At 41.4% G+C, this 60,948-nt stretch overlaps 1 protein-coding gene across 2 annotated transcripts; it reads right to left on the bottom strand.

Moving 5' to 3' along the window:
- Window positions 1-14,577: 14,577 nt before the first annotated feature.
- LOC309502186 (uncharacterized protein) lies at window positions 14,578-26,833 on the bottom strand. 2 transcript variants are annotated; one of them, XM_082174461.1, is made up of 3 exons: window positions 26,794-26,833; window positions 24,867-24,910; window positions 14,578-17,517 (listed from the first exon to the last, which is right to left on the bottom strand). In XM_082174461.1, the coding sequence occupies exon 3, from the start codon at window positions 16,778-16,780 to the stop codon at window positions 15,365-15,367; it is 1,416 nt and encodes a 471-aa protein (XP_082030587.1). In that variant the 5' UTR covers window positions 16,781-17,517; window positions 24,867-24,910; window positions 26,794-26,833; the 3' UTR covers window positions 14,578-15,364. The 2 variants fall into 2 exon arrangements, with proteins under 2 accessions (XP_082030587.1, XP_082030588.1); XM_082174462.1 differs by lacking the exon at window positions 24,867-24,910 and having other exon boundaries at window positions 26,794-26,832.
- Window positions 26,834-60,948: the final 34,115 nt, after the last annotated feature.

Below are 60,948 nucleotides of genomic sequence, written 5' to 3'. Positions count from 1 at the left end.
ATCTTACGCTAGGGGAAAATCCTTTTTCCGCGAGATATTGAAGCCAAAAATTATCCTTAATTTTGTAATAATCCTTAATTACATCAAAGATGGCGGCGCGTGAACAACGCGAGGCTCAGCGTCTCTCTAGAATTTGCTTTTTAGCGTTTTTTTATCTACTTTTGACTGGATTATTCATCCCGAACTGCTGTTCGTTGCTGATCTACAACAGACAGGAGCTTATGAACATTTGGACTCAAAACTCCAATAGTTTTATCGCCGATCTCCGCCTCATCCCAGAGATCTCCAGAACATCGGAGGCTGCTCACTCTTCCCGGCCGGGCGGAAGTGCACGCAGACGGCGCCGAGAACGTAAACAAAGGCGGGGTACTCGCGGAGGGCTACGAGCTAAGCTAAAGCTAACACCACACCGGCTCCCTTTACCCAGCATTTTCCTCGCCAATGTCCGTTCTCTGGCAAACAAAATGGACGAAATACGGCTCTCCATCACTAACAACAGACGGATTATGGACTCAAATGTCATGATTTTCACCGAAACATGGCTAAACAACAGCTGCCCGGACAATGCTATTGAGTTAGCAGGACGCCACACACACCGAGCCGACAGGATAGCAGACGACTCCGGCAAGACCAGAGGTGGAGGTTTGTGCATTTATATCAACAATGCTTGGTGCATAAACTCTGCCACTACCGAGAGTCACTGCTCACCCAATGTGGAGTTTTTAATGGTCAAATGCAGACCTTATTATCTCCCCAGAGAGCTCACTTCCATCATACTCACTGCAGTGTATACCCCCCCGGATGCTAATGCTAAGTTGGCTATGAAAGAACTTTACACAGCCATTAGCAAACACCAAACTAAACACCCTGAGGCTGCTTTTATTGTTGCTGGTGACTTCAACCACTCCAATTTAAAGACAGTCCTTCCCAGATTCCACCAACATGTCTCCTGTCACACCAGAGGAGACAAAACTTTGGACCATGTTTATTCCAACATGTCTGGAGCCTACAAAGCAACACCCCTCCCCCACATTGGACAATCAGACCATCTCTCCCTGTTCCTCACACCTCGGTACTCACCACTCATCCAACGTGTGAAACCCACTGTGAGGACAGTAAAAGTGTGGCCAGAGGGGACAGATGCTGTGCTCCAGGACCGGTTCAAAAACACAGACTGGAACATGTTCATCCACACAGACTTGGACCAGTACGCCACATCTGTACTGGACCACATCTCCTTGACTACACATAGTGTCACCACCCAGAAACAGATCACCATGTACCCCAACCAGAAGCCTTGGATGAACCGAGATGTTCGTCTCCTCCTGAAGGCCCGCAATACCGCCTTCAGGTCAGGGGATGCACAGGCTTACAGTGCAGCCAGGGCCAAACTGAAGAGGGGCATCAAAAATGCTAAACACCACTACAAAGGGAAGGTAGAAGAACACTTCTCCAACTCCAACCCCCGACGTATGTGGCAAGGTCTCCAGATCATCACAGACTACAGGACCATCAAACCCTCCCCCGCATCCTCTGATGTCCCCTTCCTCAACGAGCTCAACAACTTCTATGCTCGTTTTGAGCGGGGGAACACAACAACTGCAACTAAGGCAGAGGTGACTCCAGACCACCAACCACTGACTCTCTCCCCCACTGATGTAGGAGCGGTGCTGAGCAGGATTAATGTCCACAAGGCTGCAGGTCCTGATGGCATCCCTGGCCGTGTTCTCAGAGCGTGTTCAGTGGAGCTGGCAGGAGTGCTGACGGACATATTCAATCTGTCCTTGGCCCATGCTGTGGTACCGGCCTGCTTCAAATCCACCTCCATCGTTCCGATACCCAAAAACTCCAACCCATCAAGCCTCAACGACTACCGCCCGGTAGCCCTCACCCCAATCATCACAAAGTGCTTAGAGCGGCTGGTCCTAGCACACCTCAAATCCTGTCTCCCCCCCACCCTGGACCCCCACCAATTTGCATTCCGTCAGAACAGGAGCACAGAGGATGCAGTCTCCATAGCGCTGCACACTGTCCTCTCACACCTGGACAATAAAAACACCTACGCCAGAATGCTGTTTATAGACTTCAGTTCAGCGTTCAACACAATCATCCCCTCACAACTCATCAGGAAACTCACAGACCTAGGCATCAGTTCCCTCATGTGCAACTGGTTACTGGACTTCCTGACCTGCCGGCCCCAACATGTCCGGCTGGATAACCACTGTTCATCCATCATCACAATGAACACCGGTGTACCACAAGGCTGTGTGATGAGTCCCTTCCTCTACTCCCTCCTCACCCATGACTGCAGACCTGTCGATGGTTCCAACACCATCATTAAGTTTGCAGATGACACCACGGTGATCGGCCTCATTAAAGACAGCAATGAGGCCGCCTACAGGGAGGAGGTGGATCGTCTGGCTGAGTGGTGCGACACCAACAACCTGCTGCTCAACACCGAGAAGACCAAAGAGCTCATCGTGGACTTCAGGAGGAATGCTGACCCACATCCACCCATCCACATCAAGGGGACGGCTGTGGAGCGTATGAACAGCTTCAAGTTCCTGGGAGTCCACATCTCAGAGGATCTCACCTGGACGACCAGCTGCTCCAAGCTGGTCAAGAAGGCTCACCAGCGCCTCTTCTTCTTGAGGACTCTGAGGAAGAACAACCTGTCCTCAGACATCCTGGTGAACTTCCACCGCTGCACCATCGAGAGCATCCTGACCAACTGTATAACAGTCTGGTACGGGAGCTGCTCTGCCTCGGACCGGAAGGCGTTGCAGAGGGTGGTGAAAGCCGCCCAGCGCATCGCTGGAGCACCACTTCCTTCCATAGAGGACATCTACAGGAAGCGGTGTCTGAGAAGGGCCGGGAAAATCATCAAAGACCCCAGTCACCCAGCACACAGACTCTTCACCCTCCTGCCCTCTGGGAGGCGCTACAGGAGCCTCCGGACTAAGACCACCAGGTACCGGAACAGCTTCTATCCTACAGCTGTCAGACTCCGGAATTCTGCCTCCTGACATCTCACCCACATTAAAACTCATAGACTGAACATACACGCACTCTCACAACCACTGACAACAACCCATAACTGAACATACACACAATGGACAAAAAACCCCAGTATCCTCATACACACTCATACACAGTGGGTGGACCACCACTTACAGCCACATGCACTTTAATATTACTACTGTATAAATTATTCATATATATCTTACTGTAAATACTGTATAGACAACCATGCTGTACAATACAATACAATAATTATAGTTCTACAGCTGTTATTAATACTTGCATATTGTATATTTATAGTCTGTTATAGTCTTTTATTTATATCCATACGTATAACCTGTTCATAGCCTGTACATAGCTTGTACACTTACTACAGTTATAGCCTGTATATACTTATAGTTATAGCACTCATAACATTCCTTCATACCGTGTACATTGTAACATATCTAAAATATATCTATATTTTGTAATATATCTATATTCTTGCTAAAGCACTTCTGGATGGATGCAAACTGCATTTCGTTGCTTGTACTTGTGACGTGCAATGACAATAAAGTTGAATTCTATTCTATTCTATTCTATTCTAATAATGCAAAACGCGTTGCGGCAGCATGCAGACATAGGCGAGGCAGCTCGCACGCCTATTGGCTGCTCTGCGGCAACTGCAGCAGCCTATCGAGCGAGGCCTGGCGTGACGCCAGACCCAATCAGGGCACTTCGCGCCCGCTGCGTCACGTCCCGCCGAAATGGGCGTGGTCTAGGCCTATAAATACCGCTCGCAGGCAGCTATTATCTGGTTTTTCATCATCGAAGCAACCAGAGCGTGTGCATGCACGGCAAGATACGCAGTACTCGTTCCCTCTTCTAGAGAGAACCGAGGTTACGTTAGTAACCGAGTACGTTCTCTTACGAGAGGTCTCTCGTACTGCGTAAGATATCTTACGCTAGGGGACCCAATGCAAAACGCCGTGCATGCTGAGATCTGACACCAAAGACCCAAGGGCGAAAGCCCGGGGTACATATAGTGCACAATCACTCAGGATACTCACAGGGAGTCCGGGAAGAGGGAGGGGCGAAGCCGCACTCTTCCACATATGGCAGCGTCGCTTAGACGCGAATTTCATCATACAGACAGGGCGGGGTACGGCCTGAACTGATGGGGGAATGTGGGTCTTACACAGTTTGCCCAGGCACATCTCGTGCTGCTACTTTTCACTGTCGAACATTGAGCTGTGCTCAGTAGACGCAGCATTCTGAGCTGATAGCATCAGGTCAGATAATACTGGTAAACTTAGACCGACAGCAGCCTGGCCTGCAGGGCGGGAACCTCTAGGTTATAGAACCTTATAAATGTAGACGGGGAGGCCCAGCCTGCCGCCATACAAATATCTTGCAAGGCAATCCCACTTGACCAGGCCCACGAAGAGGCCATGCCTCTCGTGGAGTGCGCTCTGACACCCAACGGGCACTGCATGCCCTTGAAGGCGTATGCCAGCGCTATAGCATCAACTATCCATCTGGATAGGCTCTGTTTCGACGCGGCTAGTCCCTTAGAACGTCCGCTAAACGAAACAAAGAGCTGCTCCGTCTGTCTGAAAACAGACGAGCGAGACACATAAGCTCGTAATGCCCTGACTGGGCAAAGGAGGCTCGCGTCTCTTTCCTCATCAGGGACCGGTAGGGCTGACAGGGAGATAACCTGCGCCCTAAACGGTGTGTTGAGGGATTTTGGAACATAACCGTGCTTAGGTTTGAGTATAACTTTTGAGTCATTAGGCCCAAACTCCATGCACACTGCGCTCACAGAGAGCGCGTGTAGGTCCCCTATGCGCTTCACTGAAGCGAGAGCCAGCAGAAACACAGTCTTGAAAGACAGGTGTTTCAAATCAATTGACTGTAAAGGCTCAAATGGCACACCCTTCATGGCTTCCAGAACCGTAGAAAGGTCCCATACAGGGACTGAGGGAGGTCTGGGAGGATTCAGTCTCTTAGCCCCTCTAAGGAAGCGGATGACTAAATCGTTCCTTCCTATTGACTGACCAAGCGTTGTTCCTGAGAACGCTGCTATAGCCGCCACATAAACTTTGAGCGTGGAGGGGGCCCTGCCCTTGTCCAACAGCTCTTGTAGGAAGGAAAGCACCTCCGTCACACCACAGTCTGTGGGTGACACACCACGGGCTGTGCACCAGCCCGAAAACACTGACCATTTCGAGGAGTAGAGCCGTCTCGTAGACGGAGCTCTAGCCTGCGTGATCGTGTTTAATACTCCTTTAGGGAGTCCAACATGTACCCGTTGATGGCCCAGACATGAAGGGACCATAGTTCCGGGTGAGGATGCCAGATCGAGCCGTTGGCCTGTGAGAGGAGGTCTCTCCTCACTGGTACTGGCCACGGGGCAGTACTTGCTAACTGCATCACGACTGGGAACCAAGGTTGGTTTTCCCAGAACGGTGCCACCAGCAATACTGAGCATCCTTCTTCCCTGATCCGCTCTATCACCTGAGGCAGGAGAGAGACGGGGGGAAAAGCATAGAGCGGGCGGCGGGGCCACACATGGGCCAGCGCATCCCTGCTCTTGGAGAAAAATTCCGGACAGTGAGCGTTTTCTTGAGACGCGAACAGGTCTACTTCCGCTCTGCCGAATTTCTTCCACAGCAGTTGGACTGTCTGTGGGTGTAGAGACCATTCGCCTGCCGGAACATTGTTCCTGGACAGTCTGTCTGGTCCTATATTCAGGAGCCCTGGCACGTGCGCTGCTCTGAGCGAGCGCAGGTTGCACTGAGCCCATACCAGGAGGCGTTCTGCCAGCCTGTACAGGTTCCTGGACCTGAGGCCGCCCTGGTGATTTATGTAGGACACCACAGACATGTTGTCCGAACGGACCAGGACGTGGCGTCCTTTTATTTGGGGACAAAAACGCGTCAGCGCGTTGTCTACTGCCAGCATTTCGAGGCAGTTTATGTGCAGGAGCTTCTCCCGTTCCGACCACTGGCCGAAGAACGGTCTGCCCTCGAGCAGCGCTCCCCATCCCGAGGTGGACGCGTCCGTGGACACCACTTTCACCCTCGAGGAAGTCCCCAGGCTTACACCTGATTGGTACCAGTCGTTCGCTCTCCAAGGTTTCAGAGCTGTGACGCACTTCTGATTGACCCTGAGGCGAAGCAAACCGGATGCCCACGCTCTGCGTGGGACTCGCGCTTTCAGCCAAAACTGCAGCGGGCGCATGCGGAGCAGGCCCAGCTGGAGCACTGATGATGCTGAGGCCATGAGACCTAGCATCTTCTGAAATTTCTTGAGCGGGACAGACGCGCCGCAGCGGAACGAGTTCGCTGTGCGTTGAATGTCTACCGCGCGCTGCGGTGATAATCGCGCTATCATGGACAGCGAGTCCAATTCTGTGCCCAGGAAAGATATCTTCTGACTGGGTGACAGAGAGCTCTTCGCCCAATTGACACTGAGACCCAAATTCTCGAGGTGATCGAGTAAAACGGTCGTGTGTTCTATGAGCACTGAGCGAGATTGCGCTAGAATCAGCCAATCGTCCAAATAGTTCAGTACTCGCATGCCTCTCATTCTGAGGGGTGCGAGTGCCGCATCCATGCACTTCGTAAATGTACGGGGTGCCAGGGATAAACCGAACGGCAGGACTGTGTACTGATATGCCTGGCCCTCGAAGGCGAATCTCAAATATCGCCTGTGACGTGACGCTATCTGTATTTGAAAATACGCGTCTTTCAGATCTATTGACACAAACCAATCTCCTTGGCGAATCTGCACAAGGATTTGTCTGGTCGTGAGCATCCTGAACTGCCGCTTCACAAGCACTCTGTTCAGTTGCCTGAGGGCGTTTTTCCACTGGGTTCGTTTGCTGCGGTCCGAACCCGAGTGCGCTAGTTCCCGGCGCCCCCCGCAGCGTTGGTCTGGTTTCACATTCAATTAGTTGTATCGAACCCAGGTGCGTTTGCAGTGATCTTACGTCATCGCAAACGCACACGGAAAACGCATGGAGAATACAACTCGACTGAGCATAGCTGTAATTTGTCTGTTTTTTTGGTGCTATAATGCACAACATAGTGAGAGACAACTACGTTTATGTTCATTACATAGCCCGTTCTCATCCCAAGGCGTCATATATTGACGCTTTTGACATTTCGTCTACATCGAACGCACATGGCACCCTTTAGCGTCAATATGAGACGCAGATAGAAATGGGCCAGAAGGCGCCTCCTAGCGGTCTAACCCTATCCCTACACTACACCTAAACCTACCCATAACCGAACAAAGCTCTGTGCGTCTCATATTGACGCTAAAGGGTGCCATGTGCGTTCGATGTAGACGAAATGTCAAAAGCGTCAGTATTATGACGCCCAAGGATGAGAATGCGTTGGTAATTCAGCACATATCCAGGGGACGCCGTGTTTCACAACGTTCCCCTGCCACTCATGGTTGTCGTGTGTGAGGAAACAATGATATCAACAGTGATACGCATGCGCGGGATACTATACTTCCTGAACAAGCGCGCACCCGAGTCCGTGTTGCTTGCACATTAACGCGAACCGCGCCACGGTTCGGGAGCAACTGAGCTCAGACCACCTCCTCCAGGTAGTCTCGGGTTCGGTACTCTAGTGCGCACCCGGGTCCGATGACAGTGTTCACATTAGCGATTTTTCATGCGAACCGTGCCCCGGTCCGCACTAAACTGCCAGTGTGAAAGCGCCCTTAGATCTAGTATGGGTCTGAGACCCCCGTCTTTTTTCGGTACCAGGAAGTATCTGCTGTATAGCCCTCCTTCGCTCTGAACTTGAGAGAGAGGCTCTATGGCCCCTTTGCTCAATAGTTTCGCCACTTCGGCTCGAAGTAAATGTGCTACTTCTGTTTTTACCGTGGTCTCGACGCGCGCCGCATAGCGGCGAGGGCATCGGCGAAACTGTAGCGAATAGCCTCTTTTTATAATGTTCAGCACCCACTTCGAAACCCCGGGCAGCTTTGCCCATGCATCTGCATGGATAGCTAGGGGTTGAATATGAAGCGCGCTCCGCTCGCTCAGCGATGGAGAAGCTTCGGCGTGCTGCAACACAAGCGTCGCGCTCGTGACATTTGAGGCATGGGGCGCGCTGATAACAGCGGGCAGATTACCCGCGCTCGACTCCTCTGCGGCGGTCAACCGCGAGGGGGAGGGCTGGGCGGTTCCCATGGGAACTGTCATGTCTATGTGTGGATGTGGGCGCGGGACAGTGGGCACATTTATCACACCGAAAGCATCGTTCGCTTGAGTGAAGCGAGTGCACGTTGGTTTCGTTTTTACAGAAACCGTGAGACATGCATAACGTGGTGTTAGTGGGCACTGGGTAGTGGGCACATTCACCATGTTTGAAGCGCAACCGATCTGAGTCGGTTTTATGTGCGCGAGCCCTGTGTGACAGGCTGTGCTTGTGTGTAGAGATGGGCACTGGGCAGTGGGCATTCTTACTACACATGAGACACCATCGGCCGTGGCCGGGACACCAGAAAATACACTCTTTTGGGGATTTATCTGGGTAGCCGTGAAAACGGCATTTGTGTGCAGGCAAGCGGGTGACAGAACCGGCTTGTTGGCTGCAGAAAACACTGGAACAGTCACATTTGCTGGAACTGGACGAGTGAATAGCTTTGGTGTGAGTCTGGCCGCAGCGGGACTTGAACACCGTCGTTTTCCTAGTTGTGCTAGGACGACTTCGGGGCCTCGGGCTTCACCGTAATCCTAGGTCGCGGGCCACGTACAGCGGGGCGGCGACCGGATGAGCGGGAGCGCGGTCTCGCGCTTCTGGCCTGGCGGCGCTGCGAAGTGGAGGCAGTGGACGGTGGCTGTGGCTGTGAGCTCTGAGCAGACGGTTTCGCACGGCCTGCTGCAGAGCTGGAGCGCTTCGGGAGGAAGTGCTTCATAGCCTGTGACGCTTTCTGTACCTCTGCGAATCTCTCCGCAAAATCCTTGACGGAGGATCCAAAGAGGCCTGTGGCGGAAAGCGGGGCGTCGAGGAACGCGGTGCGCTCGGACTCGGCCATTTCCGAGAGCGTCAGCCAAAGATGTCTCTCGGTCACAGTGAGAGAGGCCATATTCCGTCCAATGGCCTGCGCTGCAGACTTAGTAGCACGGAGAGCGAGGTCCGTGGCACTTCTTAAGTCCGGCACGCAGATCGCGTCAGGTCCTTCCTCATCCAGCTTACGGAGGAGATCGGCCTGGAAGATCTGAAGCGTAGCCATGGTGTGCAGCGCTGACGCAGCTTGCCCGGTGGCGGAGAAAGCGCGGCGGAGCAGGCTTGACGTCGTGCGGCAAGCTTTAGAGGGTAGGGCCGACTTAGCGCGCCGTCCAGCGGAGGGCGGACATAAGTGGGCCGCTATCGCCTCTTCGACCGGCGGCAGCGAAAGGTATCCTTTTTTCTTGGCATCGTCAACTGCGGAGAATGCCAAAGAGACAGCAGGACGCACTCTAGCTGAATAGGCGTTCCAGGACTTAGCGACTTCTTCGTGTAACTCAGGAAGAAAGGGCGCTGGTCTGGACGCAGGTGAAGCGTGCTCCCCAGGCAGGAAAAATCCATCCAGCCGGTTGTGAGCGGGCTGCTCGGGCGAAGACCACTCGAGGGCCTGTGCGAGTACTCGCATGAGCTCCGTCTCGATGGACGCTCTCTTGCCTGACGATGTGCGGGCAGGGGGCGCGGGATCCTCAGAGCCCGCCCAATCCTCACTGCCTGACGCCAGGATAGAGCAGGAATCATCCTCTCCCAGCAGGGCTTCCTCATCAGCGATGTCGACGGAAGCGGCGGCAGACGGCGGCCGCTGTCCGTCAGGAAGAGAGGCTGACGAAGCCGGGGAAGCAAGCGGGCGAACCGGCGAGCTTTGGCGGCTGGGGGAAGCTTCCGGGACCCGCTGGGCACGGCGCTTTTTACGGCGCGACACCGCGGCGGGCGGGGGAGCAGTCTCGGCGAAGAAGGCCAGGCGAGTCCTCAGAGTCGCCATAGTCATCAGCTCGGAGTGAGGGCAGCCGCCGTCAGCGAGCGCGAGAACTGCATGTTCCTCACCCAGGCAGGAAACGCAAACCACGTGGCGGTCCCCGTCGCTGAGTGTGGCTCTGCACGAGCCGCAGGAAGGCATCTTGAAAAAGACGCTAGCTCTTTTAGAATGTGTGCGCAGCGGCGACACACACACACAAACAGAGTACAGTGTAATGGAAAGGATATGAGCGCCGGAAAGTGCAGCAGGAAGGCAGGAAGGCGGCGCGGCCAGCGACTTCAGTGACTCGTCCCGCTGAAGGTGCTCTCTCTCAGACGGCGCGGCTTCTTCTCCAGCTCCAGCGATGCGTGTGCTTCGCTTGAAGGATGAAAAATCAGATAATAGCTGCCTGCGAGCGGTATTTATAGGCCTAGACCACGCCCATTTCGGCGGGACGTGACGCAGCGGGCGCGAAGTGCCCTGATTGGGTCTGGCGTCACGCCAGGCCTCGCTCGATAGGCTGCTGCAGTTGCCGCAGAGCAGCCAATAGGCGCGCGAGCTGCCTCGCCTATGTCTGCATGCTGCCGCAACGCGTTTTGCATTATTACAAAATTAAGGATAATTTTTGGCTTCAATATCTCGCGGAAAAAGGATTCCCCTAGCGTAAGATATCTTACGTAGTACGATAGACCTCTCGTAAGAGAACAGGTAATGTGTTATGATAGACTGTAGTTTTATCTGATCATTCCCCACGTCCGAACGACCTATTACCTAGGATGGGCGTGGTTTTGCAGCGCACGGCACGACCCGTCAATCAAACACAGCGTCAGTGGGACAAGATGTCGGACACGGAGACGACAGCTTTTAGGTAAGTTGAATTTTGCGTGTTGTATGAATCAAATACTTGTATCAGTGCTAATGAACTTAGTTTTGCAGCAGTTGCTACTGTTTTAATAAAATTAACTAGATCAACAGTTTGCATGAACTGTCTTGAGTAACGTAAACTGCTCCCGCAGTCCACAGAGCAGTTAACAACACTACACAAATATGTAGTTAAAACTGAAGAATAAACGCGAAATTACATTGATGTCTTTATTTAGATTAACCTTTTCCAGAGTCCTTGTTCGCCTTTTCAATATAGCTAAACTGATTTTAATTTGAACGCGTTCTTGAGATTCAAAAGTTAATCGGCTAACGTTAGCTCAATTAAGTTAGCTTAGCTATGGCCCGGGTATTTCCCCCTCCAGTTATCTGTTTCATGCGTCAAGTTAGTCATATTGAAATCTGTAACTTATTTGTAATTTTATCGTGTAAGTTGTCCACAGTGTTTGCAGTTTTACAGGTTATAACAGGCTCCTATGTGACATTTAAAAAAGGAAGGATATCCCCAGGCTCCTCTTAAATTTGATATTTGGATCGAGCACTTGACAACAGTAATGGACCCTTTTCACAGACTGTAATTACGCGTTTTAACAACCATCAGTATTGTAAATTGTGCTAATTTATATTATACAGTGTATGGAAGGCCATATTTTCAATTCCTCCAGGCAGCTATTTTTTTTTTTTTGCTCAAATTGCGTTAAAATTTGTATTTTTGGCTTGGTGCAGCAGTTGTAGGCGCGAATTTCTATGGTAACTGGTGCCTCTGGCGTTGCAATGATGCAGAGCCGTTGAAAGAGAGTTGCGCACAACTTTGATCTTGTGGTCACGTGGTTTGTGGTCAACAAATTATATTCGCAGCAATTTTTGCTAAATATTAACGCATAATATGCATTGATTACTACGAGGACCACATTAACTGGGGCATTTTATTCTGGGGAGTGATGGAGAGACAACATTAATGTTTTTCTTGAGTTTAAAGGAGAACTCCGGTCAATTTTAACATCGAGCTCATTTTTTTGTAAATTTGGAGTGCTGTCAATACAGAGAACAAAGACAAAAATCGGTGTTGCCTACACCATGTTATCCTCTTTTTAAAATTTGCACCCTGTTGACTTCAATGGGGCAAGTTTTAAACCTGCTTTTAGCCTCTTAACATCCTTGATGTGTCATTACAAGTGCCCAGCCATGTGAGTGATTCCTTCATAGTGAACACGGGTGAATCTGACTGCAGTAGATGTGAAAGATATGAATAAAAATGATGTTAATTCAGCCAGCGCTCATACCTGTATTTACATCCTGTTTTCGGTCGAAGTCCAAAGTAGTCGATTGTCGAGTTCACGCGCGTGATCATAGGTAACTAAGCAACAGTGGAGAACTCGACAATCGACTACTGTGGACTTCGACCGAAAACAGGATGTAAATACAGGTATTTGCCCTACCAAAAGTACCTTTTCATCAATTCAATAAATGTACTATATTTTAGTTCAATAATTATTTAATATTTTAATCTTTTTGTTGCTTAATAATATTTGTGCAATAATTATGATCCATTAATGACCATTTAAAATATTTTTGATTTAAGCAAAGTTATCATTAGATTGCAGTTTTGGGATGTGGCACGGTTCATTAATGCAATTTAAACTTTAAGAGTGCATTAAAATAGAAACAATGCAAAGTCCTTGAGCATGAAAAGCAACATAAATTTAGTAGCATCTGGCTCTGGGCTTAGGGACAAGAGCAGAGAGCTTGTCTCGTATCTTCATGTTTTCTCCCAATATTCCAAAGCAGATTAAACTTTTTGTAAATTGTCAGAAAATCTAATTAGATATTGTGCTTGAGCAAGTACAGCATCCCAGTGCTTTTATACTAATCTCACCACACTTTAGTACAACACTGTTTTATTTTCTCCCTGCAGTATCTCCGGAGATCCTCTCAGGGTCCAGTCCAGTCCAGTCCGATGCGCTGGAAGTGGAAGCTGATGTGATTGTGGATAATGTCATTTTAAAATGTTTTTTTTTTTTTTTAGCTTGCTGATAGGTTAGGGTTAAGAGGCTGTTTTAGTTTTGTTTCATGTTTCATTATTTTGAAGTTTATTCAGTTTGTTCTATGTTAGTCCAGGTTTATTTTCATGTTATTTTCAAACCCAAGTCGGTTTCAATTGTATCTGTATCTTGAAATAAACTACACTTTGGTTCAGTTCAGCTCGTCTTCAGTGGACTACATTACACATATTATAGACATGATTCAATATGGGTCTTTTTGATTTTAATTATCTTTCTAGATCTTTTGTCTTAATTTTTAAATCTGAAAGTTCTTAAGGTGCTTTCATAAAATGATTGTCATATATACATTATATGCAAAAACATTGAGAATGTTTAAACAAGTGAATGGAATGTTTTAAGAACGTTTTTCATAATCTTAGAAAAACATTAAGAGAATGTTTATATAACGGAAGAATTGAACGTTCTAATAACGCTTGAATAACGTTCTTATAACCAAGGAAGAACGTTAATACAACGTTTATGTAACAAGATAATTGAACGTTCTAATAAGGTTTTGAATAACGTTCTCATAACCAAGCAATAACATTAATACAATGTTTTATAACAAGATAATTAAACGTTCTAATAACATTTTTAATAACGTTCTTATAACTAATAAATAACATTAATACAACGTCTAAAAAACTGGACGTTTTGAACGTTCCTAGAACATTCAGAAATAACGTTTTTATAACTTAATGGGAACGTTATGGAAACGTTCTCATAACCTAAGAATTGAACGTTCTAATAACATTTGAATAACGTTCTTATAACCAAGCAAGAACGTTAATACAACGTTTATATAACAGGAGAATTGAACGTTCTAATAACGTTTTGAATAACGTTCTTATAACTAAGAAATAACGTTAATACAACGTCCAAAAAACTGGACGCTTTGAACGTTTCTAGAACATTCAGAAATAACGTTTTTATAACTTAATGGGAACGTTATGGAAACGTTCTTATAACCTAAGAATTGAATGTTCCAATAACATTTGAACATTGTTCTTATAACCAAGCAAGAACGTTAATACAACATTTATATAACAGGATAATTGAACGTTCTAATAACGTTCTTATAACTAAGAAACAACGTTAATACAACATTTATATAACAGGAGAATTGAACGTTCTAATAACGTTTTGAATAACGTTCTTATAACTAAGAAATAACGTTAATACAACGTCTAAAAAACTGGACGCTTTGAACGTTTCTAGAACATTCAGAAATAACGTTTTTATAACTTAATGGGAACGTTACGGAAACGTTCTTATAACCTAAAATTGTTAGCTGGGAAGGATTATTCTGGGCATCTCATAATTTCAAATATTCGTTCATTACGGACCTAGTGTCACTTTGAGACGTCACGTCGCGAATGTGCGCTCACGCTCACAAACTAGCCAGTTCTGAAATAATCAGAGGATGCAGTGCAATTATTTTACCCTATGCAGCCGCTCACTAGACCCATAGGTGTAATTTATTATAATAGTTGCAGCGTACAACATGCTAAGTCAGGGAATAGTCAGAAATCAGAAGGTCTTCCTAAGATGTGCCCCATGGTCCATTCAAAGTGCCTTCAGTTTGATCTATCCTGGACAAAGATTTGCGGAAACACCAGACTGCACTTTTAATCTACTAAAATGAATGATTTCTGAAACTTCAGAATAAAATCAAGGTTAACATTTATTTTTGCCAGGCAGAATTAAACATCGAATAAAAGGATTAAAAAGAATACATAATAAACAACTGATCAGCATATAATAGAGACATCATTCAAAATGCAATATCAAAAATAGTTTCAAAGAGTCAGCATACCTGGCAATAGAGACACACAGCAACAGTGTGGGAAGTTCTGTTTACAGATGCTTCCTTGAGTGGTTTGCCAATTCCCTTTAAATACCCAAGTGGAACAAAAGAACAATAAACATCTAGCACCCAAATATTTATTCATCTTTTGCTGGACCCTTTCTCGTGCCCCAAGTGGTCACACCTGAGTTCGGGGGATAAATACAAATTAAATGTTATCAACGATCTTTATTGGGGCATCTCACACAACAGAAGAACAGGCATTGTTTTCTTTTTTCTGACTGTTCTGCTGCTGCGGGAATGAAACAACTTTACCATTCGCACCAGAAGTATTTATTTTGACCTCTCATAAAACAACTGGAGACAGTAGGTTTGTGTGTTTTGCATGACTGAATGACCTGGAGGGGAGAAGATAGTGTGCAGAGTCAGGAACTCAGCATGGGGGGAAGAGATGAGATTGTAACAGTTGTGTTGTGCTCTCTGTCCCATAGATCTCTTCTTCAGATTAGTGAGTTTTATTGTTTTATTGCAGGTTAGAATTCTTGAATTCAGTCTTAGTAAAAATCCATCCTTACAGTTTCCGCCCCTGGCCCCTTGGGGCAGATTTAGATCAGTCCCTGAGGGGCCAAAATTTGATGAAGTCCGCTTATGGCTGCAATTTCCATAGGGCTGGTACCTGTAATGGACTGAGTGCAATGGCCACGTTCGTTGAAGTGCGCATTGCGCGGAGAAGGCACCTGAAGTGGCTGCACTGACAGAGTGTTAGTAAGAAGATGAGCACACTGGCGAGGACACATCCACGGAACGTCCAGTCCCACCAGGTGTAAGCGTACCTTGCTGAGCGGGTAGAGGAGCTGGACAGGATTTCTGCAGTCTTTCTCGCAAGATTCGCTTCCACTTGAGCTTGGTTGAGATGGTACTCAGTCTGTAAGATGATTTCTTGCGCTAAGTCCATTGTGTTGACCAAAGCTTGAGTGCTCTGTTCATAGAAAGTGTCCTCCCACCAGGGAGAAACGTCCGCGTCCATCGGTACCCTCCCCAGGATGTTTATCTGACCCATTGAAAAGTCCTCTTTCACTTCCAAACAGAACGTGTGGTTTGCAGGGCAGGTCAGACCTCCATAGGAGAAGGAATTCATCTCACTGACGACGCACCACTGTGTGTGAGACACTTGAACAGCATCAGAATGACCATGCAATGATTGAACATTAATGAGCTTAGAATCATTGGAAGAAAAGGGTTGTAGAGTGTTGCAGGTACAGATAATGTAACTAGATGTTTCATGACAACAGGTGCGAGTGGTAAACAAGGTTTCAGTGCCCTTCAAAGTCATATACCCCGTCAGATGATCCCATTTTATGATTTGATCCCTCACTACCACGCCAATAGAGCATATGGTAGTGGAATTTAGATAAATTTGATCTGGGTGAATTAGAGGGAAAGTGGCAAAGAACCCAATACAGTCAGTACATTCATTTCCAGTATACATCATTAATGTTGATAGCAATTCAGAATACTTAATATTTTTCATTTTCTCAGATGCAAGCCATCTATGCAGATCTAAAATTTCAATAAGATCATTTAAAACATGCCTAGGTGTTTTATGGAGACGAAGATCTAAAATCTCTTGTCTTGCTGCAGTAAACAAATCTTGTGCATACAATCTACAGGCTAAGTCATGCTCGATGGTACGGGTCTGATTGAAAATTGATTGACTGGTCGACAGAAGCGCCTGCGCCTCAGATCTGACCGCTTTGATAATGATTTCGTTACTATTGGTGATGTGTTGAAAACCAGTGGCCACCTGATTTGCCAACCAATTTGAAAATTGAGATTGACCTGTTATTTTGTAAGTGTTGGATATAGAATTAACTGAGCCAAAAAGGCCTGCTATATTTCCAAACAGGTCTCGTTTGGTGCGAGCAGATGGAATTTGAACTGCAAGTCTGTTTTTGTAATCAGAAACTAAATCATCTATGCGTGACTGTAGCCATGTATACGTCTTATCATTAAAGTTACAGTGTTTTACATAAGCAGATAACACATTGGAGATGTTATACATGACGTGTTATCACAAGATTGACATCATGTAGTAAAGTCTTATTTACATTCCCTTTGATTATGCCACCTGGAGGGGTGGTATACAATTTTGGACACTGTGTGGGTTTTTTGTAACCGCATGTGGTTAAATTAAAGCAATGTTGTAAAGTCCATGAACAATTGTGAGGGCTAGTGAAATTATTCGTATTTGCCTCACATTTTCCCACACAGTAGGTTCCTTCTTTTCGGCCGGTCCAAACAAATGTTTTCAAATTATTGTTAGATACCTTATTTGTTAGATTGAAAAGAAGTTCAGTAAACTTTAAATGTGTATTGTTATGCGTTGTAGTGTGTGTGCATTTTTTTGGATCTCCGCCCTTGTTGTTATTTTCATATAGTGTGTGCATGTTACCAATATTTGAATCTGGGAATTCTTCAAGTTGGTACCAGGCGGTAATGTTATGGTGAAATTGTGGTGCGCGTGTGTAGCCTGTAAGGTTTTTGTCTGGAAGATGGGTAGAACCTGTCTTACAGCATATTTTTGTTGCACAATTTGGTTCCGGTGCTAATCCGGGGGGCCATGTGACTATTTCTTTGTATGTGACTGGAATGTATGATGTGGATGGCCCCTTAATATATTTCCATACCCATCTACCGCATCCTAAGGTGTGTGTGAGTGTGACTCGTTGTCCCAATTCGATGCAGGTGGGTCCGGACACTGTCCTGGCATCTGGCCTCCATGGAATTGAGGTGACTGTCCTGTGGAGGAAAAATATCATAATTAATTCAATGAACCTTTGAACCGTTTACACTGGGACATGTGGTACCATCTTAATTTTCCTCGGATTGTCACGGCCACACAACTGTTACAAACAGCCTTAATTTCATAGGGCCCGTGCCATGTAGGGGAAAATGCGTTTTGTTTTACAAAAAACGCGTACCATCACAATATCTCCTTCTGAAAATGTTGTTTCAGAGGTTGGGTTAAATTGTGCATCATTTGTCAGGTCTGACTGCTGTTGTTTCAGTCCAGCCTGGGCGTGCAGCACCTTCAACCTTTCTTGCAATTGCACCAACACTGTCTGTTGAGTTGCGAGCATGAGGGGCCCCAGGTCTGCTAGGGAAATTTCTGGATCAATAGGTAACTTCATCACCCTTCCAGTCATAAGCTCATATGGGCTAATGCCTGTAGCTTTTGATGGGGTTGCTCGCAGCACAGTCAGAACAGTGGGTAAAGCATCACTCCACCTGTTTTGGTGTTGAGCTATTTGCTTAGCAATATTTTCTTTGATGGTGCGGTTCGCACGTTCAACCATACCAGAACTTTGCGGCCTGTATGGGATGTGAAATTTTTGCTTGATATTCAGCATTTTGCACATATTTTTCATGACTTGTCCAGTAAAGTGAGTCCCCTGATCTGATTCAATTTGAATGGGTGCTCCCCAAAGAGGGATGATTTGGTTCGCCATCACACGTGCCACGGTGTTTGCTGTATTATTGCGAGTGGGAATTGCTTCAACCCATTTTGAGAATTTGTCAATTATCACGAGGCAATAGCGATACCCGCCCTTGGCACTGGGAAGCAGACCAATGAAATCCAATTGTAAGGACTCCCAGGGCCCTTTTGGTGGTTCTGGTCTGCGTAGTTTTGTTCGGCCTAGCTTTCCCTGGTTAATTGTCGCATACACCAGACAGGCATAGCACCATCTTTCAATGTCAGCTGTCATTCCTTGCCACCAAAACTGTTTTTGTATCAACTGTGCTGTTTTTGTTGCAGATACATGCGCATAATCATGATATAGTTTGATTATTGGCTTTTGGAGGGCTTCTGGAACGACAAATTTTCCATCTCGGATTACTATGCCTTCAATTATATTCACCATCTGATCAGGTTTCAAGTGTGGTACAAGTTCTCCATCAGAGACCCACAGATCTTGTTGGTACTGTTTCAGGTCGATGGGTGTGACTTGCGCAGCACTTGCTACAGAAACTGAGGTTGTTTCATTTTGCCAACGGTCGCCTTTCACTGCTGCCAGCTTAGCCAATTGGTCAACAATGTTATTGTTGTTCTCGTGTTCATCTGGATTTTTAATGTGCGCGTGCACTTTTACCACGGAAATTGAGTTTTCTCGAGCTTGTACAGCTTGCCATATTGCAGTTATAGTGTTGAAATGTTTTATGGGCATTCCAGCAGAAGTGAGAAATTTTCTCAATTGCCACTGTGTCATAAAGTCAGTTACGACGCCAAAAGAATAACGACTGTCAGTGTGCATGCAGAGCGGTTCAGGGTGTGCCTTGATCGCTTCTAACAGTGCAATGAGTGCTTTTTGTGCAGATATGTTAGCTGGTAGTTTAAACAACAACTGCCGTTTAGCATCTGTATCGGGAAGATGAGGGGTCCACACTGCACAGCCAGTATAGAAATGACCATTTTGACAGAATCGAGAACCATCAATGTACACATGCACTTGGCCTGGCAGTGGCTGGTCATGGACAAGACTTTGTGCCTCTTGTTTGGGCTGGCATGTGTGCAGGTGTCCCTCAACATCCCCGAGCAGATGTGGTAAAATTCATGTGTTTTTTGTTGTGATTTTGCGTGCTTGAATGTCTGCTAGCCATCTCGCTAATCTTTGGGAGGAAACTCCCTTTATTCGGCTCTGTAACAGCATCCGTACAGGTGTGTGTATAACGACAGATTGGAAACCTACAATGGGTTCTGTTGTTTTTAGCATCCAATGCACCGCAAGCACATGCTGTGTACATGGGTCGAATCCTTGTTCTACCAGAGATTTTTTCCGGCTGTAGTAAGCGACTGGACGCAGTTTTCCTCCATATTTCTGGGCTAAGACTCCGCTTAGTGTAATTTCATGCGTGTCCACTTGAATGTGTAAAATTTTTTATGGGTTGGGCAAACCCAGGGCGGGCGCGGCGCACAAACGCTGTTTCAAATCTGTAAAAGCCTGTTCGTGTTCATCAGTCCATTCAAGGATATCATTTGGTTTTGTTTTCCCTTTTAAAAGCGAATACAATGGTGCGGCGGTATTTGCAAAATCAGGGATGAAATCTCGTAAATAGTTTGCTGTTCCGAATACTTTTTGCAGCGAGTTTAAAGTATAAGGTCGAGGCAGTTCGGCAATGCATTTTTCCTGTCGTCTGTTAAGGCTTTGTGACTTTGAGTCAGAGTGTATCCTAAATAGTGTACCTCCCTTTGTGCAATTTGGGCTTTTTCTTTGTTCATTTTAAAGCCTGCGTCACCTAGCATCTCTAACACTTCGTCAACCAGTTGCAAGTGGTTCTCAAGTGGTTCTTCTGTGGCTACCAGTATGTCGTCTACATAGTGAACTACTTTGCCAGTCCCTAGTAAGGGACTGGGCACATCTGCCACAGCTCGATGGAAAATGGCTGGGCTGTTGTGAAGGCCCTGCGGCATTCGTTCCCAGGTATACTGCATTTGATTTACAGTAAATGCTAACTACCATTGGTCTTCTCGTTTGACTTTAATAGACCAAAAAACATTTTTGATGTCAAGCACCGTGAACCACGAAGCATTGATTGAAACTTTAGGCAGAACTTTATTGAGATGCTGATAATCAATACAAAGATGCCATTTACCGGAACTGGCAAACACGGAGAATTTGTAGTTGAACAGCATCGCCGAACTATGCCTCTAATCTCAAGCTGTTTCACTATCTCATGAACAGCGACCTCCGCCTCTGGCTTAATGCGATATTGTTTTTGTGGGGGAGGGGGCTCTCCCTCAATGCATACTTCAAAATCAACAAGGCCGCAGTCGTGTTCATGGTTAGCCCAAACATCGCTGTGTTTGTTGATGAGAAGTTGAGTTGGATCTGTACTGAATATGGACATGATGTTGGCCTTGCCTTGAGGCAGGCATTTCTTTGCCGTTTTGTTTGTTTGTACTTCAATTTGTTTTTCAAAACAATGAATTACAAAGCCATGTTTTCTCATAATGTCCATACCCAACACAGTTCCTTCGCTGTTATCTGATAAATACCAGAATTGCTCTTTTAACACTACTATGCCTAAATCGCCTATGCCTATACTTTGATGAATTGTTCGCGTGCTTAGTGGTAACGGAATGTTTGTGCAAGAACAAGCGGCTCCGCTATCAATAAGAATGTTAATTAACCGGCCTCCAAGGTTAGCTCTTAGTTTGATTCGGTTTTCGCTTGTGATAACGCTTCCTATAGCAACGGAGGCCACGCACCCCTATTGGGGATTGTTATATTTCGCCAAAAGGATAGCGAGATCTGCCTGCAAGTTTTTGTAAGGGCCGTCCCGGTTCATCGATTGTTCTTCAATTTGTTTTGAGCTATTCTCTGGAGAATTTTCGTCATTTTTGGAATGCGTTTTTTGATTGATCTGCTCTCTTTTTAGTTTGAAACAGCTCTGAATAGTATGGCCAGTTTTCTTGCAATAAAAGCATTGTAGTGGTGGCCTAGGACTAGGATTTTTAGCACCTTTTCCTTCAGCTAACCATTGCGTTGTTGAAACGGAATGAGCTTTGCTTTGCTTGAGCCTAGTTTCTATTTTGGAAGCCCAATCCACCAGTGACTGGTAGGTATTCTTGGATGGATCGGCTCCATGAACGAGCGCCTGCTGTATATGAGGACCTGCATTATTTTTCAGGAGTTGAAGTAAAACTTCCTGATCACGCTGTGCATCCTCTAACCCTGAGTGCTCTTTGTAGGTCACTCATAAACGTTCAGCATAAATTTCAAATGGCTCTTTGGTGGCCTGTTTGATGTCTAAAATTCTGTTCCACTCAGCGTGTGTTGGTCCCCTTAACTCTAATAAAGTCTCCCTCAATCTTTCGTAAACCTCATTTTCATCCTCATCTTCCTGTTTGATTATAATTTCTCCAGATCTCAATTCGCGTGACATTTTTGGTTTTAGCTCGTCTGGAATAGTGAGGAGGGCTACTTGCCAAACGTCCCTAGGCTCTAACTTGTACACTGAAGCCTGTAACATTAAGTTGTCCCAGTAGGGTTGAAAAGGGCCTTTTCTTGGCATTGTGCCCACAACTTAGTGTTTTGTGCATTCTTCGCAAGTTAAAGGTCGGCTAATGGTAGTGACTTCATCATCTGCGTTAGTCATTGTTTTAAGAACAGCAACTTTTACGGGTTTTCGAAGAACAGTGCCAGATTTACTTCGAGTTCTTATGGGACTGCGGGGTTTCGGTTCTTCAGGTCTATTTGGATAATACATTTCAGTCGCGGGTTCTGGAGAAAGATCGCGCATCCCCAGACTAGAGTGTGCCTTTGGAGTTTGTCTACGAGATTCTCTCAGTGACAACTGATCTTGGATGCCGCTCGGTAGAGCTGCTACCATATCATCTTCGTCGCTATGACTGTATACATCGCCACCAATTTTTGAATTTATCGCCGCTAGCTTAACTGCAGCTATAGGAAAGCCTGCAGAACCGCAGCACTCCTCGAGCGCGGATGTATATTGTTTATCTACTTGAAGCTTCTTTTCAAGTTTTAGTCTCTAGGTTTCGCCCCTCGGTAGCGTACCAGGCTCAAATTTGCTTATTATTCCAATCAAAATCTACCCCCTTGTTACGCAAACGAAAAAGAAGATCTTTGATTTGCAAAGCAAGAGATTCCATTACATCCTTGTCTACACTCAAACTACCATTTCCCTGATAAGCCATGTTTTTCTGATAATCTTAGATTTATACCGGTTTTCTGCGGTTCCGGTCTATCCTGGGTATGCCGACCCATTCTACCAATGTGTCTATATGAGGTGCGTCTAAGTTTTCCCTCAACACTTTCTAAAAGATACAGGAAAAATTTACTTTCCACAGTAGCTGGAGACAGAGAAGGAGAAGCTCAAACCTCATGCTCCGTTAGGATCTGAATTGTCGCGCCGAAAGACGTCACTCGCCTGAGACTGGGAGATCACGTCGGGGTCACCACTTTGTAAACTTCAATCACTGGCCCAAAGACGGTGTCCGGTGTCTTGGTGGAAGGGAATTCAGCGTGTATGTCTTTTCGGGCACTTCTGGAAAAATCACTTTAATTTATTAAACAGTTGATTTCCATATAGCACTTTTGGGAGTGCGCACTTCGACTCGGCGCAGTAAAAAGTCACGTTGGTTCTAATGACAGAAGTGAGAGGGAGAGGATTTTTCAGGCGTGACTTTTTACTGCGCAGAGTCGAAGTGCGCACTCCCAAAAGTGCTATTCCGCCATATATTATAGTTATCCTTTTTACCCTCTTAGAAAAGCGCCATGTAACTGTCTTTAAATAGGAAAAACTTGGAGGTGTTTGGTCGCTTATAACTTCATCTCTGTTTGGTCCCTAATGAATGAACTGGGCTAAGCTAAGTGCTATCAAAGTGTCGCCGCGCGCCAGAGCGATTGAGTGCACGCACTGAAACGAGAGAGGTATGTATCAACTCGTCTTAGTTAAGGGAATAACATAGTTTAATATGAAAAAACGGTGGAGTGTTCCTTTAAGATTATCTGCCCCTGCTTAAGGTGATTTGATTCTTTGCTGGTTCTCAAAGGTTCATTGTTTGTGATATGTTTGCCATTCCATGATCTGCTTTTTCTTTCTTTCTTTACTTTCATTATACTACTCATATATGTATTCTTTGTTAAAGGTAGTTGTATGTTTATAGTTTCATTTATTAAAAACCCATTATACGCTTGATTGTCTCTGTTTGCTGCTCATGGAACAAAAACCTCTTAAATGTGTGATCTTAGCTACAAGCTTTATGAAGTGTGATCAGCCTACAAGTTAATAATCTTATAAAACAAGAAAGTTATTCCTCATGGCCAGAGGAATAGCCTCTCTTGAGAGTTTATAAGAAGAATCCTCCTTAAGTGTTGATAAGAAAATCGCATGGTTCGTTTGGTGGACAAACAAATGATTCGATGTGACATTAATTTTGTAGGCATTCACAAATTTGATATATAGCCCATCTGTATATTCATAATTAATTGTAATTCGTTGTGGTTAATTATATATTCATAGAGATACAAATATATGGGCTTTGTATTCCCTTTTTGGGCGATTTAAATTGTGTAGGTAATATGGCTCATAACCAGTATGATTAATTATTAATAATTAATTATTGATTATTAATTATACATTCCCCTCATTTGAGCTGCTACATGTAGATCTCTGTACATGGCCCATCTTTGGACTAACTATAAAAAAGCCAGTCTGCAAAGGCTGTCGTGTGCTTTTAAAGCAACTAAGATGGACTAGTGCGAGTGAAATGTTTGTCACAGCTCGAATTAACACTATACAAGCAACTTTGCGAAAGTTAATGTATAGCTTTATCTGTAGGTTAAATAAAACTGAGAATTAAATTATAATTCTGAACAAAAATTATGTCACTAACAAATATTAGATTTAGTGCAGTCCTCTACCAGTCCAAGCTGTGGAAGCATCTCTATCTATCAATATTGAATTGAAATTAATTAGAGGAAATGACTAGCAGTATTTGCACCATTTTCTGTAATAAATTAGAAACTGTTGCACCCATCAGATTAAAAAAGGTTAGACAGAAAAGAACTGCACCATGGTACAACAGTTTTACTCACGCTATCAAGAGAGAAACTCGTAATCTAGCTTGCAAATGGAGAGAAACTCATTTAGAGGTCTTCAGAGTCGCGTGGAAAGACAGCACTTCCTGTTATAAAAAGGCTTTAAAAGCAGACAGGGCCGAGCATCTCCTCAAACTAATAGAAAAGAATCAAAACAATCCAAGGTTCTTACTTAGTACAGTGGCTAGATTAACAAATAAACAGACATCATCTGAACTAATTTTTATTTATTTTTTAAATTTTTGGGTGAACTAACCCTTTACCCCCCTGGGGTCAGCCGGTGCGCTGGCACAACCACGCTGCTTAATAAGAGACTCAAATAACTCAGTCGATTTTTGTCATACAGATAAGTGTTATACATCATTCAAAACTGTTAAATGTCTACTTTTATTTGTGTACACTCATAATGAAAACATATTTTTGTGCTTTTCATAAAATAAAGAAAATAAACATGATGCGCGTTCTGAAAACATTTGAAGTAATATATGATAATCCATATATTTTTCTCTAGTGTAGTGTACTTACAAGGGTTATTTTGAATGATTTATCATTATAGGCCACCTGCATTTCTGTAAAGTAAAACATATTATTGTTATTATTTTATGCAGCCCTACAAGTATTTGCCTACAAGGCACAACAAACCTGGTGCTCATAATATCATTTTGTTTTGTGAATTTTAAATCGCAATTTTAACCAAAAAAATCACAATTAGATTTTCTTCCTCAAATCGTGCAACCCTATAGTTTCTCTTGATATCAGCATGTTCACAGTTATTTTTTATTCTTTATTTATTGTTTTTTTTTTTTCCCCACTGATGAGTCCTGCTAACTTAAACATTCACACAAGTCTCTGTACATGATACATGGTAAAATGAAAAAGCAAACACCTTGGAAATGAAAGGTACAATGTTTCAGGAATGGCACACAGGTGTGTGACTGTTCAAGTCTCTGTCTTTACATCAGTGTGTTCAATAATGTGCCTTTTTGTCCTTTGTATTTTAGGATTATGTTGTGTTGTAAATAAATCCAAACAATCAAAAAGCAATTATTTTAATCTCTCCACTTTCTTTGTGCAAGTTCCCTCACATTCCCACCTGATAGGGCCATTATGGGAGGGTTTTGTCATGAGGGTGATGGATGAACCCAATTGCAGACAATATGCAAACACACAAGGTTTATTTATAACAGAAAACAGGGAAAACAAAGCCCACGAGGGGGTAAAACAGAGGTAAGGATGGTTGACTAACAAGCAAGACAATAACTAGACTAAGAACTGGGATATATTACATACAACTCTTCAGACAAAAACTCTTACTTGACAAGGAACTCTCAGCAATGGTACAAACACAGGCAGGTTACACATTGATTGACAATGAACCGGCACAGGACAGCAAACACAAGGGGATTAAATAGGGAGAAACTAATAATGACGGCAGGTGACACAGGTAAAGCAATAATGACAAAACGAAGATAACAAGGGGGCGGGGCAAGGTAACGAGACAACACAAGCACATGGCCCAAACAAAAGGCCATGTGCTTGCACACAAAACATGGGTCTGTCATGATCCTGCCTCAAGACTAGAGAAAATCAAGGACAAGGCAGAATCATGACAGGTCTTTGTCTTTCTCAGGTGTGAAACATCAATATTCATGATGATTCACGTCTCCTCGCATACAGCTTTCTCACACAAAACCTTTTTTACAAATTTTAAATCAATATATTGTTTTATGTGAATGAGTGGGCAGGATCATTTTCACATAATTTTGACACAAAAAGTTTTGGCTACATGATACAATTTTCAAAAGTCTTGTGAACAAATAATAAGTATGGGTTTTATGGCCTTATTTTTTTCTTTTTACAAACCACGCATAAACGTAATTTTCTCAAAACTAAAAACCTTTATATACATGCTGCTGACATATTATTGTAGCAGAGTTTGTGCTTGACCATTGAGACTTTAGCCATGGAAATGTCACAAGTAACAGAAATAAGCACAAATGTCAGAGCATGTCAGAACACCTCCAGGGCCAGAAAACACCTCAGACCCCAGAGGGTTAATATAGTTTTAATAACACTCGAAAGCCTAGGTAATTCGACCAATGATTGGGCAGTTTTACACTGGTTGTGAGATTAAAAAAAAGACCCTGTTAAAGTAGAAAAATCCATGAGAAACAACTGCCATCTGAATAGGGCTATATATATATATAAATATAAAAAAGATGGTTATGAGCAAGTTACCAATATTTTTTCAACACTCTGAAAAGGTTTTCTCCTTAGCTCTGTATTTTATATTTAACATTTTCTTGTCATTTATATATTCCATGTGTAATGTATATGTATTACTAGTTAGCATATTTAATATGTCTGTTTCACAAAATAACATTGGCTACAGAATACAGGTTTTCAAATGAACTAAGAGTCCACAAGTGCTCCGTATTAGAAACATACTAACCTGTTGGACTGTAGCCGGAGTCAGAAGAGCAGCTTCTCCTGGATCGAGTCTGAGAGATGTTTGTCTGACAGATTTCTGTCTTATATAAAGCTCTTCAGAGGGCTGGACAAACACACACACAGTCAGATCTGTCAGAAACAGCTCGGTATTTATTAACAGTCGGTCCATTGATGTGAAAAGGTATTTGCCCCTGTTCCAGTTTCATACTAAAGAAAATAACTAGTGGATGGAAAAGTGGAATAGAGCAAAATAAATACAGGAATTAGGGAAGAATTTTCATCTTCATAATCTTTATACAACCAATCAATGAGATTGTTGGGGAGGATCATCTTTTGTTTTAACTAAATTGTAATTGACAGGAATTAACCTGTTAATTGTAGGAGTAATAACTATACCCAAATATTTTAATCCATTAATTGCATTTATAAATTGAAGATGGTTGATGACTTTATTGTTAGTTTTATAGACAGAGAACTTAAAAACTATCAATAAATTTGAGCAACGCTGGAACAGATCTTTCAAGTTTTGTGAGAAAAAGAGTAGTATCGTCTGCGTACAGTCTGATGGTCACGATCTAAGCTCTTAATGATAGAGTTACTTCTGACTGATTTTGCTAAAGTCTCTAATACTAAAACAAAAAGCATTGATGACAAAGGGCATCATTGTTGTGCGTCTTTAAATATTAAAAGGCTTTGAAATTGTATTGTTAGTTCAACTTCAGCTATCGATTTAAAATATTAAGATTTTGACCAAAATGAGACAGTGCTTCAATCTTATTGTAACACTGGGTGAACTCAAGAAACAAAGGGAGAGCTAGATCCAGATGCAAAGTAGTTTAATAAGAAAATAAACAAACAAAACCATAACAGAGACCAAGGAACCAGGAAACCGAGAACAAAATGAGACATCCATGTAGGACAAGAACTGACAAAGAACACATGAAACAAAGGGGGTTTAAATACACAGGGGCAAACAAGCTTAAAGGGTCATGAACCCTCTTTCAGCTCAAGTCTAGCTCACAACCTTTTTGAAAAATGTAACTTAAATGGGCGTGGATGGCTGTGAGAAGAAGGGAGGAGAGTGGGTGTGGTATGGCACGGCAAGGGAGAAGGGAGAGGAGAGGGGAGGGGGGACTGTCATCGCCAGTGGCCCATGCATATCGACTGTCACTAAAAATCTGTGGTAAAACATGAGGAAATGCTTGATATTTTTATAGCTGGCAAAGTTAAAGTCTAATGAAATACACCTTATTTTTGTCCTTTCAAAAGTAACTGAATGCCCTGCTACATATATTAGCCTACAGTAATTATAATTGCATTTAAAACATATAAATGTACATGCATATGTATAATTATGTCATTATAAAATAAATATTTGTTTATATACACACTATAAATGCATATATTTGAAAATAATAAATTGTCCGGTTAAAAAAAAAAAAAACGTTCTGTACATAGCCTAGATCTACGCGCCCCCTAATCCCACATAATAAAGATGGACAGTGTAGTGGCAATTTTACATCACTGCATAAGAGACAAACAGGTATCAATTGTCTTTAACAATTATGTATTCCTTGCAAGGAAAGGTCAGCAGTCATACAGTCATTACAAAGTGCCTGCAGAGTGTGACCACGAGTGGGGGGTATCCTTTATTCCCCTTGAGCGGCAGGGATCACTGGTGATTCATTTCTCATCAAATCATCACACTCTTACTTGATCTGGACAAACTCAGCATTATAAGAAAAGTTTAAGACTCCAGCTTTGATATTTGACCACTGTTTATGATTAAACTGGTTTGGAGTGACATTAATTTCTTAATTTATGCCAGGAGTGCAAAATAATTAATCTGTAACGATCATTATTTTGAATAGAAATCATCACTCACACAACATTCATTCTCGTCTTCTCCGGTTTATTTGTGTTTAGATACATAAAATTTACAGAATCCGCCAGGGAAATTAGTACAATGGTGCGCATATTTGGAGAATTAATTATTAATTATCACATGCTAGTAAAATATTTCGTCATACAGAATAACATTCCTATTCATTTCCCACTGAATTATGCGATCTGAAGAGCTCAAACAGCGAACGGAGCGAGATGTGTGTCTCCACTTCCTGATTTGCGCCAGATTTGACCTCGGAGCTCTATGATTTGCTGTACAGCTGTCAATCATCTCACGTGGTTCAACGTGACCTCTTCTGCATGACGCGTCATGTGTACACTTCCTTATTCTGGACATCCGTGATAAACAAAGCGAAAGTAACATTTCTTCACCTGAAACAAGAAGCTAATAAATGCACGATTGAAGTATATTTGTTTTGTATGTTATTTTCGTGCGATTTGGGGTATTTTTATATGAATAAAGAATAAAGGTATAGTAAGCATAGCCCATAGCTTCATATAAAATGCTAAATATAACATATTTCAAAATCTTTTTTTGACTTGAAACCATTTTAAACCGCGACCGGAATATGATACAAATACTCAATGGTGTTTTAAAGTGAGCTTTAAATAAAACTGTAATATTAATAAATTAAATTGTGTCATGTAGCTTGAGGCTACCTGTTGTGCTAATGCACCTGCTGCAGGAGCTTTCTATTCCATAATATATATATTTTAAAAGAATTCCCATTTAGAGTTCCAATAATAGTTTTTTTGTTGTTTGTTTTCTAACAAGACTTAAGTTAATGGGTGGATTATTCGTGTATGGGGGTTTACATTAGATGTCGATGGCCAAGCATAATGCCAGAAGAAAGACTATAATGGCTGAATTCAAACAAAAGAATAAGGATAAAAGAATAATGAAGATTAAGTCTCATACCGGCAGAGGTTTAATGAATAGAACATGAATGGGGCCAGTTATCCTCGCCAGACATTAGTCAAAGACTGTAAATGGGTGTTTAGGGCAATCAAATATTTGATGAGAATCTTGTTTGCCTTCTCTGAAACTTCTCCAAATCCTCCTCTGACATGGTCTCACAATAGGCTTCATAAAATGCATAATTTTAGAGATATCATTCTCAGATTTGAAATGAAGCATGACCACAATTGTGGCTACACTTTAGTTGTGGTTATAAGTTGCTATCCTAAATTCACATAATATTTGTATACATTTAATAAATATATTCTTAATATTTGTTGTTTTTGTTTTTATGTTTGAGCTTATCTCAATATTAATAACAGTCTGGTTAATTTTGAGTCTTGAACTATAAACTCTCAAGGGTTGGCTTTCTAAATATATGTGTGTTATGTTTCTATTCAGAATTACTTATGAGCAGCAACCTTTTTATTTTGGATATGTCATGTATGCAGCACATGCCAAAATTGGGGGGTGATGAGGAAGGGGTTATAGTTGTTCCTCCCCCAAGGTTGTTTTCCCGAGGCTACATCAAGATACATCTTAGCCATAACTAACATGTTGTTTAAGATTTGTCTATCATACTTAATCATATTACACCCTTGAATGGAGACTCTCTGTCTCGGTCATACATTCAGTCACATTAACTTTTGTCCAGTCATATACAAGGACATACACATACATATATTAATAAGAATATGTATCGACACCACATTAATCTAATTACCATCATATTTCTAAGATTCTATGAAACAAATGCAAACATATAGAACATTTCTTCCACAACAGTGACATAGAAATTTGCACAAATTAAGCATACGTTCCATACAATTGAGGTATTATCGAAATATCTAAACTTTAATAACGAGTGATTATTTAACAAAACCGCATCACTCGCAAGACGCAACCTGCATTGGTGTACAAGGCCGAAGCCCACCATTCTCCAGTTGAGTGGTTGCTACACACACACATAGTTTAGATGTGTCCGTGGTTGATGGCCAGGGTTAGGGTTAGGGTTAGTCCAGCCCAGAGCCATAGAGAGAGAGAGTTGCGACACTCTTTGATGTCGCCGCTATGGCTGTCACGTGGTTCATGTAAGCCCCAATAGTTCCAAAACGTACGCTGGCTGTCATGTTCTTCTATGGGACAGACAGCAGCGATTGCATTATTGAACGGTAAATATAAAATAAAACACACACCCAAGTACTTTTTCAGCTGTTATTGCATTATTGCATTTTGTTAATGTCAGTTTTGCATTTGGAGATAAGTTTTAAAGTCGGCATGAAACGGAAGTTGAGATTGTCATTTTTTTCCTTGTTGTGACGTATATCCGAGTGAAACGGCTTCTTAAATTAGAAAAAAAATGTAGGGCGGGGCTTGATTTCGACCTTCGGGAATTGATTGGATCGTTGGAGGTGGGGCGTTGCAAACAAAATGGAGGCAGATTTGAATGCCAGTTTACATTCAGTTGTGGAGGATTTCTCTCCACCGGACTCCCCACCGTTACTCTCCCATGAAGGATTTTTTTATTGAGGAGCCCGGCGACGAGAACGAGGACGAGCAGCTAAATTTTCAGGCAGGAATCAGCCCATATTTATATGAGCCTCCCGCGAACCAAGATGAGTCAAGTCAAGTTATCAGTCAAGTTCACCATCGAGAGCATCTCGACGTGTCCGATAAGTAAATATCTAGATTTAGATAAGATAGATAGCCTACCATTCGGACTCTTCGAGATGCTCTCGAGGGTGAACTTGACTGATAACTTGACTTGACTCAAAACGCTCAAAACGAGACAGACACCGATAGCCGCACCCTCATCGGCTCTGGCCGCACCCTTTCGCCATGGCACGTGACCGAAAGAGAAGAGAGGTCGTTTCGAGGGGGGAGGGAAGGGTAATGTATTTGATTAAAGATTATAAGGGTAAATGAATTTTAAAAAAATAATGAAGTGCACAGATAAATCATTTATAATAAACACTACAATATTACATATAAAAAGAAGATTTGTCAAATTTGATTTCATGCCGACTTTAAGCTATATTTTTGGAGGGAAAAGCTTAGTGTTCATGTTCGCATGGGTAGTAGCACTGGCTTTAGCGGCTCTAACTTAACTTTTCCATATCATTCATCTGATGATGGACGTCTCATGATATTTATTTTAGCACAACTGGGCTGTATTAGGCTATTGATTCCCGTGATTTTGCTTTATTAGGCTATTGATTCCCGTGATTTTGCTTATAAATTTTGATTCAGCCATTAGCCTACCTTCGTGATCACGCAAAGAGATCTGCCGTGGCGGTCCGTTCAGAATTCGCTTAGAAGCTAGCTCACTTCTTCTGATGAAAGTGGCCACCCCCAGGACCATAACGTGAAACATGATCATGTTAAGACTAAGAATATTATTTTAAGATTAAGGCCATACACATTATCAAAACTATAACAGATTAAAAACGAATTTAAGCATGGCTGATACAAATGAAGGTTTTCAAATAAAATATTTTTTATTAAACAATGACAGACAACAAAAATGTGTGCTTGTGTGTGTGAACAAGAAAAACAAAAACCAGGGGCAGGTGATCCATGAAACAGACAGGACTGGTGATGGCCATAACAATCCTAAAGGTCCAGCATTGTTCTCACAAGCCGCTTCACTCAAGACAATAATAACATAATGAAAAGTTAGTATATCCCAAAAAAATTAATTAAATAAAAGTTGCTATAAAGGTGGTAGCGATTCATTACCAACTCTTAGCTGACGAAGTCGCGCTAGCTAACTAACGTTAGCTAGCAGGCAGTGCTTGAAAATTGGTTGAAACAACCAACATAAAATATAAATAATTACGCTGTGCATGTTCAAATGAAGACCAGTATAAGCATCGCAAAGGGCCTCTGATACAATATAGACAGTTGACAATTCAAAAGAGGTCGATATTTCGGCAACTTAACTCTGGAACAACTCGACGCGCAGCAATGTAAGTGAATGGTGTCCAACGCCCAAATGACAGTGTTTGGAACTATTCCGATCTTCATATCCCGGAAGTAGGCGGTTAAAAGCGCCGCCATTATTTACAACGGAGGTCTATGGGAGTGTCGCAACTCTCTCTCTCTATGGCTCTGGTCCAGCCCTGGCAGCATCAGTTAGGGTTAGGGTTAGGGTTAGTCTAGCCCGGGCAGCATCGCAGGGAAAGATGCACTGGAACTTTTGCACCACGAAAACAAACGCGCGGCCCATGCTCTCTCATCTATTACGCGATATCACTGAAAAGACTCCGGCCATTCCATTCCCTTTCTACTACATTTCGCTCTTTCCAAGATACTTTCCCACTCGCCACCTGACCACGCCCGCCTCACCTGTTGTCTATAAATTGCTTCTACACCTCTTGGCTCACTCTTTGCACTTTCTCCTGGCACTCTGATGTATACTGTGTGTGTCTTCATCAGTTAACGTGAGTTAATTTGTTTCCATTTGACTGTCTTCTTTTTATGATTTACTGTCAACTGTTAACATGTGCACTGTTGGTTGATTTCTTTGTTTGCCAGACATGTGCCATGAACCATGTGGGACGATTGTTTGTTTGATTCATGTTTTAACAGCCTGTTTAGTTGTGATTAGTAAACTCATATCTCTTTTGTTTATTTGTATTGTTTAATTTATGTGGATTGACAACTGTCAATTAATTGTTATCTCTCCTTATATTTAATTTTGCAGCACACAAACCATGCATCTCAACCAAAGACAACCGTAACAATAAATAAACTACTACTGGTGTTGCAATAAACCTTGCCTTCTCCTTGCTTCCATCATCACTCTATATCATCTGACGTCTTCTGACCGAGACTCTGTTTGCTCACCAAACCCTCACTTCACCTGAACCATTCCCATTATAGTACAGTTCCTTCAATGGTCCTTCGAGCCGGAGACTGAGTGAGGGATACCATGGCAGGCATTGGTATGGATGGAAAAGATGAGGAAGAGTTGGAGTTGAAGAGGGCTCTCCCAGTTAAACCCAGTAGCACCTTATCCAGGCGAGAGAGGCATCAACCTGACCGCTATGGCTTCCCGGTTCCTGCTAGGAAAGCCTCCAGTAAGCCCGAGAGCCTACTTTATCCCAGCCAAGCAGCCAAACCATCTCCTAACCCAATCGAAACTGGAAATGGAGAAGTGGAGGATGAAGAAATCACCCACGATTATGTCCAGCCCGAATCGGCTGAGGAACATTCACTTCCACAACTAGCTCCACAACCAGCTCCACCCTCACAGGGAGAGGGGAGATCTAATAGATCTAGAAGCAAGAGGGATAAGCAGGAGTCATCACCCAGGTCGAAGGCCACCTCCTATACTTACTTTTCTGGCAGTGGAAGTTCCCGAAGCTCGCGCAAGAGCCATGGTGTGGAGCTCACTTCTCGACAAGCAGCCATGATTGAGGAGAGGAGGAAACTTGGAGAACTGCAAGAGATCCAAAATCAAATCCAAGAGGAACAAGCCCTGGATAGCCGGGCTCGAGAACTGGACAGGCAAGCACAAGCAGCTTTAACAGAGCGAGAAAGGATGTCCCGATCTCTGACTCTACAGCGACGACTGCGGAAAGTTCAACGAGAATTAGAAGAGGCTCGGCTAATAACCTCATTCACTGGAGAAGTGACCACAGAACATTCACCTGCTCCGCCACCTCAAGAGCTGGCTCATTTTTCAATGAGCTCCAGAGTTTTGGATTCAGGTGAACCTGTCGATCTGTACTCAGAGCAACAAGCTTGTAGTGTTGGTCATCCAACATCTGTCTCTGATCCCGTTCCAGTGAATCAGCCAACCACTTCGTCGTTCCAATCCTTACCTCAGCCTGTTGATGCTGTGAGTCTCCATCCTGTTCAAGGAAGCCACCCAGCAGTTCAGATGTCCAGTCCAGAGCAGGCAACTCCCTCACCTCCTTCGTTCATCCATTTAGTGCGGACCGCACCTCATCCTTCCCAGAGTCAAAGACCCTCAGATCCAGTTCCTGATACGTCTGCACCTCTTTCATTACACAAGTCCAGTGACAGGACATCAGAGGGAGCCAGTATCATGGAGCTGTTAGTAGCCACTGCTTTTGGCATCCCCAAGCCAAGACTGCCTTATTTTGAGAGTGGAAGAGAAAGTGACTTTGTTTTGCTTAAGATGGCGTTGGAAAACCTGTTAGATATCCATGCTCACCTTTCTGAACAATATAAGTTCCAGGTTCTAATGGACCACTTGAGGCTGCCTACTGCGTACAAACTAGCCAAGTCTTATATGCATGCCTCAACTCCCTACACATCTGCTCTTGCTGCCCTTAAGACAAAGTATGGCCAGCCACGGCAGTTGGTCCAAAGTGAACTAGCCAGCATCCTTCATTCACCACCTGTCAGATTCGGAGATAGCAATGCATTCCAGGAATTTGCTCTTTCTGTACAGTCATTGATTGGCATGCTGCGATCGGTGGACGGTGCAGGTGGAAGTGAATTGCGGTGTGGTTCTCATGTCGATAAGCTATTAACCAAGCTCCCTCTTAATTATCGGGACAGTTTCGTTGAGCACTGTTTGAATCGTGGCATCCTTAGAGATGGTGCAGAACAAACATATACCTTGGAAGACTTTTCTGACTGGCTCCAGGTGAAAGCCAGGGCCAAGAGTCTTGCCCAACAAGTCTTTGTCCCTGCCTCAATTGAGAGAAGAGAACCAGTTCAAAAGAGCCAAGTGAGAAAGGTGATGCCTACCACTATGTACCTAAGCAACACAGCCACTGTGGAAAGACAGCCTAGTGTCCAAGGAGGCCGTGGAAAAGGGATGACCATCCTTGGTAAACCCAAATTCCAACCTTTTTGTCCATACTGTAACAATAACAACCACTTCTTGGGAACCTGTCCAAAGGTGAAGGAGTTCAGTCCATCAGAACTGAAAACTTGGATAGAGAAGAATGATCGTTGTTACAGATGTGCCCGCTGCCATAAGCCGGATAAATGCACCCTAAAAAAGCCTTGCAACATTTGTAACGAACTGCATCTACTCCCTGCTGACCGGCCATTACTCAGGTTTCTCTGGCGAGCTATGGCTAAGACAACTCCCCCAAAAACCTATGAGTGGCAAGTGTTACCTTTTGGCACAGCTTGCAGTCCTTGCTGCGCCATTTACGCCCTGCAACGTCACGTGAAGGAGCACCCTGAGAGTGACCATGAAGTGTTGAACTCAGTGCTAAGAGCTTTCTATGTTGACAATTGTCTGCAGAGCTTTGATACATCAGCCCCCGCCAAAGCTCTGTTGGACAAACTTCACGCCACACTGTCTCGAGGAGGATTCGAAATCCGTCAGTGGGCAAGTAATGACTCCAGTGTGGTAGAACATCTTCCCCCTGAGGCAAGATCTGTGAGCACTGACTTGTGGCTCTCTCAATTGGGTGTTGATCCTCAAGAATCCACCCTAGGCTTGTGTTGGCGCTGCCTTCCTGATAGCCTGGGATACAAACACAGGGTGACGCCAATCAGGATTCCCACACTCCGTCTCATCTACCGCACTCTTGCCAGTCAATATGACCCATTAGGGTACATCTTACCTTATACCACCCGGGCTAAAGTGCTGGTGCAGGACTTGTGGAAACTCAAACAAGGTTGGGATGACCCCATCACTCCGTCCGAACTAGCAGATCAATGGCTAAAGTGGGAACAGGAACTGTCGGAGCTCCCCAGCATCAGACTGCCCCGCTGTTATGTGCCCCCTTGTGCGGACCAGTCAGGTATATACCGAGAGCTTCATGTCTTCTGTGATGCCGCGGAACGGGCCTATGGTGCTGTGGCTTATCTGCGTGTCCAGGACAATCAAAATCACATTCATGTGGCCTTCATCATGGCCCGTTCCAGAGTGTCACCGAAGAGACAGTTGTCAATACCCCGACTTGAACTGAGTGCTGCCTTATTAGGGTCACAGTTAGCCACGACCTTGAGGTCGGAACTTACCTTGTCGTTAGCTCAAACTATCCTCTGGAGTGACTCCACAACGGTGCTGACCTGGTTGAAATCCGAGTCGTGCCACTATAAGGTCTTCGTTGGCACCCGGATCGCAGAAATACAGGAACTTACCGACAGTGATGACTGGAGATATGTCGACAGCTCAAACAACCCAGCGGATGCCCTGACCCGAGGCAAGAAACTGAGTGATTTGGCTCAACCCAACTGCTGGATGGCCGGGCCGTTCTTCTTGCAGAAGTCTGAAAATTGCTGGCCAGTTGCCCCTACTGTTGCCCAACCATCACCACTCGCAGACAGTACTGAATTGAAGAAAGCTGTTCTGTGTCTGAATGTTTCTGCTACCTGTATCTTACCAGATGTCTCCCAGTATCAAAACTGGAGTGACTTAATCGTCGCCACTGAGCAGGCACGAACTCAGTCAGACCAAGTCTCTAAAGGAGCAGCAGCCGAAACCTTAATCTTACGGCAAGCTCAGGCGTCATGTTTCCCTGAAGAACTTGACGCTCTCCAGAAAGGGAAACCTCTCCCTAGGCAGAGTCGTCTCCTCTCATTGTCTCCTGAACTGGATCCAGATGTGGGGCTGATGAGAGTAGGAGGAAGACTCCGTCGATCCCAGGACTTGGACCCCGACATCATTCACCCAATTATTCTAGACCCGAAGCATCCTACTACGCAGCTCATCATTAAGGACTATGATGAGTCCCTGCTGCATCCGGGCCCAGAGAGGGTCTTTGGAGAATTGAGACGCAAGTATTGGATCATGGGAGGAAGACCAGCTATCCGTAAACATCAGCACAGCTGTCGGGAGTGTCAGAGATGGAAATCCTCTCCTGAAGTACCGAAGATGGCTGATCTGCCCCCAGCGAGGCTGCGTCTCTTTAAACCACCATTCTGGTCCACCGGGGTAGATTGCTTTGGACCCTTTGTTATCCACCAGGGCCGTAGAACAGAAAAGCGATGGGGAATCATCTTTAAGTGCTTGACTACTCGTTGTTTACATCTCGACTTGCTCGGAAGTTTGGATGTTGATGCCTTTCTTCTAGCTCTCCGTCGCTTTATATCCCGTCGTGGCAAGCCCTTGGAGATCTGGGCAGACAGAGGAACAAACTTCCGTGCTGGAGACAGAGAACTGAGTAAATGCTTCCAGGAGATGGAACCCAAGCTCCAGGAACATTTAGCCGATCAGCAGATTTCATTTAACTTCAATCCACCAGGGGCTCCACACTTCGGTGGAGTCTGGGAGCGTGAAATCAGATCAGTTAAGAATGCCCTGCGAGTGATTCTTGGAAAGCAAACCATCTCTGAAGTTGTCCTTCAAACTGTCCTGATCGAGGTAGAAGGCATCATGAATTCCAAGCCTTTAGGTTATCTTTCCTCCAATGTTGCGGATCCTGATCCGGTCACTCCCAATTTGCTCCTGATGGGGCGGCGTGATGCCTCTCTGCCACAAGCCATGTTTGTCAGCAGTAAGCTCCTTGGGCGAAGGAAGTGGCGTCATAGCCAGATTTTAGCTGACCACTTCTGGACACGATTCATTCGTGACTATTTGCCTAACCTGCAACCTAGAGGAAAGTGGCTGAGGGAGGTCCAGAATCTCGAAGTAGGGAAGACTGTTCTAATCTTTGACCCACAACTGCCTCGGGCTTCTTGGCCAACCGGGCGTGTCACCACCGTCACGACCGGGAGGGATGGTCGTGTCCGGTCAGTGGACGTCCAAGTTGGCGGTCGGATTTACACAAGACCAGTGTCACGTTTGATGGTGCTTCCTGAGCTGGTAGACGAGTGAGTCTTTTTATCAGGAGGAATTGATCTCAATTCCGGGGCGGCTATGAAAAGACTCCGGCCATTCCATTCCCTTTCTACTACATTTCGCTCTTTCCAAGATACTTTCCCACTCGCCACCTGACCACGCCCGCCTCACCTGTTGTCTATAAATTGCTTCTACACCTCTTGGCTCACTCTTTGCACTTTCTCCTGGCACTCTGATGTATACTGTGTGTGTCTTCATCAGTTAACGTGAGTTAATTTGTTTCCATTTGACTGTCTTCTTTTTATGATTTACTGTCAACTGTTAACATGTGCACTGTTGGTTGATTTCTTTGTTTGCCAGACATGTGCCATGAACCATGTGGGACGATTGTTTGTTTGATTCATGTTTTAACAGCCTGTTTAGTTGTGATTAGTAAACTCATATCTCTTTTGTTTATTTGTATTGTTTAATTTATGTGGATTGACAACTGTCAATTAATTGTTATCTCTCCTTATATTTAATTTTGCAGCACACAAACCATGCATCTCAACCAAAGACAACCGTAACAATAAATAAACTACTACTGGTGTTGCAATAAACCTTGCCTTCTCCTTGCTTCCATCATCACTCTATATCATCTGACGTCTTCTGACCGAGACTCTGTTTGCTCACCAAACCCTCACTTCACCTGAACCATTCCCATTATAGTACAGTTCCTTCAATCACAGTTTGACATGTCTGTCATTGAAAAGATCCACGTGGTGTCATGAATAATTAAGAGCAAGTGTCTTCTCATTGGATAAGAAAACTCAGTTACATGAATAATTATGAGACACAGATGAGTCATCAAAGTACTATAGTGCTCTGACATGATGACGAGTTAGAGACACGATGAAGATTTTAAACCCAGAAGATGAAAATAGAATTTAACCATTTCCCCCTACTATTAAATCTAACAGATGCTAACATTGTCTTCAATGGTGTTCAATACACATAGCTCTGTTAAAATCTCAGAAAATTTGGTTTAGGGTTTCATGACCCTTTAACCCCCTGGGGTCGGCTGTATCGCCGGCGATACCAGCTCGCTTTTTTTTTTTATCAGTTCAAAAGAGATAAATTTTGCTCTGTTGACTTTGATATAACAAACAAGTTTCATACATCAATCGATTCTGTTAAATGTGTATTATTTTTGTGTATACTCACAATAAAAACAAAGTGTTGTGCTTTTTGCCAAATAAAGAAAAATAAACATGATGCGAGTTCTGCCTTCTCTCTGTCAGTTAAAGCTGCAGTAGGGAACTTTTAGAAAACGTTGACTTAGCCTGAAAATTTGAACAAGCACAGCTTACAGGTCACTCCCCCTCGCTCTCTGCTGCGCTACAGCCCTCCCTCCACAGCTCCTCCCCCACCACAATGGAGCCTGCCGTGAACGCGCAGGCTAGTAAACAGGACCACCGATGACGGATAAACAGTTATCGCACATTCACTGGTAGGGACGAAAACATCAACAATATGCTTTATATTGACTATGGCCTGCCCATACTTTGACTTCAAACTTGGTCCTCAAATCATTACGTATTTTGCAATACATGTAATGTAACTTCATAACGTTGCACTCTTTCTATAAGTTATAAATAGCTAGCAAGATAATATAACGGCAACGTTACAGTATGTAAGCAATTATTCTAGCGATGTGTAATGCTAAATAAGGTTTGCTAGTACATTATTTCAGCAACATGACAATGAATAAGCAGGTTTCAATTGTTGCTTTGCACAGTGCGTGACATTTTATATGTAGGCTATGCTATGCGGCTAGAGTTTTGACACTGAGTCAATGGGCTCCGACGCGCTTGTTTATCGTCATCGGTCTTTTTCCGTTTACCTGTCTTTGTTGCATGAGCTGGTGCCACTTGAGAAATTGGCAGTTTTGGTTGTTTGTCCGCCATTAGCACAGCTGCGGCACACCGGCTATCTTGATTTTGAACGACGGTACGCGCTGTGCGAGAGAGGGGGGTGATCAGTGCGTACACAAGCTTGATTGACACTGCTAAGACACTCCTCCTGGCTCTGATTGGTTGTTTCTTACCGGGAGCGGTGTATTTCTGCAAATGGCAATAGGACCACTGGGAGGAGCCTGATTTTTTCACAGATTATCTGTCTCATATTCTACTGTCAGGACATAATGACAGTTTTGACAAATATGTAAAAAATACATTTTTACAAAAGTTACCTACTGCAGCTTTAAGTCCATTCTGAAACGCGTCCGAAAATGAACTGTAACTCAGCGAATACTCAGTCAAACAGGCATACAGACACACAGGCATGAAGCTTGAATTCTCTTCTTTTAAATGAAGAAATTTATTTAAAAAACAAATATTCTCAGCTTGTGAAATCTGTATTAAAAGAGAGCGATTCCAGTCGAGCTCATTAGCGCTCATTCAAATGTAATGTGACCACGCCCCGGAGAGCGCGCGCTATTCAAATGCAAATTCTGAGAACCATTTCAGACCTGTGAAACGCCCACATCAGCTGTAAACACAGCGCGCCGCGAGTGAGGCATAATATAGCCTACCTAATAATCCTGGAGAAAAGTTTCCTCAGAACAGTGCTGATATGAGGAGCAATAGATCCCGCTGAGGAGTGAGGTAGGCTAAATTATCTTTTCTCAAGTGTTAATGTGGAATAAATAACGTTATGGAATAACGTTAGTGTAGGCATATGTAAACCACAAAAAGATGAATCGCGTTTCTATAATATGAATCGCGTGTCTGTGTGTGAAAGAATAAACCGCTTTAATCAACTAAAATGCTTTGCTTACTGAGATGAGTAAAAACCGACTGAAATATGTTGAAATAAAATGTCTTTGTATAAGCAACGTATTAAACTGCAAATTAATATTTATATGCCCTAATATTTCATAAAAACAACGTTACAGTCAGGCGAAATATGAAAGACAACATTTTGTTGACTAGATTTGGGTACAGTTTTTACTGTAGAATATACTGCCACATCAAATAAGCTTTTGTTTAGCAATTTCTGCTCATATGTTCTATATATATATATATATACACACTACCGGTCAAAAGTTTTAGATCGGTAAGATTTTTTATGTTTTTAAAAGAAGTCTCTTCTGCTCACCAAGGCTGCATTTATTTGATTAAAAATACAAACAAAAACAGTCATATTGTGAAATATTATTACAATTTAAATCAGCTGTTTTCTATGTGAATATATAGTAAAATGTAATTTATTTCTGTGATCAAAGCTGAATTTTCAGCATCATTACTCCAGTCTTCAGTGTCACATGATCCTTCAGAAATCATGATGATTTGAGGATCAAGAAACATTTATGATTATTATCAGTGTTGAAAACAGTTTTTTACAATTTTATTTCATGATGCTATGATGAATAGAAAGTTCAAAAGAACAGCATTTATCTGAAATAGAAAGCTTTTGTAACATTAAACACTACCATTCAAAAGTTTGGAGTCAGTAAGAATTTTAATTTTATTTTTGGGGGAAATAAATAAAATAAATCAATACTTTTATTCATTAAGGATGAGTTAAACTGATCAAAAGTTACAGTAAAGACATTTATAATGTTAGAAAATATTCTATTTTAAATAAATGCTGTTCTTTTGAACTTTCTATTCATCAAAGAATTTTGAAAAAAAATTGTACACAACTGTTTTCAACATTGAAAATAATAATGAATGTTTTTTGAGCATCAAATCATCATATCAGAATGATTTCTGAAGGATCATGTGACACTGAAGACTGGAGTAATGATGCTGAAAATTCAGCTTTGATCACAGGAATAAATTACACTTTAAAATATATTAAAATAGAAAACAGTCATTTTAAATTGTCATAATATTTCACAATAATACTGTTTTGTTTTATTGTTTTTTATCAAATAAATGCAGCCTTGGTGAGCAGAAGAGACTTCTTTTAAAAACATAAAAAATCTTACCGATCTAAAACTTTTGACCAGTAGTGTATATATATATATATATATATATATATATATATATATATATATATATATATATATATATATATATATATATATATATAATACTATTTTTGTCAAAAATAAAGTCATCAACTAAGATGTTAGCTGTTCCAATGTTGGCTATATTCAAACTAATGAATACATATGATAAAATGTAGGGCTATAATATTTTTTTTTACAAAGAAAGAGTACACTTGAAATATTGTTGAAATTGTAATTATTGTTGTAATTGTAACCTTTTTAACCCTCTGGGGTCTGGGCTGTTTTTGGGGCCCTTGAGATGTTCTGACATGCCCTGACATTTGTGCTTTTTTCAGTTGCATATAAACATATTAATGGCAAAGGTGTAAATTCACTCTATATAGAACAAACAGGGCTAGCATAATATGTGAGCCACGTGTATGTACATGTTTTCATTTTTGAGAGAATAATGTTTATGCATGGTTATTGAAAAAACTAAAAACTAAAATTTCTGAAATAAGGCCACAAAACACATAGTAAATATGTGGCAATAAGACTTTTGACTAATGGATGTCCTCGCCTAGAGTTTTTTCTTCAAAATTATGTGAAAATAGTCTTGCTTTATCGTTCACATAAAACCATACATTGATTTAAATTGATGTAAAACAGGTTTTGCTTGGAAAGCCAATATGCGAGGGGGGCGTGAACGAGGAGTGGTTTACACCTTAGAATACAATGTCCCACCCACTCTGCATAATTAGCCATTCACTCAGGTGTGACACTGACTGAGCCACAATGCAAGGACAAAAGATATATTTAGAAGAAGACTTATATTGACCATTTAAGATTTTGCTTACATCTATCTAGTAAATATGTTTTGCTATTTTATTAAAAAGGTTACAATTACAACAATAATTACAATTTCAACAATATTTCAAGTGTACTCTTTCTTTGTAAAAAAAAAAGATTATAGGCCTACATTTTATCTATGTATTCATTAGTTTGAATATAGTCAACATTGGAACAGCTAACATCTTAGTTGATGACTTTATTTTTGACAAAAATAGATATAGAAATTGCTAAACAAAAGCTTATTTGACGTGGCAGTATATTCTACAGTAAAAACTGTACCCAAATCTAGTCAACAAGATGTTGTCTTTCATATGTCACCGCATCAGCACCAGAACATGGAGATTTTATTTTAGAGAATAATCGCACAACCTATTCGATATTCTATAATTAAATCAACTAATCGAATATTCAAAAATCGTGACTCATCCATGCATGGAATCTCTTTTTTCTTTTCCCAAATCTTCACTCACATCTCACTTATTTTCTAAGGGGATTATAAACATTTCTTCATTGGTTTGCTTTTAATTAGGCCTATTATATTCGTATTGTTTACTGTGGATAAGTAGAAAAACGCTGTAGGACAGATAGTCTACATTTTTACTTGTACGTCAAATTCTTTTTAACACAGTTTGTGCTTGTTATTAGACATATGGTAATTGGTAAGGTGCGTCAAGTTTATTTGTAAAGCGCGTTTCACACACGCGGGTGATTTTAGTTTGGCTTTCTCTGGCAGCGCAATATCAAACATAGATTAAATGCCCTTGTGGAGGATAAAATTCGCTCTTCAGACCATTTACTAAAAGCAGAAAACATGAAGATATCAGAGAAGAGATCGATGGTCTCTCCTGCTCGTGTCCCACATCCCTCTCAAAGCACAGAGCGGTATTAGGCTATATCACACGTCTTTGGGTGGAAATATAAAACGAATATTTTTATAAAAAAAGATTTAATTTTATTATATTATTTAAGTTACCATTATTTACTAATATTTATTTCAATGCTTTACATGCATAAAAACTTGACTAAAACTAGACTAAAATGTCATCAGTTTTCGTCGACTAAAACTAGACGAAAATAGTCATGGATAATTCGGACTAAAATAAGACTAAAATGCTCAGACTTTTAGGCGACTGAAACTAGACTAAAGAGAGTATGAACGTGTCTAAAACTAATAATAACTAAATTGACAGCTTGACACAAAGACTAGACTAAAACTACAATTAAAACAGGAACAACACTAGTATGGACTTATCTAACTCTGGGGGATACGGTGAATAAGCTAAAGTCCCAAAAAGTCGGCGTGTTCCTTTAACAAGTCAACAAGACACACCTGAGGAAGAATAATCAACAGAGAAAACTACAAACATTGCCACAGGACACAGGAATGAACACAGAAACAATGAGAACAGAGAATCTCGAGATTAAGACAGGAATCATGCCAGCTGTACTTCAGCTGTACAGCAACTCTAAAAGAAAATAGTGTCATTGTTCAGAAGAAGTGTTCAGTGTTGATTCAGGATCATCAATTATTAATTTAGTTCATTTAAGCTATATAGCAGTTGTACAGAAAACAGTGATGTCATCATCAGCTCAGTTCAGGTCTCAACCAACAGTGTCAGTGCAGTCAGATCAATAATATTAGGTGAATATTAACTGTTTCCAGCCAGAGGCGAGAGTGTCAAGGAACTGAAAGACTGAAATTCCTGATAAGACTGAACACACAAGCTCTCACAAAAACAAACACCGGGCAATACAAGGAAGACTTTGTTAAAAAGTTGTTACTGAAGGATGGATCTGTGCCAACTGTTGGTGATCCAGCTTCACCTCCATAAGAAGTGTCACACTGTTTAGTTTTTATGATTTTTGAGCAAATCGCCATTTCAGTTTCAGTCGATGTGTCTGTTAGCCAGTTTCACAACAAATGCGGCTAAAGCTATTGTTAGACCAGATGTCTGCTGTCATCTATTACAAACCTTGTTTATATGCTGTATAACCACACGTTTGTAAAGAACAGTGTAAAAGATGATTGTCTTGATGAACTGTGTACGTTTTGTAGCATCGGAACCAATCAGACACACACAAATTATTCATTATATTTAAGGAACAATCTAACAAACCGTATTAGATTTCTATGTGTGACCCATCTGCTGAAAACTGCCACTAACATCCCAAATGAAGCGAACACACAGGCAGAACCAGGTGTCTGGTTACAGGACACATCAAGACTGATAAGACTGTTACGACCAGAAGGAATTTGCAGAGAGTTTGGCTCTTACTTAATTCGTGTTGAAAAGGACAAAGAAACCCCTTTATTCCTATATATTCTATATAAAACCACTTGAGAATGTATAAACACGTATCCAATTTACCCATCTCATGATTTTCCTTTTATGGGGTTTGGCCTTTGTGTTCATTCTCTCTTTTAAACTCTTTTGGATTAATGTGAGCATGTTTGGTCTCTATGAACTCCAATCTACGCTCTCAATTTGTTAATTTACATGACATTTTGCTAACTCAGTGCCACATTAGTATAATAAGAATCTTGAAGGTTCTTCGCTTAAACACCCAATCAAATTACATATTCAAATGGAAAAGTAAAAGAGCTGCTGAGTCCGTAGCCATTTCCAAGAAACGGCTGAAGACGCATCTTTTACGGCAGCACTTGATCCAGTGATACTAACACTTTCTCTTCTATTATATTTATTTATAATAAATAGGGTCATAGCACTTGCATATTGTTGTCCTACTGTAAGTTTAACTACTTCTGCTAAATGAATAAATGTAAATGTAAAATACCCTGCTAGAGGACAAAGCATCGTAAAACTTCCCTCCAAAGAAACAACTTCTTATTGGCTCACACACTTCCAGAGTGTGTGACATCTTCACACTTTAAAATCACTGTTCACAAGATCATGTATAGTTGTGAATGTTAGAATAAGTTAGAATAGTGTTTAGTCTAGTTAATAAAGTGTAGTTCATGTCACATATACTCATCTACTGGAGTCCCTGCACATTTTGACTACATGCTGTACAGTAAGAAAGACATTTCCCATACCCCGAACATTTCTTAGAATTAATAAACAATTAACACTGAGTTTTCGCTGGACAAACAGGTTCATTGATTGTAATATTAATTCTACTAAATTAAGTTAATTCTATGAACTGATCAAAATATTTAGAATGAATTATAACGAGTTATAATTAATTATTCACATTTCTTTTGAGCTAATTTGCTACAGTTTTCTGTAAAGACAATACATTTAGAAAGCTATGTTTATTTGCAAAGGCGTTTTTAAGTTTTAACCGTATTTGAGTACATGTGTCGTTTCATTAACCCCTTACTAGACACCCCCTATTTTGGCAGTGGGCAAAAATTACAAACCCAAAATAAAAAGGTTGAGACCCTTGAGAGTTTACAGTGCAAGACTTAGAATTACTCAGTCTGTAACTATAAAGATATATAAGCTCAAACATAAAAAATGTAAATATTAAGAATATAATTTTTAAATGAATAAAAATATGATGTGTCTATGTTATAGAAACACAATGAAGCTCCAGATTTCAGATTTCAAATCTGAGAATGATATCTCTGAAACTGCATTCTGTGAATAATTTCATAAGATCATGTCATGAGTTTTTAGAGAAGGCTGATAAGATGCTAATCAAATATTTCATGGACCTTTTAAACATTTGAGTGTATTTTCTAATGTCTTGAGAGGAGAACTGCTCAATTAATGCTCTATTGTTCTCAATCTTCAAACTTTTCACACCTCTGCTGGTGATAATTAATCTTCATTATTATTTTGTCGTTATTATTTAGTTTGTATTCAGCCATTATTAGCCTTGTTCTGGCATTATGGCTCGGCCATCAACACCACATTAATCACACTATACATTAATCCAAACTATTATCTGAAGTCTTTCTAGAAAACAAACAAAAGTATTCTTGGGGCAAAATGAATTATTTTAACAAAATAGATTTTGAAATAGAATATAGCTCCTGGTGCAACATGTGCATTAGAGCTACAATTAGCATCAAGCTACATAACACTATTTAATAGGGATGAGCGAGTACAGCATTATCTGTATCTGTATCTGTATCTGTTAACCATATGAATTATCTGTATCTGTATCTGTACTTGGACTGGGCGGGGCCTAACCCGGAAGTGGACAGGATTTAACCCGGAAGTGGGTCGGGTTGTCTTGAAATGGGCGGGGCTTTAACCGGTATGTTATTTTAAGCATGCAATTGATATGGGTTGATCAGAAATTGTTATATTTATTGCTGATTAGAAAACTATTTACATGACAGCATCAGCATTGAGCTTCAGATCAATGGTTTTGATCACGATAACAAACAAACTATATACAGAACAAGTTTTGCAACAATGAATACAACACATGCGGTTGCAATTATGAAGTAAAATGTAATGAACAAGAGTTTTCATCTCAACATAACTTTCTTTTTTTTTTCAATCCGAGCACAGATATTGACTCGTATTACTTGTATAATACTCGTACTCGGCAAAAGTGCTTTATCCGTACCGGATACTCGTTTCAGATCTAATGTGGATTTTAGTCTCAAAATGATGGTAAATTTATAATGTAAATATAATTTATAATTTTACATTTATAATGTAAACACCCATTATTGATATGAAAATAGCCCAATTCACATGAAAATCACACACAAACCAATATACCATCGTAATTGTGTGTTTATTCTCTTCATTTTTAACATGTAGACGCGTTTGTTTGGTTATGTTTATCATGTAAATGTAAAATTAAATAATTTTGTTCAAGTGTGCTATTAGTATAATTCTTTCCAACAAAAAATAAGAAATTATACTTTCAGTCTACTTTTTATGTACTTCTCAGAAATTAACTTATAATTGCACTTAAGTGTACATGCTTGACTTAAGTATATTTGGACTATATCGAGATATAGCCTAGTTAAAATTGTAATTAAGTATTCTAAGAATACTTGGCTTGTATTTGTGTAGCCTATTAAATACTTTTTAACATAGGTTTACATACTGTCTTATAAACTTTCATTGTTTGAAAATATTGATTTATACAGATATGTTCCTAATTCAGAATTTTTGTGTAGACCAGTCCTCTGGTAGTGGAATTTACTTCAAATCTACTTTACTCTTTCCCCTCTATTGACTGAATTTTCCGGTTATCCGTGTTGTCACTGTCATACGATTACGCTATTACACATCTTCTGAAAGAGTACAGAAGCTACAGCCAATGAGCACTGACAGGCGCCGATCCCGAGCACTCACGGAAAAGGTGAGCACCCATGGAGAAACACAAGATATTCTCCATTCATTTTAACCAATAATAAAGAAAAATGATTGCAGCTTGCAGACACAACTTTCTTCTCGTTTTATAGTTAATTTGAGGCCATTTCTATGGTGTTATTTTAATGACAATTGTCATTAAATTGTCATTGTTTTAATCTTTATTAGTTGCTGATGCAGTAATTAATTAACTTCATGAGTCATACATTAACACATGATTATCTGTGCATTAGTTAAGCATGAATTAATGCAGATTAGTGTACCCGTATTGTAAAGTGTTACCAAAGATTATTTAGAAAGAAAGAAAGATTAGTTAGAAAGAAAGAAAAATTTGTTAGAAAGAAAGAAAGATTAGTTAGAAATAAAGTAATAAACACAGATTAGTTAGTAAGAAAGAAAGATTAATTAGAAAGAAATATTAGTTAGAAAGAAAGAAAGATTAGTTAGAAAGAAAGAAAGAAAGATTAGTTAGAAAGAAAGAAAGAAAGAATGAAAGAAAGATTAGTTAGAAAAGAAATAAATAAAGATAGATTAGTTAGAAAGAAAGATTAGTTAGAAAGAAAGAAAGAATGAAAGAAAGATTAGTTAGAAAATAAATAAATAAAGATAGATTAGTTAGAAAGAAAGATTAGTTAGAAAGAAAGAAAGATAGATTAGTTAGAAAGAAAGATTAGTTGGAAAGAAAGAAAGAAAGAAAGAAAGAAAGAAAGATCAGTTAGAAAGAAAGAAAGATAGATTAGTTAGGAAGTTAGATAGATAGATAGAACAGTCTGAAGCAGAGTCCTGCACGGGTCCGATTTCGTAAACCCGCACCCGCCCGTACCCGCAGTGCTTAAAGGGCACCTATTATGCAAAATTCACTTTTACATGGTGTTTGAACATAAATGTGTGTTGGCAGTGTGTGAGCAAAACCACCCTAGAATGATAAAAATCCACCCAATAGTTTTTTTACTATCTCAATAAATCACAAGCACTGTCTCAGAACGCCCTGTTCTAGATTTCCCTCACTGTGACGTAGAAATGCGCTAAGCCCCACCGACGCGGTTTGATTGACATCTGGTTTTGGCATAGACCCCGCCCTCGGTGATCTGTGTACACCATCCTCCATTGTTTCAACGACAGCCGCAGCCGGTAATGTCTCCTAAGTGTAGAGCTGTGTCTGAAACCGCTCACTCGTTCACTCATTCACTAATCCCTACATAGTGAATGGCAGTTGAGTGCACTACATCAGCAAAGAGTAAACGAAAATGAGTGAGCGAATTCGGACGCTGATATAATTATCACGCGCCAGAGAGCTCGGACAATTTCGTCATAAACATTTCTTACCCATCTTTGATATTTCCTTTTTTGGCTGTATGAATTGTATGTAACAATTGTATGTATGTATTTTTCACGTTTATTGCGTTATTTGATTTTTAAAAAAGACTTGCTTGTCATATTTATTTACTTTTTACATTTATATGTGAAAATAAAAGAAAACAAAACACTACACAACACATTTGTTTATTCAAATATAGATATAACGGTATATATAAATGAATAAATAAATAAATAAATAAATAAATAAATACATACATACATACATACATACATACATACATAAAACTGTCAAAAAAAAACCCCTCCGTTATTTAAACATTACTTTCATTACTTTCGCGGGGTTTCCAGTCAGTCAAATGATTGTCAAGTTTCCTTCAAATGATTGTTTTCTATCTCGCGTGCGCCGTTGCCATGGTGACATTGTTGCCGTCCGTCATATTTATTTTTCATTCGCGCTCTATCGCCTTATCGTGTTGGATTGTGGGAAATAGTGTCTCAGCAAGTGTACATCGGATGTACACTCAAATTCAGAGAGGATTGTGGGTAAAAGTAGTGAACGAATGTAGGGAATGATGTCGTTCACTCAGAATTCGGACACCACTACAAAATGGCCGACACCCTAAATAGTGCACTATATAGTGGATAGGGAGCGATTTCAGACACAGCTCAGGTGTTCTGTTGTGGGATTTAAGAATGGACATAGTAGTCTTCACTGGCATCAGAGCCACTGAAAACGCAGCGGATGGATTTTATTTATGAAGAAAAGGCACCACTTAAACTTCCTAAATACGAGATTCATTTTCTGACTGACTGTTTAGTGAACGAGGGTCAAAGTTAATCAAGTGTGGATCATTGCCTACAGTTTGCGATTCAACGTCACCTCCAGAAGTAAGTGTATTTTATGATTTTTGAGCAAATAGTCATTTCAATCGATGTCAGTCAGTTCAACAACAAATGCGTCTAAAGCTATTTATTGTCGTCGTCATAGATGTCTCAACAAACGTCAGACAGTTTTATGTCACGTAGGCATTTTTTTGCAGCATTTACAAATGTAAATAAATGAAGGTCTGCTCTATCTCCATAGACAGTATATAAACGTCTATCTCCCTTCCCTTAAGAAAAAAATAAATAAATCGTTTGTACTTAGCAAACGTTATCACAGTAGTGTGTGTGTGTGTAGTTTCAAAAAATTGCGCGAACGTTATCACAGTTCGTGTGTGTTGCACATCCATAATGGCAAAGGGGACGCGATTAAAACTTTGTAAGTACATAAATGTATCAAATAACCATTCCGAGACGTTTAGTCCATTCTCATTCGTGTTTATTCTGTGCCGGACTCTCTTCATCATCTGGGTCCAGCAGCAGGGCGGGGATATGCAGCTCATTTACATTTAAAGTGGTACACGACAAAACAGCTCTTTTTAAAACAGGCCCCAAAAATGACATTTTCAAATGGTTATAAAAAATTAACTGGGGGGTATTTTGTGCTGAAACTTCACAAATGCATTCTGGGGACACCCAAGACCAATATTACATCTTCTAAAAAGGGGCATAATAGGTGCCCTTTAAAACCGCATCCGACCTGTTATCCGTCAGCAGCACTAATTAAAATCCGCACCCGACCCGACCCGCTTAAAATAGAGCCGACACCCGACCCGCACCCGAAATAAAATCCGTTTAGACTATCACATTATAGACACACTTACAAAAATGTTTATTGCCAGGTCATACAGAAGTTATTACATGACAATTAACACAAGGACAACTTCAGCCGAAGCTGTCAAAAGGCCGATACATGAAGAACATGGCTAACGTTACCACAAAACTGAGTAGCCTTATAACATTTTACCAGTCGAACAGACGCGGCTACAACACTATATGCCACGCAATTTCGTCTAGCCTACATTTGAACATTTTGGGTTCAAACACGCCCTGCACACCACACATACTGAACAGTGTTAAATATGAAAAATACCGTTCGATAGAACTGGTTTGTTACCACAGTTATCTGCGTGCTTCCTCAGGGATGAAGTTCCACATGTGCGGCTATCCAACACGAACATGCAGCAAAGCCTTTCACAATATTGTTTTCTTCAGATAACTCCAAATTTCTCCCACACACTGGACTTGACTTTTGATGACGTATTGTAGACAACTTTACAATCTCCACTAGCTATTCTTTTCTTGAACTCCTCAGCATCCATCTCTACGACTGCAAGCAGATCGCGCGCGCGGTTATGAGGAATTTTTAAAAGTGAAAGTAGCCTAGGTAACGTTATAGATCCTGGGAGGGCGTGGCGCGTGGGCACAAATAAACTGATGTGGATTTTAAATTATTTTATCAACTTGAAATACAGGAATATTTTTGTAGATGTGTTCCTAAAAATATGCATATATTTTTACGTTTGCATGTGATTGTTTTGTGCAGGACTCTAGTCTGAAGGTCTGAGCTGAGTTTGGAGTATGTAAAGTTAAAGCTCTAGGAGGAGTTAGAGTCAGAAAATTTAGGGTCAGAAGAATAAGAATAAATTTAAATACAATATCAGTAAGTTGGCTTTCTCAAGCCAACTTAATAAATAAGAGATCTCTTGACAAAATAACTGGTGTATGTTTCCATGAAATTAAACAACAACAGGGGAAAAGCAAGATTTTTAAATCTACAATAAATTAGATCCCTGTGACCCCCCATTCAGCATCTCGGTCATCTTCTCTGCCGTAGACAAAAAGTTTCAGTTCTTATATGCTGACTAGAATGGAATGTATATACTATCCCTCGATGGGAAACTATACACTGCATATACTTTCAGTCTCTGAAGCCGCCTTTCCTCTGCACACGACAAACGACAGCCGTCGGACCGGACATCATTCATTTCCAATGGAGAGTCGTACGGGAGCTGCGGGGAGTTCCGATCATATGCGTATGCGGAAATTTCGGATCCGATCTGAGCTTCGGATGCGTTGAAATATCTTAACTTCTGCAGATAGACCGTATGCGACTGGTCGACCGGATGTGATGTATTCTAACCAAAACTATGAGTGCGAAGCTAGAATTATCAATATTTTAACACATTAACGTCATTCTGTAAACGCTAAAATGGCTATTATTAATAATTATGGCAGAAAAAAATATTTTATAATTATTAAATCAATATTTATATTGATTAGCTCTATTAAACCGACTATGTTTTTATTTTAGATGTATTGAGGGTCATTTGTTTTGTATGGATATATTCATACATTCATTACATTCATTAGAATCATTAATTTTACCATTGTGAATAGCTGAGGGTAACAATTGCTTCACGACCAATTTCAAAGTTCTGTGCGACTGACACTAGGGGCCGAAATGCGACAATCGTATGCGAATGTCGTGTGCAGTGGAAAGGGGGCTTAACTCTTTCCGCACACACTCAAAGTCACCCAAAGTCTCTCTCCCCCACATATGTATTCAAGAACACTATGATTCACAAAATATAATGATTACAAATGATTATGAATGTATATAAAAAGTAATAATACAGATAGATAATACTACTGATTATGAATATTAATAAAAAGTAATAATAATACTAAAAACAATATTAAATGATGAAATTTTAGTCTTCATTTATAAATTGACTTAAAAGATTAACATTACCAGATGTACACCCAACACTACAAAAGAACAGACATACAGTAGTGTGTAAACATAAGATTACATACACCTTACAGAATCTGAAAATGTAAATATTTTAATCTAAATAGGAGAGATCATGAAAATCGCATGTTGTTTTTTAATTAATGCAACTAAGCTACTTCACAGATGTTTACATGTAGTCTGTTGTGTTTTTATACCGCTGTAACCTCTAAATCCTTCTACAACATTCACATAACCTAAGGGCAATCATACATTGCCCTTACCTGCAGGTTAAAGATGTTAGAAGTTGTTTCAGGGTCCCCGGCGGTGTCCGATACAGGTCAGCCCAGTTCCGTGTCACTGGGCTTTTGCTTAGTATTAATATTTAAACTACAACAAAGTAAAAATACTTCTAGGGGAAAAATCACTCTGAGACTTATTTTGAAAGTTTTTCGAATCACCAAAAATTGGTTTCGTTTTACGTAAAGTTTCAGAATAATACAAAGACAGTAAATTCAAAAAGGAAAAAAGTAACAGAAATGCGTATAGGTCTTCACTCGAATTGTGGTCCCGAGCAACAGGAAACAAAACCTTTTATATTGCTTAATTGGGGCCATCTTAAGAGTTTGGGGCTGTCCTTTATAATGAAGCAATCCCTTACGAGGTAAAATAACTGGCCTGGAACTTTCCACATTTAAAACTATTTTGCAAGAAGCACATTTCTACCAGAAAGACTCGGGAGATAGAATTATATAACAAAGCATATATTTATTGACAGCCCAGCAAGCAAATATTTATAAAGTTCTTTGGCGTAGGCCCCGTCCGTAGCGTGCAATCTGAGGGTAATGGAAACTGCATTTCCTGCCTGAAGAAGAAGGCAGGGGCGCAGCCGACCCCCGGGAGGTATGGGAAGGGACCATCCTGGTGGTGGGGAGGATGGAGGGAAAGGGACCATCTTGGTGGAGGTGGGGAGGATGGAGGGGAAGGGACCATCCTGGTGGAGGTGGGGAGGATGGAGGTAATTGGCAGCGTCAGCATCTGGGAACTCAGACATGTGTAAGTACCAGTCTTTTATACTGCAAGTATTAGCACATGAATGGTTAGATGTGGGGGTAATAAGTGACGCAACGATTGAGTCTTCCTAACAGAACTTACACAAAAGCTTTCATATACATATCTCATATTTTGCCACCTACGCTAGAAAGCTTAATATACATTTAACCGTTCTTTCACCTGCAGTTGTTAAAAACACATCCTGCCTCTCGCCTCCTGCAGGTCTTGCAACTCTGGTTTTCCAGCATCTTATGCATATTAAACAATATCTTATATAAACAATTCCTATTCTATAAATATTAAACGGTTCCAGCTTCATCTTATGCAATGCATGTCACGATCCACACTCGGGAAGAAGGGAAAGATCCAAGGGTGCAGTATGAAATGTTTAATAGGGAAATCCTTACTCACAAACAGTCCAGGCAGGGGTCAAAACCAAAGAAGCAGTCCAAAACATAACACAAATACAAAACCGGCAACAAGGCAGAATACAGAAGTGGTGTGATAATAGACAAGGACTCCGTGACACATACTAAAACAGACAGGGTATATATACACAGGGAACACAAGCTAAACAAGATAACAAGGGGGGCGTGGTAAACTGAAACACCTGTGAAGACTAATCAACATAACGGGGAACAACTGAACATGACAAGACACATGGCAGGATCACATGACAAGCAGGAAATAATATGACAGACACTAACAAGGAACAAGACACAAAACCCACACCGTGACAATGCATGCAAATTTCTAAATAATTGCTTGAGAAGTTATAATTAAGGTATTTAACTGTAGCACTTGATTATCCTTGGAGTTAAACCATCCTGATATGTTTTTATGATTATGCGGATGGCTGCGGGACTTCAGTCGGAGGCTTTGAATCTCTAGCAATCTTTAAATCACGGCAGAACAACACTGGTTTTTCACCAAAACCCATTTTGTACTGCCACAGATATAAAGACTCGTTTGGCTTCAGCTCAAATGTGAGTTGGTCTTCGACTTCAGTCAGTTCATTCCAGCTTTCAGTTTTAGTGCTGACGTATAAACCTCCATATTCTGAAGAAAAGGAGAAATGCAACTTCACAATTAACCCTATAAGATCTCCAGTTTCAGTCGAGATTGACTTCCAGTTGTGTGTGATCTGGGACATCTTCTTCTTATCGTATCCAACCTTTTTATTGATTTTCTTTTGCCATGTCACTGGTGTATTGCTGTCATTAGTTATAGTTTTAATATTCTCCCAAATGCCAAAGGCTGGGCCTTTAAGTACTGACAGCCCACCAGGAAGGAAGTTAACAACATCAGGATGAACAGAAAAGACACCAGTGCCTTTATCTTTGCTGTGGTCGGTACCTCTGTAGTACTCAACTCCCCACTCTGAGACTGGCTTTAGGAAGAAGCAGTCGTTTGGCAGGCCCCAGTAATAGAGGCCGTTTCTGCAGTTGGGATGCAGCTTGTATTCTACAGAGTCTTGATTCATGTTTGTTGTTTCTCTGTAAGTGCCCTTTTCTTGAAAGATGATGTAAAACTTGCCAAAGGCTGAGAAGTAGTGGTCTCCTCCCTGGCAATTGGGATGAAGGCTGTGAACTTCAGCATTGCTGTCTGTCGTCAGGTTCTTGACTCTGCGGTAGGAATTGCCCTTGATGATGTAAAAGATGTCATCTTCATCTCCAAGGTAATGGTCTCCATTTTTGCAGGCAGGGTGCAGACTGTAAATTGAGATGTCTGAACCTCCATGGATACTACCTATCTTCAAATAGCAGTCGAGATCAGAGCGTATTATATAATAGTATTTGCCCGCTCCACAGATGTCAGTGCCTTTTGCTTTGCTCTTGGAAATAATGGCGTTCATCGTGCCTGAACCTGCAACACAGAATAAACCAAACATTCAATCTCCACACCAATACTGTTATTTTAGTCCTTCTATAGATTTAGCTCACTGATTACCAAAACAGCTTTATATCCCTTACAAAAAAAAAGTTTATTCAAGTGTGCCACAAGTATACTTCTTTTAAAATTAAAATTAAAATGTATACTTTGAGTCTACTTTTTGTATACTTCTCAGAATATACATAAAATTGCACTTAAGTATGCTTGACTTATACTGACAGAAATGTCAAAATAGGCTATATTTTGACTATACATGTACTCAATGTTTTGATCGAAACATACAGTGCCTTGTGAAAGTATTTAAACCCCTTCATTTTTTTCACATTTTTTATGTTGCTGTCTTGTGTTAAACTACTTTAAATTACTTTTTTCCCACATCAATCTACACCCCATACACCTTGATGATAAAGCAAAAAAACTGATTCCCTGAAGACAAAAAAGTGGATGACATGTTCTCTAGGTCCCCCTTATATACTTCGTAACAGTAGTGACGTCATAGGCTGTCGTCGGTAAATAGGATTGCCGTGATTGGATAAGCGTTTCAGGCACCGGTTCACACAGAGACGTTCCCCAAAGTGTCATCGATGCAGTGAGAGTTCACTTACGAAAGGGAACTAGTTAACTTTAAACCTTTTTGCGATATTTCCAACTTCCGGGTTTAAATTCGTCACAGGATGTGAAGTTTTCTTGTACTATAGTATGGCGATGACTCATGAGTGTCCCATAATTATTCATGACACTACATGTGTTGATTTCATCTGACAGGCGCTTCAAACAGTAAGATTACATACAGTAAGTGAGAGATGCATGAATGGATTAAAAACTATTGTTTGTTTTCGCTTGGTAAGGGTTCCTGCGTCGCATAGATCCACTTTTCAAAAGATCCTTGTTGACGGCCACATTCACTGTTTCGCATGCCTGGCAGCTTCTAGATGGGATTGCTGGTCATTCTCATGATGGACCTAGCATTTCATTCGGGGCTCCAGGGGAGGATTAGATGTTGATCGCTGCATCAGAAAGAGGGCTGTTGCGCTCTGGAAATGAAGATGATCCTGAACTCCCACTATAATAGTGTGTGTGCTCATGCTGAATCGGATTCAGACTTGACAGCCATGCTTTCCCGGGTTATGCTGGGGGCGCAGTGTGGTGCGTAATTGCCTTGCCCCGCCCCCGTGCCTTCCTGGATGTGTGTGTGGATGTGTAGTCTCCCCCTATGTAACGCTAGTTACCTTGAAGTAGGGAACGGGAGACGTTACATCTCGTCGCTACGGTTGCTACGTTATGGTTGCCATCGCTGTATGGCCAAACATGACTTCGCTCCTCAGCGTAAAACAAATATACGACGCACTTTCTGCTCATTATGTGCTCACGCTACAAGGCACAGCAGCTGATGCAATTATCGCATGCCAATTTGCATTGGCTCATTTTAATACACTCGAAGTAGATTGGTCTCTCAAAGCGACCCCATTTACGTTGGCGTCTACATTGGTGTCTACGGTGATGTAACGTCTCCCGTTCCCTCCTTCAGGGAACGAGGGTTACATACGTAACCAAGACGATATCTACTCTTGTATTTAAGTTTTGAAATGCAGAATTCATTCAGCATAAACTTCAAATGTATTTTGGTGATTTTCTGTAAGAGTGTTGAACATACATTAATATTACACTGATAACAGACTGCGGTCATACTATCCTTTACTTTTAGTGATTTTAAAACACATTGTAATGGCATTTCAAGTAAACTTGAAGTGTGCTAATGGCATCATTACTGTGTGCTTCAAATACAATAATCTAATCTTTATAAATAGTGGCACAGCTTAGGAATTTGCCTTTTACTGATATTCCACAGACACCCCCAGTATACCAGTAACTCACTTATCAGAACAGATATGTGTACATTGACTGTAGGAAACACTACGGAGTGGATTCGAACCCGGGTCACTGCCACACAAACGCACTAATTTTACCAACCTTGCAGATATGCATCATATATTCTTTCTATACTGTTATAAGTACTACTACAAGCAAACAGATTTTTCCAGCAATGACTTCACAAATTATATGGATTTAAAGACTGCGGATCACTGAGAAAAGTCTCAATAGGTGCAGAAAGCGGTAGTGATGGGGACGAGACCGCCTATGCCGAGTCCGAGTCAAGACCGAGTCTTTGAAGGGTCGAGTCCGAGTCGAGACCGAGTCCGTTGGTTTTCAAATTTAGTCGAGTCCGAGTCAAGACCGAGTCTTTGAAGGGTCGAGTCCGAGTCAAGACCGAGTCTTTGAAGGGGCGAGTCCGAGTCGAGACCGAGTCCGTTGGTTTTCAAATTTAGTCGAGTCCGAGTCAAGACCGAGTCTTTGAAGGGTCGAGTCCGAGTCAAGACCGAGTCTTTGAAGGGGCGAGTCCGAGTCGAGACCGAGTCCGTTGGTTTTCAAATTCAGTCGAGTCCGAGTGACTCAAAACGGGGGTTGGAGGTAACAAAAAAAAGAAATAATAATTACACTGCCTACGTAGCTTCTCTGCAGGGGCGGCGCCAGAGAATTTTTACGCATGTGCTGAGGAGGTGCTAGATCATTGACAGGGGGAGCTGCGCAAAACTTGGCCACTAAATATTTAATATTCAATTATGATTATGAAATTATTATGAATTATCATTAAAAGATGTTATTTATTACTGTTATGTTATTTCAACATAATATCTCGTTATTTCGACATAATATGTGTGCGTGCAACAAGCAAGATGTACATTTGTAAATCTGGTGACGCGTACATGATTTTTATTAATAAACTAGTGTTTTCTGACAGTGTCGGCTGTAAAGATGAAGTTGACGATCGCCATAGGCTATCCGTAGTGAACGCGCCTAGAGAGAAATGCACATAGTGGATTACATAATCAGAGAGTAGCCTTTTTCTTTTTTCGTTTTGAATTATTTCGTTTAAAGACATTTCAAGCTTTGTGTATTTGATGTATTTCTCATGTCTGTGTGAGGCATACACTGAGTTTCGTTAAGTTAGGATGAGATATGCGCTCCAGTTAACGTGCAATGCAAGAGACCGCGCGGGCGCCTCCATGATTATATTGTCTGTTATATTGGCTTCTTATTCATTAAATCCAGGCAATTGGTTGATGAAAAATTGATTAAAATTAAGATACAATTTATACAAAACGAAATTCACTTTAAAGAAAGGCTTTTTACAAAACAAAACTTAATGAAGTGGTCAAAATCATGTATGACCCACTGCATGTCTCATATTGCGCATCCTATCTTACTTGTGCTGTTCACTTTTCATAATCAACATAAATGGAAAAGAAATAACATTATAATATTTTAACAAATATGAAACGTGCGTATTTAATGGCTACAACAGTGTAGTACGCCTACAGACTCTCTATTTGTACAAATTGCAGCACATTCATTTAATTCTGAATTTTGCACACGAAAGTTGAAAGGCATTTGTTCAAATCAAGTTCACGGATAATTGTGTGTGCATTTATTAATCATTATGATACTAAAATCATAACAAAGTAGGCCATGCTATGTACAAAAAATCAGATGAGCCCAGAATATGAACGCAATTACACGTTAAGCATTTTCCTCCCATTGAAAACCATTATAAGAACGCTTAATGTGGCTTAATGCAAATTAGAATTTCCCCTTATTATGTCGAAATAACAAGATATTATGTCGAAATAACAATTCAATGTAATGCAAATGCAAACACAAGATTTTTGTAGAACTTCAATGGCGAATAAAGACTAACCAGACAAATAACAACATTGAACACTACACAAACAGTAATTTTATTTTTTACATTTAGGCAATTAATTTTCCATAGTGACACAGGAGGTGCCGGATCCAATAAAAAAGGTTCCGGATCCAACGTCGGAGGTGACGGAACATGTTCCGGCGTGTTCCAGCTCAAATTAGGCCCTCTGCCTATTTTTCTAAACTGCTTCAACAGTGCTGCTCTGTCATCAACATGTTAAGCCCACCCTGACTAAAAGTTTGTAGTTTTGAGATAATGACATTTATGCGTGGTTTGTGAAAATACAAAAAAAAATTGTCACTGAAATAAGGCCATGAAACCCATACTGATTATTTCTTCACAAGACTTTTGAAAATTGTATCATGTAGCCTAGAATATTTGCTCCAAAACTATGTGAAAATCACCCTGACTGCTCATTCAGATAAGACAATATATTGATTTAAAATTTCTAAGACGTGTTTTGTGTGAGAAAGCCATATGCGAAGAGGCGTGATCATCTCATGAATATGTAAGCCTTCAACACCTGAGAAAGACAAAGACACTCCCCTAACTGTCCTATTAGGAGCGATCAGGCCCTGTCATTCAGAGCAACCTTGCACAAAGAATGAGGAGATTTAAAAAAGAATGGCTTTTAGATTGTTTGGATTTATTTACAACACAACATAATCCAAAAATACACAACAAATGACAAAAGAGCACATTGAAAACAATGATCCAAAGACAGAGACCTTTGTGCCATTCCTAAAAACATTGTACATACCTTTCATTTCCAAGGTGTTTGATTTTCACTTT

Source organism: Leuciscus leuciscus, assembly GCF_965113295.1.
Source record: "Leuciscus leuciscus genome assembly, chromosome: 7".
Lineage (NCBI taxonomy): Eukaryota > Metazoa > Chordata > Actinopteri > Cypriniformes > Leuciscidae > Leuciscus > Leuciscus leuciscus.
Note: the sequence above shows the minus strand (reverse complement) of the source record. Positions and strands in the feature narration are given on the sequence as shown.

Bases quoted from the DNA above. Each gene is read 5' to 3' on its own strand.
- LOC309502186 (XM_082174461.1), bottom strand. From the start codon at position 16,780: ATGTATAACATCTCCAATGTGTTATCTGCTTATGTAAAACACTGTAAC.